At 31.7% G+C, this 51,852-nt stretch overlaps 1 protein-coding gene across 1 annotated transcript; it reads left to right on the forward strand.

Moving 5' to 3' along the window:
• The first annotated feature begins 3,315 nt into the window (after positions 1 to 3,315).
• On the forward strand, positions 3,316 to 49,474 carry LOC124360474 (protein FAM91A1). The gene is given in 19 exon segments (XM_046814137.1): positions 3,316 to 3,537; positions 10,800 to 10,884; positions 12,620 to 12,786; positions 12,789 to 12,831; positions 15,532 to 15,713; positions 17,390 to 17,490; positions 18,994 to 19,153; positions 20,463 to 20,602; positions 29,088 to 29,280; positions 33,119 to 33,205; positions 33,578 to 33,768; positions 34,568 to 34,731; positions 35,468 to 35,616; positions 35,810 to 35,897; positions 37,166 to 37,336; positions 39,257 to 39,386; positions 44,719 to 44,883; positions 47,826 to 47,895; positions 48,895 to 49,474. Coding segments are annotated over 19 exon segments (2,466 nt in total). The 5' UTR covers positions 3,316 to 3,465; the 3' UTR covers positions 49,003 to 49,474.
• Positions 49,475 to 51,852: the final 2,378 nt, after the last annotated feature.

Consider the following 51,852-nt stretch of genomic DNA (forward strand, 5'->3'; position numbering starts at 1 on the left):
ATCTATTCCTCTTGTATTTGGACGATCATGGTAACCATATTTATTCATCCATATTAAACGGCGAATAAAGCTGAAAAATACGTTTCTATTTTAGTGAAAAACATTTACATAACATTTACAAAAAACCATAATATGTGTAATTGGCCATAATTTATGGCGTATTACTAAGGTATGTCTGTGGACGCGATATTATATTATTCGCCTGCCTCAACAGTTTGAAGGAAATTCCTTTACAACCAGAGGAAAGTTTTGGTTTCAAGGAAAGAATTATTCTAGATATTTCCTCTCCATTAACCTGATTTGCGAGACTTCCATGTAAGCTCTCTGTCTAATTTCATGCCTAGATTATTTACTTCAGTTATTTTGAATAAATGAACGTTGTTCAATGTAACTGGAGGATAAGAATTATTATGTAATGAAAATTTATGAGAACTGGTTTATTTGAATTGATTTCGATTCTCCATATCTTAAACCAATTTGTAATTACATCTAAACGATTTTGTAAGTAATGAGATGCTCGAACACGACTTTATGGACTAACAAAACTGAAGTATCATCAACGAAAATTGCAATTTGAGTTTATTTCTTGGGATGTCAGCTGTATATATTAAGTATAAAAATCGACCAAGTACACTTCCTATAGGAAGTCTAGATTCTAATGAGTGTGTAGTTAGGAATTTTGAATGAATTCCTATCTGTGAAACGAATTTCTGAAATAACAAAACGTCTAAGTTGTGTTGGGTGATTAATACCTGGACCTCTTAGCTGTACTGTCAATCCGTTTATATTCCACAAAGTGACTTTTAAAAGAATATTTATTTTAGACGAGAATATCAGTAAAAATAAAATAACTTACTAATCTTTTCTGCTTGTTTAGATAAAGTATTCTTAAAGCGTTCAAAAGATTTTTGAATTATTTTGGACAAAACTTTAGATTTATTTATGTGTACGTTAGATTTTTGTTCTATTGGGGGAAAACTTCAATTTATGTGATTATTCTGTGCATCTTGAGCGCAGATTACTCCTTCTGTGACAAAACTATTTTGAAAGGACTGGTTTTGGTTACAATTAATTGGGTTGTTTCATACAGAATGGTCCTAGTTGATTTAAAACGTTTTTTATAAGGAGATAGAATTGTTTATTTTGCATTACTCTAAACGAGGATAATCTTTGTAGCTCATCGGATCACAAAACACAAGAAGGGGGTACTGTTGAAAAGTTTATTGCAAACCTTTGTTATGATCGTGGGAACATTTAAGACAACGAAATGTATTTTTACAGTAAGATTTAGTATGTCTATAACGTTAGTAAATAATGTTTAAATTCAACAATTTCTTTTTATTTGGTGGTTTAAATAAAACTTTAGTGTTTAGTAAATGTGAAATTCGAAATATTTCTTTATTGCTTTCGCAAGGCTCTAAATCAATAAAGACAGTCATTGGTTTTTTGTGACTTTATTTCTTACATTTACCAGATTTCTTACCTTGCAAGATTTGTACGCAATAGTAATAGAGTAATGCGTGTTCTTCAGCAAAACTATATATGCGTGGTCTTGCTTTAATTGGAAAGTATGGAAGCTGACATTCAAGATTGTGAGTTTTTTGATTTTTTTTCAGTAAGAGTCGAGGACAATAGAAAAAGTTTCATTGTATCTCGGATGTACTCAGTTCTACTTACCATTGAGTCCGGGGCTTTGGTCATAGGTGAAACATTTTTTATTCTTAGCAAAAATATGGCTTTTACGTGATGAATTCGTCACGCCTTAAAAAATCAGAACACAAATATGTACAACATAAATCAAACACGCCAATTAATTAACGATTTTACCAGAGAAAAATAAACGTGTATGACAACCACTACTCTCTCAACAATAATGCAATAATTTAAGTCGATATTGTATCACGATTTTTCGTTGGTACTTCTTATGATTTTAATGTTGGGACACAGACAGTGAGTTATTGTGTTTTTAACGCACACCTCCTTTGTCGTGAACGGTTTTTATACTCATTACTTTATTTATATTATTGTAATTTATAGAATGCTTAACTTTTTTATTTAACAATAACACCTGAAATGAAAAAATATACCAGTACTCTAAACGAAGGATTGTATATCTTTTACTTTAAGATAACTGCTAACAAATATCCTTAATCCCGTTATCTTTTCAACCTTAAAGGAAATAGGATTTTCCGGACATTTGCCATCGTTAAGTAAAACAAAAAAATCAGTAACACTACGTTTCGAGATCTGCAATCTGATATCTTTTTCAGGTTAATAACTAATCTAACACGTAATTACAAACTAGGTTCAAAGAAACAAAACATACCGGAGCGTTGTGACACGCCTATGTCATGAATCACAACCACCATGCTGTGTGTCAACTTCACTAACTCTAAAACATGCACTTAATAGAAAAACTAAATAGAACACTAATTATTAAAACTGAACTACAGAATACATGTTACAATACATCTTCAATACATTCGTCGACCAACTTTAGCATTCATCAGAGATTCTATACAGGGTCATCAACTGTTATGACTCGGGTTTAAGCACTATAACTCTGAACTGAAAAGTTAAAGTCCACAGAGGGAATATCTGCCTAGTACTACACTATTATCCTTAAAAGAAAACAACGCTGGAAAGAGTTCAATACCTTGCTCGGATTTTTGATTAGGATAATGTCTCTCCTTATGGTGCAAAGGTTAAGAGGGCACAATAAAGTTTCTAGGGATTGACGTCTTATTCATCCATCGTATTCAATAGATCTAGACCCCTGTGCCTTATACCTCTTCCTACACTTTTAAAAGTAGCTATGTGGATGCCATTTTCAATCACAGTGTGTTTTTCCATGCTCTTTAATGTTTACTAAAAATACTCCCAGAGAAACACTTAATTTAGTTAATGTTTTGAAAAGTGGTTGAACGTTGTAATCGTTGCATATAATCAAAGGAGAGTACTTTGAAAGTTTATAACATAATTTTATTAAAATAATGTTTGTTGTTTTTGGATTATTATTGTAGTCTCGTTATTTTTTATATTTTAGATTCGTATACAGAATAATTGTCAGTTGTTAGCCCCATGTAAGTGTCTTTGATTGTATCTTCTATTTTTGTATGTTGTTTTGATGTTGTATATTGGTAATAAAATAATAAGTCAGGGATGTGAACGAAGGGCGTCTGGTTTGGCTAATGTTTAGTGCTTGACTGTCTTTGGCAGTAGTATCTTTTACATAGAGTATAAACGAAAAAAATAAATCCCGTAGCTTTAATGGCTATATTTTTGCCAACAGCAGGCTAGCAGGATGTCAGCTGTTGTCAAATCTTGGTTGACGTTTGTGTACCCAACTTCACTGGAATTTGTGTTCTACGTATTAAATCTTGTGTATTAGGTTATGCTATAAATGTATACCTATACTTTTCAACTATTGTTGTTTAAATCTGCATGATTAACTAATTAATAAAAATGAGCAACGATGTTGAACTGTTTATTAGACAAAATACTGCATGGCAAAAACTCCCATCAAACATTAAACAGGTAGCCATCAGATCACTTTTATTTATTTCAATGATAAGTGTTTCACACATTATTAAAACGTTGGTTTGAATATAGAACATTTCTGCAGTAGAGTAAGCAGCAACCATAAGAATTGAATCAGCGAACTAATTTATCCATTAAAAGTATCCAAATTATTGAATATCAAAACATACCTATTTGTTTGTTGTATCTAATTAATAAATAACACATTAGATCGTTTCTAATTAATAATTTAATTATTACTTTTCTAGGTAGAAAATCATAGCTGAACTATTACTACTATACCTAAAACTACTATAATTTGATATACATACGTAATGCAATTCTGTTTGATATTTTGGTTTTGTATTGTTCGGTTGTTTAGATGGTCATTAATATAGATAATTCACACATCTCCTTATTATACTGCAGCCTATCAAACCATTTTCCTGTTTGATAGACATATTCTTGATCTCTTTGTCATTTTATACTTGGCTTCATTGAAAATTTGTATGATATCAACATATATACCCATGGGCATGGACAGATTTACCCTCCAAGTGGTAATTAAATCACTTTAAAGTGCTGGGCTGTTTTGAAGCAAAATACATGGTTTCTTAAAAGCCACTTTTTAGATACAAATATAAATTCAAAGATCATGTGTTACAGGCTATATCATTCTTTTCAGAAAAACATGCTTTAGGAAATAAAGATGGGTAGGGTACGATAAGCGGACCCGGTTTTTTATATCGAAGAATATAGTCATCGATACCTAATATTCGCATATCAAATCTTAGACTATCAATCGATATAAAAGTACCTATAGTCCTCAATAACAATCATGTGTTTTAAATTAAAATATGAATTTAATATTCACAGTGATCAAACAAATAATTATAACCAAAATTAGGAAAACTGAAAACGACCGTATTTACTCGTCTCACAGTTACAGTTGTTTCTTTCCCACAAATTTTACATAATGGGTTTTTCTGTATGAGTCCAACATGGTGAAGCCACGAAAAACCAACATCGTATAGTTTTCTAAAATTGACTTCCATTTTTAATAATCAGAATTACTTACGTAAAATTGAAATATTATCCTACATGTATTATTTTAGAGTGTTTACAGCTGTTGATATAGATTATTTAAGTTAAGTTAATAGTTCAAAATAATTAATCAGTAGGGCCTATTGATTGATTACAAAATAATTAATCAGTATTGATTGATTATATCGATGGTTATGATTAAGTAATATCGTTTGCCAATTTCGATATAAAAACCGGGTCCGCTTATCGTACCCTACCCATAAAGATAATTCAAAACAATTACCACTTTTCTCTAAAAAAAGTCTTGATGAATAGTAAAATCATCATATTTTAGAGGGTATATACATAAATAGTTAAGTTCTTAATGTTTTAATGTTCTGTTTGTGTGCTGTGTCTGGATATTTGTAAATATTATCTGCGGGTGGGACTGATAGCGTATCTGTTATCTGAACGCTCCGGGGCAGAAGTCAGTGCTTCACTAGATATTGTGTACTGTAGTTTGGATCGAGTGAGTGCGTGACGATCATGGATCAAACATCCACTAGTTCAACCAATCGTAATGAATTGGTGTGTCGGAGTGTTTTGTTGGGCATGTTAAGAGGTTACGTTTCGACCGAAACGAGATTATTTAGTTACTGTACATTCTGTGGAACACACTAACGGTAAGTGTTCTCTATTAATGTCCATTTATATTCGTATTCATATTAGGGGTATTCATGATTTATTAAGTTTATTACACGGTAAATAATTGCCTTTCCATTACAATTCAATTTATATTTCTGATCAGCTCCTCTAGAATTTGATATTTTACTGATAGGTACTATCTCGAGGGATGTTTTTCTTTTGTTGACATCAGCGCGGGCTTCGGCAGCACCTATGTTATATGTTAGACAATCGGGACTATTTTTTTCGGTGAAATTACGTTAACCTGTGTTAGTATGCAAAAAATTACAGCGATCGGAGCGGTAGTCGCTGATCTTAATATTTACCGCACAGTGAATAAAAACACAAATCAAAACAATATGTTGTGGCCGGACGATAACTAACCTAGACGAAAACTATAAGAAAGTACTGCGCTGCGAGCGCGGCAACAGCTGCCAGAATCAGCTGACTGTTATTTTTCATTCTACTCAAAGGCTTACAAAGTAGAGCCAGTGCATAGAGAAATCTCTCCTACGTTGTACTATGAAAATCACAGAATAATTAAATCAACCGTTTTACTGCAATTTAATAAAAACGAACATATCGCACAGTGCGATAGTAGCACTTTAAAGTGGTTCGAACATATCGCAGAGTGCGATAGTAGCACTTGGAGGGTTAAGGTTCTGATTGCAATGGTCACCACTACAATTGAATCATTGATATGTCCGGGAGAGTTTAATAAGTGACCTACACTCGTTAGTCGGTACGATAATAATCGTATAGAACCTATAGTATACAACAAGAATTATGTTACGTTTACAATAAAAATAATACATTACAATTCTTAATAAAATAAATATGACAATGACATTGATAAATAACAAAACCAACTTTTGTCTAAACATATGTTTCAGATAAACGTTTGCCGCTTTTTAAAGTCTCCCCAATATGTCTGATATCTAAACTATACCTTAAACCAATTTATGTTGTATAGTGATGTAAAATTACTGGGAATTTAAATTGAGGAAATATTCCTAAAATTCATAAATTTCCGGAAATTTATAATTAATTAGCAAGATAGTTCAAAAAGCTGTAAATTATAGGTAAAAGCAGTAATTATATGGTTTAATTAAACTCAAAAACTGAAATGTATTTAAAAATATAAGTAGAATTAAATACAATTGCTGAGAATTTATAATTTTAAAAGCGCAGTCCCTCAAATTCGTAAGTCATTTATGGTAATTGTGTGATAAAATAATACACAAACACTTGTATATGTTTCAAAATATTATTATTGATTGAATAAAAACACCAGAAAAATAACTGGAATATGTAAAAACATTTTAAAAATCAACAATTTCACACTCTTACATTGTTCTATCTTCATTGAAACTGGTTATTTAACTTGCAAACCAAAATCAACTGAAATAACTCCCTTTTTTTGTCTTGTAAGACAGATTTCCCCATTAAAGCACATTGTAATAAATTACAATACCCTCAATAGCTTCCTAACCATTATATATGATCAACTTAATCAGCTTTTTTTATATTACTACTTTCTTATTTGAGCATTCTTACTTTCTATTTTAAATTATAAATAATATATTGGGCTAGAGCTTTAGGTTTTTGAATCTGGACTTAACCTCCTTGTTAGAAATAAACACATTTGTTTCTGTTTACACAATGTTTTAAAGATCAAAGAATTAAGAAAATATTATATTAAGTTTTAAGTTGTATTATTATAATATTAATGTACTAAATAGAAAGGCAATATTGTCAATTATTGGCCTAACAATCATAAATTGTTCAGTTGAAAAAACATAAAAACAGTAAACTTATATAAATAGGTGGTTTTAAAATTTTTCAGACTTAGGATGTTTGAACACGAGTTCAAAGGAGAAATTATTTGTTAAAAAATGCTTGAGTTTTTAATAATGGTTTAGGAATAAAAATCTACATTTAGTTCTATAAATTTCCAGGATATTGTTTATACAGGAAATTCATGTATAGCATGATAATTCTTGGATAACATGTATGAATTTACTTATTTAAACTATTTTAAAGGTTTTTTTAACTGTTAGTAAGCGTTGAAACATTCCACATTTATATTTAATTTAGTCACTTCACAGTGTTTGTTGTTTTTAAAACAAAAAAGCTGATAAAGTAAATAAAAGTCAATAAAAACAAGTTGCAGAAAGCCCAAAAACTTTAAACAAAATCTTGTAAAAAGAACTAGTAGTTCAATGGGCTGACAGTACACCTCCGGTCATTCTGCCTTTGTCCGTCCAGCTTCTGGCGACAAACAAAAAAACATCCCTTGAGACGATAGAGTAACGATTAGTAAAATATAAAATTTGAAAAGACAGATCATAAAGGCTTGAGAGCTAAATATAGTACAAACTCATCTAACCATATTATTCAACATAACGAGGATAATGGGTGCAATAATTGTACACATAGAATTAAAATTCTCTTTACTTAGTGAATTAAATTGCTGTCTGAACTCGTTTTTTTACTATAAAAATATTACAAAGTGGATGTTTTTATTATATTTGAGTCAAAAAACCATAAATGGTAATTTAAAACTATCTAATGGAGTAAACATTGAAATCATTTGCCCTTATATTTTATTTTTACGAGAAATAATAGATGTAATATATAAAAATAGATGTATTACATGATATATCAAGTTCAATTTTGTTATTATAGAAATATGTGTTAATTATAGAAGTTCAATTGCCAGAAAGATGAAATAAACAAATAATAAGAATTAAAAATATCGAATGAAGATAACATAGTAATCTGCCCTATCTACTAATAGATATTATGCAATATAGGTATGAATATACGTATGAACTGTAGGCATAAATAGTTTAAATTAAGCTTTATGAACACTTACATGATATGAGCTTTAATTTAGATGCTATTTCAAGGGACGTGGTGCCAAAGCACCACTGAATCTCACATTGATGGCCAGGAACATGTTTTTTTTTTTACTTTCCTCGGATAATTTTAGACGATTTGGCACGGAAAAGTACCAATCAGACGTGTTCCTGGTCATCAGTGTGGATTTTGGAGATGGCTCCACTCCTGCACTTATGGTGGAAAAAGAAAAACTTATCAAGATTATTCCTAACTTCAAGCTCAGATCACGCAAGTGCTCATAAAGGTTAAATTTAACTTTTTATATATATTTTAATACTTAATTATCAACCTATATCAATTAATGACAAATGGTAGGATTACTATTTTAGCTTTATTCAAAATTTTTGAGTTATTTGAAGTTTATTTCGTTTCTCTGTCACCTGTAATCATTTCAAATGTTATTATAAAAATTCACTTCTTTAATACATTTCAATAATACAAAAATGGAAGTTTTTTTTTAAGGAGAAGCCGATTTTCTTATAAGCCTTATTCTGCCCGTCCTCATGGGCCACTGGCCTGTGCGAGGATCTTATCAAACAGAATAATGGGGGGAGTCGATACAGTTCAAGGTCGATGGTTCTGATAAAAGGTGCAACAGTAACAGACAGGATTTGAACCTGCGTTATCTCTAACTCAGACTAAAAACCAAAGTCATAGATCACTCGGCCATCAGCAGTTAATAGAGTAATTGTAGAGAATTACCTAGCATAACATATCTTCTGTCCATTCTGACTTAATAATAGTTTAATGTAATTTAAAGTGCACTAATGACACTAATTTGTGTATTGAATATACAAACAACATCACTCACTACAAGCCGCACAAAAGAGAAAGAACAGCATCTGACTCTTGAAATTAACTACTCACAAAAACGTAACCATTCAGTAAATGCAAAAAATAAATCATCACCGAGATGACCAAAGTAGTTTTGCAATAATGACAGGGCTGAAATAACTGTGGAAAATAATATTAATAAACTACACTATAGAGATAGAAACTGCTGCCAAAATGATGAAAAACAGGCAAAGTACCAAAAAACTATCAGAAGATGTATCATTCTAATTTTGAATGATCCCTCATACATAGTTGGTAGATCTATTCTTGCTCAAATTATCTGTCCTTTCTCATGTAAATGTTGATAACCTATTGTCCTCTCCTCTTATTCCTGTCTCTTAGTTTGTTATAGGGTCACCTATATTGATCAACTAATACACAGGCAACCTAAATTCAAACACATGCAATGTACGGCATGTCAGTGTGTCAAATTCTTTCTGTAAATGAAAGTACAATTTAATAAAATTGTTAAAAGTGGTTTTGGATTGTTTTCAGTAATGTAGTAATGTTAATATTATCCCCATTTAAATATATTATATATATATATATATATATATATATATATATATATATATATATATATATATATATATATATATATATATCTTAGTAGCCTTCATTTTCCTATATAAGTTGATCCAGGCCCACAGATGGATTGCACATTTCTACCTGAAAGATGGTTATGAAACCTTAGAGGCCCAGAAGTTTGGTCCTTTGGACTCCAGTCCTATGCATTAATTTCTCCTTGTCCTGTTTATCAGATCTGTGCTTCCCTCTCAAAAGGGACTTTGTTGTGATCACTTGGAATGGGTGATAAAAGCAGAATTATTTCAGTATTATATCTGAGCAAAATATAAGCATTTTATATGGATTTTCCAAATTATTGATTATATTCATATACCCAGCCAAATATCCGCTTCTGTATATTTTTCCCTTGAAACAGTCTGCTTTTTGAACATTGCTGTTTTTACCTCCACCTTTGGCCACTAAACAAGACAACCACAGGCTTTCGGGAGCTATTGCCCACTGTGTTGTTTCACGCAGGAACTTCCACTGTCATCGGCTTGTAATCTTTATTCTGATGAACACAACCCCAAAGAGGTATTAGAACTTTGGTCACCCTTTCTTTAATTTCTCTGCAGAGGTGAAGTTGATAGAGATCACAGTGTGAACAAATTTACCCCCTATCGATCTGCCAGGTTTTTCCATTCTTTTACCAACAAATTTGTGTTCTTCTGACTGAGCAGGCCTAGGATATCCTCTGTGGAACGGTTCCTGCTGTTTGGGAAGTAGGCCATGACAACCTGGGCACAAGAGATTTCTCTATCTTCCTCTGCAGCAAGTTCGGTTCCTTACCAAGGTTTGAAGTTCGAGTCAACAGACTTAGTCCATTGGGCTGTAACCACTATTGCCCTTACTGAAAACAGTAAGGTAGGCCGTAAAGTAAAAAAAAAAATACCCAAAAAAGGGAGAAAATATTTCTAGTGTGGAATTTTATAACGCATCATACCATAAACATGCAGTAATGCTATTTTTTTTTTTTTTTTAAGTGTTACTAACATTAAAGTGAATCTAACAAAAATAGTAAAGAATAAAAAATAAAGAAACAAATATTGTAAAGGATAAAAATTTAATTTTCAAAATGTAATATTTTTGGAAATAGAGAGTAAACATCAAACTATTTCACTATGCATGTTTTTCTTGATGTCAAGTCAATTCCTGAGGAATAAAGAAATGGAAAATGTAATAAATGCAAACAATGATTGTTATTATTGCTATGCACTTTCATGTAAATTTAAATAAGTATAAATATAATGGGTTGAATATTGTTTCAGAGTTTAGGAAATTCTCAAAAGGAGTATGAAAAATACATTGTTAACTTCAGTGTGAAAAATCAGCTGCGGTACAGAGGAAATTTAGGTAAGCCTAGCTAAATATAGAGGCATTATTAAGATATTCTTAATCAATAACATTTTGTAAAGCTAAACTGCATATTACATTACTAGATTAGAATATTTGTATATAGGTTAAGATTATATATAAAATATTAAATGTCTAAAAACAATGAAAATGTTAACCAATTTATTATTAAAAATGAGGTAGGTTCTATCTTACTAGCTATTGCCACTGTGAACACGTTTTTTCACTTGTAGAAAAAGGTAGGTAGCCAGTAGCAAAAATGTTTAACCCTTACAAGATGGTGGCTGATAAATGGTGGAAAATTGGGTTTTTAGTTATGTACACATGGATTTGTACAAAACTTGGTTTGTGGGGGTTCCTCAGGATAAGAAGCGCATACCTGATTTCAAGTATCCCATAATTTTCAAGAAGGAGTCATCAAGCAAGGAGTTATTCTTCGTAGGTTTTTTTTTGTTTACAAAAGATGTTCTTTTCTTTGATTTTCTTCAAACGTGCCTCATTAGTGGATGGAAGAGCATGGGTGGGTCTCATTTTCCATCAATTTACTGCCGCCAACTTGGAAATGTGTTGGAGTTTTTGAAATCTGATTTCAAATTCGTGGTTCTCGACCTGAAAAATCCCCAGATACGGATTTTCACTCAAATCCGTCAAAAAAAACTTTTAAAAATATCTTATGTTATAAATTCATATAGTTGTCAAGTAACAATCATTTTTATCCGTTCTATTTAACATGTTACTTCTTCCAGTTTAGAATTCGGTTTGATCCTTCAACGCAGGACTTTTCTGAGATCATCTTTCATCCGCAGGAGTATTCATTCAGCGTATTGTCACATTATAATGAGTTAGGTGGGGTTATTCTTTTCTTGCCATTTTTTCAAGATAACTTTTTAAAATATATTTGAAAATAACTGTAGGCTATAAAATATTAAGAATATTTATTATTTTTTTTTTTAAATTTTTTTTAACTGTTTCCATTATATAAAATTTCATTTATACATTTTAATAATTAGACTAGGACTTCTAAGCTTACCTTACAACACTTGAGGTATGCCCACCAACACACCACAATTATTGTATGTTAAAAAAATATTTAGACTCATAATATAATTTGTACTGAGAACAAAAGTTATATTTTAACACTCTGCAATGAAAACAATATAAACCTTAGCCATTATAAACATGTACAATAAAATCTAACAAAATCCATCACATTCTATAATGTTAAAGCAATTAGCTTATATAAATCATCTATTAAAAAACTAACTTAAAAAGAAACAAACAAACAATATAGTAGTGACAAAAAGATATCCTATAATATTTGATCTCTATCAAGTGAGACAAATAACTGCATAAAGTATTTCTGACTGCCACCAATAGATTGCCAAGAAATACTGCCTACACAGAACTGTGGTGTTCACATGAAACCACCACAGCCACAGCACAGTGAGTTTTTAGACCTAAATTTATACACTACATAGAAGGCTTAATGTAATTTAATTCACAGTGCTTTAGATTTTTTGCTTCAAATTTGAGTCTAAATAATTTTACCCTTGCAAAGGTTGTTTGCAATCTACTCTTTATTAACTTGTGAAGTCTATATGTTTAATTTAAAAAGTATTTTAAATTAACGATTATATTACAGTGTAGTCATAACAGTTGCTTCAATTGATGTAAAACATGCATTTTATGAAAACCCTGTTTGTCTATTTCTATTTGTGGTTGTGCATGTTCACAGTGCGTCAGATCCGTAAGGACGAACGCCGCTATTATGAAGAGGTGCTGGCATACTCACGGTCCAGTCTACTGCTGTATCCTTATCATCTGAGTGACATCATGGTGGAGGGGCTACGGGTCACACCCTTCCAGTACTACACTAGTGTGTTGGAGTCCATTATGGACCAAGAGAGAGAAGTTATGATTCACTACCCAACTTTACAGCGGCTGACTGTGAGTCACTGATTGTCTACATGTACTAACAGTACTTGGATTATAAAAGAACTAGTTCAGTAAGTTAATTCCTTGTATTTTGCTGTCAATGTTCTTTTCTTCATCTTCACATAACTTGACATCAAGTGAAGCAAGCTTGCCTTTGATAGGTAATCTAGTAGTACAGTCTTTATAATATGATTATGTGACACTCTGGTATGTTCAGTTTAGCAATTGCATGCGTCTGATGATCAGAAATAAGAAATCCTTTATTGATAATCTTTAATAGTACAATTATTGAAAATGTACATAGTTATAAATTATAAAAGTTCTTGTTGGTCTTGATTTTGTCTGTCTACACAAATTCCTCTGATGTTTCTTTCCAGGAAGCAGTTTTTATTGCTTTCTTAATTTTCATGTAACTATCTTGATTTCTTCTGGCAGAGCATTAAAGAGTTCCCTGCCGGCATACATTGGTTTTTTCTCAAATACAGCTGTTCTGTGAGGAAGGAATGTGAAGTCTTCCATGCTTATGGAGATTACAATTTCGAGGAAGTTCTCTTGATAATCAGTACAATATTGTTTCCAGAATATATAAAAAAGTCACTGTCAGTATTTTAAATTCTTTAAAAGTGGTTCTGCAATTTTCTCTAGGTCCTAGCTTGCCCATTAATTCTATTGCGTTTTTTATGAATTTTGAGGACTTTTAATAGGTTAAATTGAGTTGTGCCTCCTCATGTTGCTATCCCATTCCTGAGATGGGTTTCATTTTCATACCTCTGTGTTTCTGTGTGATTGTGAAGCTATTAACATTCTTAATCATTGAAAGTGTTGCAAGTAATTTGTTTATATAAGTAACATAGGGCATGTAGAAATATACTAGTTTAGATTCAGCGTTCATGTGTAGTGCGAAATCAGGGAAGACACAAAACATATCATTAAAAAAAATTAAAAGTAGAAGTGTATCTCACTTATAATTCAGTTTTATGAAATTACGATTACAAGTTAAAGAATCTCAAGACGTCAACTCATTTATTAAAAATTCATATTATACTTCTTGTTCTAGTGTGTTTATAGAATACGTAAAACAGAAAACTTCATTCATGAACAGGTATAAACGTATTGTATAATTAATAAAGTAAATTACAAGTAAACAAACATTTGAACTTCATGCCAGTTATGAATTAATTATGAATTGTCTTTCAGCAAGAATAAACATTAACATTTAGGTGCACAGTGTTGGTAACACAAGGTTGGTTACATGATTCAAAGATACCACCAAACACATGATGGACCTACCAAACATGTGCTTCATGATACAAACACTGCATTCAGTAGTCAGCTGTAGTATAGTTTAGAATCAGTTTGATACTGATGAAATTGTTTTTCTTGCTGAAAAGATGAAAATATTGATTAAATAGGTTTTGAAAATAATTCATCTTTATTTCTTATATTTATAATAATAACACAGTGTATAACCTTGTGCATCTTAATATTATATAAAAAAATTAATTCAACCCATATTAAATTTTAAAACGAATAAAAAGATTATTTTTAGATAACAGTTTTATACAAATGTATAATAATGTATATTTATTGTTTGGGACATAATTTTGATTAACAACCATTTTTGAATAAATTCTACTAAACTGTGCTATAATGTATGTTATATGTATGATGATTAATATATTATCCTTATATTTTTAACTTGATGACTGAACAATTTTATAAAAATCTGATAAGATGTATTTGTTTTTCCCAATAATAGTTCAATATTTCTTATTAAAAATATGCTGCATTTTTACATCAAATAAATAAAAGTTAAAATACAAAGAATACATTAATTTAAGTAACTTTGTTCAGCAATAATCAACTTGATTTTACAGAGTAAATACTACTATTGTGGGAGAGTAATCAATAGTCCATGACTAAGAGACCAGTTATACTAGACACCTGACACTTAGTGTTGGTCAGAATACGAGGCATATCCATGAAAAATGCTCTTGTAGAAGCCACAACAAATGATAACTCTCAACTATGTCATGTTTGGCGCTCTCGGCTTGTGGAAGTAGTCGTGCTCGCTTATTTGGTGATTGATTTCGATGAAAAAAGTACCGTTGGAATTGTTATAAAAATTGCAAAATAGTTGATACCTATCAAAAGACAAAATGTTCGCTGCTCACAGCTTGTGCAAGTGTACTTTTAATGTGGTCGTGCTCGCTTATGCCATGACAGATTCCGTTAAAACTAATACTGTTGGAATTGCAATCAAATTCTTCAAATAGTTGGAGTCTAGTATATTTTTTATAACTATACTGGTTTTTTTGTTATTTGACTTTAGAAATTTTAAACAGACACCATTTTGTTAATAGTAAGAACATACAATTTTTTTTAAACTTTCTTCTTACCTATTAAAACCTATGTACTTAAATTTGTTTCTTTAGCTTTACTAGTTTTAGAGATTATAATTTGTTAGTAAAAAATACAAAATGGTGGCTAGTGGCTAAACGGAGTGGAAATAGGAAAAAAGATCCTTCGTTTTTAGCTTAGAATCACACATAAAATATGAAAATGCATAGCTAGCCAAATTTGGTATTTTCATGTTACAGGTGAATAAAATTGACTCACAAGGGAGTCTGGGAATATGCTTATGTTACACTATAAAATTTTAAATGGGTGTCAATTTATAAATATTATACTATTCTCTTTGATACATTTTAGGTTTAAGACTTCTGGGTATTGGTCGTAATGAGTATATAGATTTGATGAACCAATGCAGAAGTGGCCGAAAGTTGTTCAGAAGAAAAAATGTTAAGGATTTACTTCCATCAAAACCTGTTGACATCAACATTGAACCCTGGTGGACAGTAGCTGCTGGATGTATAGTGGAAGAGGATATTAAGGTGAGATTGTACTTAATAATTAAATGATTCAAGGCCATCCTATAACATTTCATTGTTAGGTGCATCCCAATTAAAGCACTTGCATATTGTTGTATAAGGTAGGAGTAAGCCACACCACGTATCACATAACAGGCTTTGCCGAGGTTCACTACAAAATTTCAAGGCTATAGCTCATTTCACTATTGAGATAAAAAGTGAGATAATCATATGGAAATAACATTTTTACATCCCCAAGCAAACATAAGATAAAGTGTATGATCCTACAGAGTTATAGACTTCAACAATGCTCATCCACATTCTATGGTTGGACATGCACCATTAGTAAATTTTAACATTTAACAGAGTACAATAGGTCATAAGATTAGAGTAAATACTAAATACAAAAATAAAATGTAATTATTGGACTGTTTGATTAACAATTCAACTAATTAACTAGTTAATAATTAAACCCAATAAGCAAATAGCATCTACAATGTATTCAAACAATTGTTTTACGTTCCTTTAATAAGATAAATTGTACTGAAATTAAGTGGAAGAGAAGACTTAATAGTCCTGACTTCACTTTCAATAAAGCCATCTTTAATTTTTCTTCATATTTTAATTTAAAATAGGTTAAAGAAAACACTTGTGGCAAATAATTATGGCCTCAGCTTCCTCAAGTCCAATTGTTAAAGAAAATGGTTTACTTCATGCTTAAATATTGCAATAGAACTAAATTGAAATAATGTAAAGGATTCAAATATGTTTCTTAATAGTACATAGTGAGGTACAAATTTGTTTTTTTTTTTTATTTGATGATTGATTATACGTATTCCCATTCAAAAACTTAATTATACATGGTGAAAAAACATATGACTTTGCAATGTCATTGAATAACATCACACTGAAAGACAGCACTAATTTTTTTAAAATTTATTGACAATGGATTGGTGATTTGTAATGATAACAGTGTTCTGTTATTTGTCTTTGTTCTATGTTACAAAAATACATTACTACATTTCGAGGATTTGAATATATCCTCTTCTTTAGGTAATATAAACTGTAAGGCATTCCAGGATGGCCATCTGACTGGAAATCTCTCCATAGAATTGGGAAAATCTCATAACTTTAATTTTTCTGTCTTAAGGTATTATGAAGTCAAGAAATAATTTGACAGCTTCTTGAATCAGGAGTTAATTTATAGCAAAGAATGCATTTTACATGACATGATCCTTGAAACTGTGAACGAAGATTGATGACATTAGGGTGATGTTACCTAATTGTTAACATACTCCGTCCGTGGACAGCGCATGGTTTCTGCAGTTTTTGTGATCAACGGTGTGTTCGTGAGTCCACCTGACACTGGTTTAGCCAAGATTTCCTCCATTCATGTAGTGGAGTTTATTGTCGTTATACCTCCATATACGTAACGAACGATCTGTCAGATGATTAAAGTCAGCCGACCGATCGTCTTAGTTTGGTTTGTGAACGATTGTTTCTCACACACGTTCCAATAGTTTTTCAGATTACATAGGTTAAAATAAAGAAACTGAGGTTATGGTGTGATTTTACGGTCACATCCAAGCCTATAATAACGTTACCAAACCTATCACAAAACTAATCATTTAGAGCATAATAGCAGTTATAATTTGGCCTTAAATGACAGATTAAATGATTGGTTGATGATTTTATTGCAGCTGGTGTCTGAACAAGAAAAAGAACTTATTGATCGAATCATAGATCATGGAAAACAAAGAGCTGGTGGCCTTGATAAACAATTGATCCATTCACTTTACAAGTAAGTTGGTCTTTTTCATAAGTTGGCAGAAGTAGAGGTTTATACAACAAATTAATAATGGATATACATGCATTTTTATCCTTATAAGAACACTACTTTAATGTAAATTTGTCTATTGAATATTTGTATTGTTTCATAATGTGACAATTTTTAAATCATGACAAACTGTAATTCTGTACAGTTCTTCTAATTGTCTCTATCCGCATAGTGATGCAGTTCCAACATGACCTGTCTGTAGTCTTTAGTGACACGGTGATGTAAAGAGTGTATCAAAAGTATTTTAATTTTCACCTTGGTTGTAGACCAAAAAGTATAAATTTAAATTTTTATAGGTGCTGTTGCTCCATTTATTTATTTTTTTAATGAGGCTCTCACACCTTACTGATCCCCCTAATGGCCTGTGTCACCTGACTAGTAGAAATCTCAATAAATCATTCGTCGAAAAAACCTGTGGCCCAAGCTTATAGTACTTGAGAAGAATGAAGTCTCACAAACAAGCGGAATTGCATTGGCAGTATATCTATTTGTAGGGTTATATACTAAATAAATGGATCTTTCAAACAAAATACATGCTCCAAAACTTTTGTCCTTCCTTTATAGGTCATTACCATTCAGAACTCTATATAAAAAGTGAATTTTCCACAAACTATGAAAGAAGATTAAGTTAATTTCTTTTGTATATCTAATCTAACTAGTCGAGGAACTTTGTGATCATACATGATGGGTGCTTTGCCAAATAAAAATAAAAATTTTATTTTTTAAGAAAACAATAGAAACTCACAGCTGTTTTGCTTCATTGCCATGCTATATAGTGTTATAAAAGCTGAAAACTGAAATAGCCGTTATAATTTTAAAATTGTAAGCGCTATTTTAGAATTGTACGAATACCAATGAATATGTGGATGATGTTGTGCATCCATGTTGGTTTATGTTATTAATGTACATATTTGAATGTATATTTATATTTTTGTACAGTGCAATCTGAATTCCTATAACACAGCAGTGTTTATGTGCTAACATTATAAAGATTGTTTTTGATATTTTCTAGAATTTGTTGTAAGTCTGGATCTCTATTTCCTAATTAATGTGAAAGTATAAAAAAATTCGTATTCATTGTGATATGTCACATGATTTTGATGTATATCAGCAGTAAGATATTATTTTTTGTAGATATCATACCTGAAGTTTCCAATCTTGAAAAATTAAACATTCCAATTATTTCTAATCTGTATTGTGTGTAGGTTTTCTGTTGTTTTGTTTAATATGTACAGTTTTAAGTAAATAGATTGAAATTTAATCCTTTATATAATAAAATTCAATATGAATTCAGTAGCAGATGTTATTATTAACTGTATTGCTCCTTGATAATAATGATGATACTCAAATTATCTTTCAGTAAGAACAGAAAATGTAAAATATTTAAAAAGCAAAAATGTTTAGGCAAGAGTTACCTGAACTTTTATTTATTAGTTTTGTTTTGAAATGTTTTTAAATGATTTGCAGGAAAGGTCTTATTTATCTGGAAGTGCCCATTGAAGATTCAAACTATATTGTAGTTCCACCTTTGGAAGGTTTTGTCATGAATCGTGTATTGGGAGATTACTTTGAGACATTGCTGTACAAGATATTTGTTTCCATTGATGAACACACAAGTGTTGGTGAGGTAAGTTGTTTGTTAACATTTTAATTGAATCTATTTTTTAAATTTAAAAGTTAATTTTTAAAATTAGTAATACGATACTACATGCTCTAAATTGTTCTGTAGTATATATTTACATTTTAAGTCAAAGTTAAGAGTAGTTTTCGAATAAAAGAATAATATTTAATAATAAATGTTGTATGTATTGTGAATGTTTACAAATTATTGTAATTTGTGAAACTAAAATATAAGTGTGATATGATGGTGGAAATAAAATAACACATAGGTAATATAAGTTCATTTACCCTGGACATAATGTTTTATGTAGTATGTGTATTCTAATAAAGCAGATAATAGCAATCAGTCAGATAATATTCTTTTTGCTGAAAACATAGTGTTGGTGCAGGTAAATATATCACTGATTTTATTTCACAAATAGTAAAAGTAGAGTGTATTAACTATAGTAGTGTTCATAAAATAATGTTATAGTCAGATAAATACGATAAAGTAATTATTTCTGAAGTCAAATCATAATTTATTCACAATTAGAACGTAAATAAACACATAAACATTGAATAGCGTCATCACAGTTTTTACTATATTATAATTATTTACAATGAACTATATTAACAATGACAACTATCTTATGAAATTTCATAAGAAATCCTCAAAGGAATACAAAACGTTTTCAATTAGGTATCGTTTCAATTCTTTCTTAAACGTAAAATAATATACGTTCCTACAATATGTTGCGACAATTTGTTATAAAACTGTATACCTGCAACCAGTGGTTTTTTCTTGTAAATTGTAAATTGATATTTGGAGCTTGCCAATAAGTTATTAATGAATGCGCTTTGCTTTGTTGTATTAAAATATTAATAAATTGTTATGTGTTTTGATAAGATGTGTCAAATTATAATATTCAGATGTAAGATCTCCTTTAATTTCTCAGTGCTGGAGCGTTTTCTGTATAATATTAATCAGTACAAATGTTTATGTATCTATTATAAACTAGAAGAATCAACTTCAAAACCTTAATGATAGCTTGATAGAATAACTTATAAGTGAGCTAAAGTAACAAACATTATCTTTATTCCAATATTAGCTTTTATCCAAATCCTAAAAATAGTTATAAACTTCTGTATATAATAACATAGTAAAGGAGTTAAATAAATTAGATATCAATCATTTGTAAAAATGTTTATGAATAAAACAGTGTATTATCACCTGTCAGCAGCATTAAACTATAAGGAGTTAAAATATTCCATTTAAAATACAAGAGTTTAGTTTACATTTGATGCAGAGGTAGAGACCTGCTTTTCTATGTTTGCAGTTGGCCAGTGTTCTACAAATAGATGCTCAGTCTGTGAAGAATGCTGTCTCTCTCTACTGTCGACTTGGGTTTGCTCGTAAGAAGTGTACAGATGCTGAAGACTGCCATCCCTCTTGGAAACCTTCACGCAATAAACTACTGTGAGTAGTGTTCAGTTTGGAATCTTCCAAAATTATTCTAGGAGGTTTTTAATTTGGTACATTAACATGGAATAAATTTATATAGGCTTTATTAAGTAAATTTGGTACTAATAAATTGGCACTACAATTACATTTTTTATTGAAATAAAGTTAAATATCAAGTACAGAATTCATTTCCAAGCAATTAAATGTTTTGAGAATTTTTAAATACTAATCAAGTAAATTAATAGGAAACAATTCCCTATAATTGCATTTTGGAAATAATTATTAAAGTTGAGTCAAGATTGTTAAAGATGTTGACTCATTTAAAGTTATGCCAATAAATGTATGCGTGTAAATATATAACAGATATACATATTTAAACTTTTCAGACCCAGAGATGGGTCTAAAGTTAAACTCCACCTCAAAGATTGGACATTTATTAAAAGTATTAGAATTACTAACTCACGATTCAGTAACAAAGTTTTATTTTGAAATATATATATAATTTAGGCAATTCTTTAAAGTATATTATGTAGAAGTTTTGATTTGTAAAATTGCATCATCAACAAAGATATAATAATCTTTCATCTTATTGAATTCCTTTCCTGTAGCACAAAAAGGGTCATGAATTTTTATCATTATTGTAAATATTTTTGTTTATTGCATTTTTGGTTTCACATATGATCTGAAACATTTGTAATCTTTGAACTGGCAATAATGTTTTTTAGACGATTAATACATCTCTTTTTCAAATACATTTATCCACATCTAAAAATGCTTCAATTTTCATAACATATTTTTGTTAAAGACGTAAGACGTTGAACTTTAAATATTATGTATTTGTATGTGTGTGATGTCTGCCACTTTAATTTAATGGCTGGTGGTTGGGCCGGTAGCTGTACCGAGCCTTCTTGCTAGTCTCCCAGTCCCATCTTTAGAGTTTACAGACATACACAAACCAATACTATTATCCTGAACTATTGCTATATTAATTAGAGTACTGCTATTAATGAACAATGAACTTTTTACATAGTTTTCCTTAACATTATCCATAGATTGCACCAATTTCGAGATAAGAACTCATTTACTTGTAATAGTTAAATGAAGCCCATGGCGAGTAAAAGATGTGCACTTTAAACTAGATATGTCTATAAAAGAGTATCCCTTCTCAGTCGCCACTTGCATAAAATTTGGTTCATTCTAAAATCAGAATCATTTACATAATAAATCTGTATTGTTTTCCTACAACTAGTATATCACATTCAGACTTTCATGTAAGACATCTTATTTTATCAAGGCCATTGTAAAATGAATTATATATTTCTCCACTGTTATCACTGTCATTTATTCCTGCCATGATGACCAGTATATCAGAATCCTCGACCATACTACAAGCATTGGTTGCCACATACTCCAGTCCAGCATTAGTATTCTACACATAGTACTCCCGACAGACATTTAACTTCAACAAATGGCCATTACTGTCTGTTGCTAAATTTACTTTCTTTAGATCTAATTTGTTCGTTTCCCACTTTCAGTTTTATTTTCAGTATATTTCAGGTTTTTCTTGTTTCTGTTACAATCAAAACATCGATACAATTCAAAATATCACTCATGCCATCATGCCACCCTTGTTTTTGAGTGTTAATACAATGAGCAGCATTTGCTATGACATGATATCCACAGTCACACGCTGTTTGTTGCATAGCTGGTCTCTCTTCACACTCTTCCATTCAGGTTTTAAGCCTTTAAGCCTCAGTGTTGCTTATTGCATGGAGAGAATACTTGTAATTGGTGAAATCAATCAATTCCAATTGTTCTTTGATCACTTCAGGATTAGCATGTGAAATCAGGTATGTTATTGATGGAGGTACCATGCACACATTTCTATGCATGAAAACCGTCAATCCATCTAGTTGTATTGCTCTGTGTGCTGCAAATGGATATGAATCTTCCTTCCAAAGGTGAAAAAACGATTATCATATTGAATTACACATGGAGAAACAATTTTATGTTTAGTTATTGATTTATTATTTACGCTTTGAAAACCACAGTTCTGTACTCCATTTGTAATATCTTCTTGTAATAGTTATCTTGAGTTCCTTAATTACCATTTCTTTTTCTATTAGTATTCTTTTACTGCTCTCAGCTTCTTTGGAATTGTATCTTGTTTTAAGAATTCATGACACTAATTTTTGTCTTCAGTCTCAGTTTTTATCTCAGCTAAGTTTGTAGCCTTTGCTGTACTAATACAGTCATTATTATCAAAGAGTCAAAGAGTTTAAACAATCTTTATTCGTGATAATCATGTTACATAGAATAGTGTCAAAAAATTAGTTTTAGAATAAACAGTAAATTACATACAAAGAAATAACAATTTTTATACATTATTCAAAAAGATGTATAATATCAAAAAAACTCCAAATAACTATAAATTGGGTTGTTGGTAAGAAATTTTTTGAGCTTTTGTCTGAAGTGCTTTACAGACAACAGTCTTGTGTCAACAGGTAAAAGATTGAAAAGCTTCACTGATACCACCTCAAAACTTTTTTGAGTTCTTGCGTATTTATGAAATTTAATGAAGAGATCCTGTCTATGTCTGGTATTATGCTCATGTATATCTTCAAAGGCTGAAAAAGTTTCCAATATTGCATCTGACATAACTCAAACAGTCAAGTACAAACACTGCTGGCAAAGTCAAAATTCCAAGATCTTTGAAGATTGGTCTACAATGTGCTCTAGATGGGGCTCCTGTCATTACCCGTAATGCTCTCTTTTGAAGAACCAATAGACGAATAGCAGTAGAATGGTTTCCCCAGAGAAATGGTTCCATATGCCAAGTGGCTATGAATATGGGCATAGTATAACGGTAAGCAAGGCCTGAATTGAGATGGTGGCGATAAAGGACTCTGAGAGTAAATATTCCGCTACAGATTTTCTTGACGAGCGAGGCTAATGTGTGGTCTCCCATCCCAAATTAGATTCAAGGTTCACACCAAGGAACTTGACAGCTTTAGAATGCATATTTCTAGTGCGATTTGATGTAAATTTGATGTCCACCGTTTTAGCGTCATTGAGGCAGAGACTATTTGCTTCAGACCAATCTCGTATGATGTTCGATAATCCATCCATTCTCAAATTCAATGCCATGCTACCCTCTCACATACAGCAAGTGCTAAGTCATCAGCAAAACTGGTAAGCTTCCACTGATTCACTCTGAATAGCATTGGGGAGGTCATTTGCATAAATTATGAATAATAGTGGTCCCAACACTGAGCACTGTGGGACTCCATGCTCCATCAACTGAAAAGTAGATACACTGCCCTCCAAACAAACAGCCTGGTAACGTTTATCAAGGTAAGATTTCATGAGTGCAACACTTGAATCTTGAAATCCGTAGTGCTTTAATTTCTGTAGAAGAATTTTGTGAGAAACAGTGTCGAAGGCTTTGGTAAAATCATACATCCTTCCACCCACACAAAACTTGTTTTCTAAAGCCTTCAGAGCATTTAAGAGTGTATGATAAAACCGCGTCCACTGTACTGCGCTTTGCTCTAAAACCATACTGACCACTTGCTGAATAGAGAGTGGGATTCAAAATAATGTACAATTTGTCGATTCAATAAAACCTCAAAATATTTTTTGATAGGACAGTAATAATGCTTATAGGCCTAAAATTACTGTACTCTGACTTGCTGCCTTTTTTATGTACAGGCACAACCTTAGAGAATTTTAAACAGTCAGGAAATGTACCCACTTCAATGCACCTATTAAAGAGACAAGTCAATGGTTTCGGCAATGTAGTCCAGTCCATATACACCAGAGAACTACTATTTTTAAGACTCAATATTGCACCATATACATCTTCCACTGTCACTTGAGTAAAGCTGAAATGGCTTGGTGTATTGGTACTGAGAAAGGACGAAAAACATTTTCCGTTATATGGAATAGCATTGATGACGTCATTCACACTGTCGACAAAAAAGTTGTTAAAACCTTCAGATGTTAGGCCAGGATCACTAAGAGTAAATCTGGCTTTTAGTACTAATATGAGTCAAGTCCTTCACAAGAGACCAAGTTGTTTTTGATTTATTCGATGAGCTTTCTATGAGATTTGAGTAGTAAGCACATTTTGTAGCCTGTAACTTTTGTTTATACCTAAGCTTGAGATCATTATAAACAGTTTTAACATTAATACACTGTGAGTCTTTGGCACATAATAATAGTCCAGACAGGCTTCTTTCAATTTATAAAGTTCTTCTGTATACCATTTTTTTTGCACTGGAATGTTTTTTAAAACTTTACTATTTTCTTAGTTAAGGGGTATGACACATTTACTACATTTAAAAAAACAGGACAAGAAACAGTATGCATATCAGCAGGTTCTGTACAAGAGTACATTAAAAAGCCAACTTACTGTGGCTCAGCAGGAAGATAAAATTTTTTTAAACCAAGGTCTGACATTTGCCTACAAAATACAGTTTCTTGGTTCTTTCCTCGCTTGATAAAACTCTACCTGATCAACGGCTAATTTCAAAGTGATTGCATCATGATCTGAAGTGGAAAGAGTCGGTATGACACTAGCCGAACAGTGATCAGAATGGACATTTGTCAAAAAATTGTCAATGCATGAGCCTACATTAAAGTGACCAAGTCTATCTGCTGAAAACGGATGGTCTAGTACTTCAGTTATTGTGTGTCTCATACCACACATACCTAGTAAGCTAAAGAATTCTTGAGAGTATCATAGCTATGAGGTTGTAAAATATTAATATTATAGTCCCCTGCAATCACAATATTGCAATTGGAATAACATCATAAAATATATAATTCACCATATCATGCAACTTAGCAATAAAAATTGTCAATAGAGTCTTTTCTTTTATCAGGAAACTCTATATACATTAATAAGAACAATCTTATAACAATGCAATTAAATAGCCCACACACTTCAAAGTCAGATATGCATGCAAAGCTATCAATATTAGTCAGCACCTTACTCTCAATTCCAGCTTTTAGGAAGAGAGCCACACCTCCACGCTTATACTGAGGTCGGCAGAAGGAAGCCCTGAGGTCATAGCCATCAATTGCAGTTGGTAGAGATTTCCTCAGAGGTTAACCAATGTTCACAGAAACACAGAGCATCAGGTCCTATGTCCTCAGTCAAAGATTCAATTATGTTCAGTTATGGATAACAATCCTTGCACATTCCAACCGAAGAACACAAATTCTTCTACTCTAGGTTTAGGATCCATACGTATTTGACTAGGCTTATTTGTAGCAGGAAGGTTAGATTTATCTTCACTTGGACCTGACCTTAATTTTGCTGACAAAAAATGCCTGTTGTTCAAATTTCGCCTCTTTTAAACGAACTCTTTTACTAGCACCCCTTCCAACCAGAATCCCGGGTCCAACACCTTATCCTTTTGCTCATCAGTTACACCTATTTTAAAAGATTTATAGGTTGTGAAACGAGACACAACATCTTCACAAGAACTGTCAGTTCCACTAGTGAGATATTCTTTGAGATCTTCCTTTAACAACGCTCGGATCAAGCCTAGAGATGAAAATCCAATTTAATTTCTTCACACATGTGAGCTTGTTACTGTTTGGCGCAAGAGCCTTTGTGCCAACGATAGGCCTAGGTTTTGGTTTGTCATTATTTACTGAAGGTTTTAGCTGAAGAATCTTAGAGTACAAAGCAGGATTTTGTTGTTGAAAGTCACTTTTACTTGCATCTTGAGAGGATATGGTTTGTGTTTGTGTAGGTTTTGGAATGTGTTTTTGCTGCTGCCTAGTGCAGTAGTAGTAGTAATAGTACGTCCATGTCCTTGATTTGAAGACATTGCTTTAACATCTTCATTTCCTCTCAAAGGAGTAGGCCTAGTATCTGGTGCAACAGAATCATTATTTGAGTTAGAACTTCTAGGCCTACTATTTGGAGCACGCCACTGCACTGTTAGTATGTCTGTTGCCAATATTCCTACTCGAGTTTACTTCAGATATTTCCAAACTAGGGCTAACTGGGACAGTGTTCATAAGCACTTTCATATTTAGAAGATATGTCCTGCTAGTTTATCTTTTAAATATATGCTATTAGCATTAAGTATCTCCTCTTCCATTTGTGAGATTTTTCCCAAAGGGTATTAATTTTCTATTCTTTTTCATCAACCTTTCTCTCAAGAAGTTTGTTGTCATAGTTCAGTGCTAATAATTCTTTATTAACATTTTCCTATTTTTAATCTGATTTCAATTCAGCAGCTTGTAAATAGATTTCTGCTTTTTCTTTTTCAGACTTGAGTTGGTTTGTGAGTTCACATAATTGAGTATGACTACAAATTTCTTCAAACGTCTTTAGGTCAAGATGGGACAGAAAAATAGTTCAATAATTATTGTCAGAATAATGGTTAGCTTCTAAAATTGCTTCAGTTAGTGCAGATGGTGGTTTCCTTTTATTCAATTAATTTTCCTCGTAACATTTGTAACAAAACAAATCTTTTTCCTTACACACTGATGTCTGGTTAAAAAAAAAAAACAACAGGACATATTTTGTATTTTGTTTGTGTCAATTATTTCAATGTGTGATGGATATGGTTAATACCTCTTGCCTTGGCAAAAACTTTTTCATGAAGAGAAGATATACAATGTTTTAAAATATTCAAAATAAATAAAATAAAACAGAACACTGTACTTTATAATATACTGCAACAATTAAATATTTATTAATTTTCTTCTCTGTAGTTTAATTTGTTACTAATGAACCCGTGCTGATCTGCAGTGTTACTTAATATTGTAATTAGTGTGGGGGGAAGGTGATAGTAATTGTTCACCTCGTCAAAGGAGAAAATAGTATATGAGGAGTAACATACGTAGTCAAATCAGTTCTCATATTTTTAATGTTACATGAAAAAACACATCATAAAAAAATTATAATTAGTTGACATGTCAGTCCAACCTATTTCACAAGAGAACACTATCTAATTTTACAATACTTCTTTCCAAACCACAAGGGATGTGAGCCGACCTTGAGGTTTAATTTCTACCTTAACATTTTTGAACGAATTCTTGCACAATGGGCACACATAACTGACCATGACTGAACACTGGTTCAGGTAAGTATACTCCCACTACTTGGTCGATTGTTTGTTCCTGCACCTTGTTAATTGATATGCAAAATGCCACTGTGATAGGGATTGTCCTCGCTTTGATTAAAATGGAACAGTAGTGTCAGATGGTGATAAGTCAAATCCAAACAGTTCTCAAACATTTTTTTGACAATTAGTCTTGTGCCATTTAGTATTCCTTTCATTGAATTAAAGTTTCTCAACAGCATTACAACTGCACCTTTCTTCAAAGTCACTCATGGGATGGTAAGCCAGTCATTTCAAGACTGTTTAAGAATTCAGTAGGAAATTGTAGCAGTTCACTCTCATCTCCAGTTATTAAAGTATTTACACTCATGTAACTTCTGTACATTCTCATTTCATTAGCTAAGGCAAAATCAAGAATATATAACTGACCATATGAAGTACTTTGGAAATCTTCAGGGTATAGTAGAGAAATTCGGTGATAAATCAAGCCATGGATTCTAAAGGAATAAAGACCATAGTTATTTGGTAAATCAACGTTTGCACCAAATGAAACAAATGACATTACATTATTATATTGGCAAATATTGTATCTGAAATTGTTAGATCTTTCATTATTACCAGAGAACAACTCTTTCATTTCTTCAAGTGTAGTAGAAATAGGAAGTTTGATTTTTCCATCATAGCAACAGAGAGTGAACTTTCCAGCTGTGTTCTTCTCAGGTTTGAAATACAATGCTGAGCAATACTGAAAAACTCCCTCAACAAGACCACCTACAGAGTAAGGACTGACATCTGGAGTAGCATCAGAATCCGCAAACCTTGAAGTAAATTTAAACTTCTTACTACTCTTAAATACTCTGCTCTCTCGTTCTTTTAGGGCTTTGGCCTTTGCCTCACGGCAGCCAGTCATAGTTGCCTTGTCTTTAGTCCTCTTAATCGCACAATCAACAACTACAGAATTTATATCAAGTGTTTCCCTCATAGGTATTCTAGAACTATCCTTCAGGACACTACAAGGCCCATTATCTCAGTTTCCAGAGCAATAGCAAGTCCTATACCTGTGTGATACTCTGTCTAATATTGATGTAATGGCTAATGTCTGATGAAATGTTACCTTGAGTAAGAGTCCCGAGGGAGCAGATCCCTGCCTGCTGGACATGAGTGATGCACTGGCTAATATTGAAGTAATGGCTAATGTCTAATGAAATGTTAGAAGGAGTATGAGTCCTAATGGGGACACCAGTCCCTACTGGACCTGAGTGATGCACTTGCTAATATTGAAGTAATGGCTAATGTCTAATGAAATGTTAGAAGGAGTATGAGTCCTAATGGGGACACCAGTCCCTACTGGACCTGAGTGATGCACTGGCTAATATTGATGTAATGGCTAATGTGTGATGAAATGTTAGCAGGAGTATGAGTCCTGAAGGGGCAGATCCTTGCCTGTTGGACCTGAGTGATGCACTGGCTGAAATTGGAGCTGAAGAGGAAAAGCCAGCAGCATTGATTGATCTGGATGAACAAGATACCCCTAAGACCAAGAGGATATGTTTTCTCTTTGATTCTACACTGACTGCCTTCCTAATGATGGGAAATCTTTCACCGGTAAGGAATTCTGTAATTTGTTTTTTATTGACAGTTATTTATGCAGATTATTTAAAGTAGTATAATCTGAAAGACAGTTATTAAAAATAATCATAGGATTTTCTCAAGAATATTTCCTATTAAGAAAAAATTACAAAAAAAATAACCATGAGCATATTCCTTTGTGCGACCCTAGAAACCCTGGTGTCCTGGAATAGGCAAGTCTTCTGGCGTGTTAATTACATTTAAAAAAAATTATCATAGGGATTACATGTTGTTGTAAAAATCTACAATTCAATACTATTTTTGGATGTAAAAATCCTTGGAACAAGGATGAATACATAGATCGACACCCTAGGTTGAGTCCTAGTATGATAAGTACTTCCGTGTTTTTGTTTACCATCACATTATTTGTAGCAACCAAGTGGCAGTAATAGATTTTCTGTAGAACATGGAACTGCTATGGTAATAAGGCAGTACATTTTTACAGCAAACAGACGGATATCTAAGGTGACTACTGTTATAATGCAGTAGATTTAACAAGAAACAGAAGCGTGTAAATACATGGGAATTCAGAATGTTTCCAGTAGATAGAACTACTTGACTTTTATACGGACTAACTGATGTGTATCAGTATAGTTAGTACTTGCTGTGGAATAGGCCACCATGTTGGCTGCGCTATTGAATGTGTATCAGGTTCATGTAGTACCAATTATTGTCATCGCTTGTGTTGGTGTGCCAAGTCACGTGGATCTGTGTAGTGTGATTTATTGTAGCTGCTTACCTGTTAATGTATCTCTGTAGTGGGTAACAACGTTGGTATACCAATTGTAGGACCTCAGGTTATCCTAATAGGAGTTGTTCAATTTGTAGTGGATAATTGTTGGTGCTATATTCATAAATTAATTAAATTTTTTACTTTCATTCAAACTCAGACTTATTTAAAGTAGAATTTAAGTCCCTACACGAGTTCAAATATAAATTTGTTATGAGTTCACAAATAAATTGAACTATGATTTCTGATGTTTAAAAAAGAAAGTTTCTTGTTTTTAAGCGGTAATATGAATAATAAAAAGGTATTATATCAGCTCACATCCGATTTAGTCACCACGTGTTACAGCACTGTCCACGACTTCTTCCTCAGACAATCTTGGCTGTTATTGCATCAGATGCATACCCTCTCTTTCTCACACCATCCCGTCGACCAATTCAAGGCTGGCTCTGCGAGCATCGCCTTTTATGGACAGTTGTCACTACGTGTTCTGGTTCCATCAATATGAATTATCGACAATACAAATTCCCACTAATATAATTCAGATTAATTTTCCCACTTTTTGAATTATTTAAATTGTTAATGTGTGATCTGTTACTGAAAAACGTGATTATTGGCAATATTTTACAGAAATATACAATCAATAATTATGGTATTCTTACAATTTTGTTACACTTTATAACCCTTTCCATGCCAATGTGAGAAATGGACGTTGGGTACTCAATCGAAAAGGCTGCCAGCCGTGCCACACAGATGTCACAAATTTTTCGTACTAATTTGTTATAGTATGTCAGATTGCGATGATATTCGATTCAATGATAGTCTGTTAGTTGCTTTAAACGCTCACAACGTTTTAATACTCTTTGGACTGTTTACTTTGGTGGTTCTTGTGTTTTATTTCAGCTATGCAGCAGTTCGATTACTTGTCACAGTTGAGATTGCACTGCTGAACGAATATACTGATTGTTTACATGTTGTGTTTTACACAGTTCTTTCTTTTTTATAACAGTTTTATTGTTTTCAACTTAGTAAAATGAGTAAAAGAAAGCAGGATTGGTCACCGGTGATTGGAATTATGCTGTTTAGTAGATTAGTTGAAGCTGGATGAATGTTTTGGAAGAGAATCAGAGGATTCCAGTGCCTATTTAAATTCTGGTAGTGAAGAACTCATTTGTGATCCAGTAGATAACACGGACAAAGTCCCGGATTTTGTAATTTCCGATAACAATGCGGGTTATTCTTCTGACGCCCTAGACTTGTCCTCCATGTCTGCAGGTAGGCCTAGTGTTACAAAAATAGGTCCATAATAATTTGGTCAGACCTAGGCCTAATAACACTACTCACCAATGATGTGTCAACCAAGGAATTCCTGATGTAGGCCTAAATGATTGGAAAATAACAAATGATATTGAGAACCCTTGTTTGTTTCTGAAATTCCTGGCCCAAAACAATGTCCACTAAGTGGTGTGAAGCAGGTCCAGTATTTCTATTTTTTTTTACATTGGGTTTGCTGCAAACCTTTGCTGCTGAAACTAATCGATATGCAACAGCATACATGCAGAGCCATCCAAATTTGTCTCCTGAAGCTAGAGTACATGAATGGCGACCTGCCATTCAGAAATAAGGGCTTTCCTAGCAGTCATCCTAAATATGGATCTCAACTAAAAACCGACAAATAGTTATGGTCAACCACAAAGTCACAGGTTATCTCTTGGTTTTCGAGATATGTTAGTATTTATCTGTTTGAAGCAATCCTCCAGTTTTTCCACATAGTCAACAATCGTACTCTAGCTTAATATGGTCAGACTGGTTATGATCCTGCACGAAAGTTTCAACCCCTATTAGAACATGTAAATAGACTATTCAAGACCTACTACACTCCACATACGTCGATTTCTATTGATGAAAGCCTTGTTCGGAGTGTTTGTCCGAATGATCCTCCTGAATTCCTAAAAAAACTAAAAAACATTGGTATTTATTGTATTTTATTTATTGTGTTATAAATTTATGACATAATTTGCTAATTAAAAAAAGTCAGTGAAAACACATTGGTTAGTAGAGTGAAACGCCGCCTACCGCATCAGAATACGACGATCCAGTCAGAAATGGCAGCGCATAATGTACTTCACAATGTGTACCTAAAACAAGCCGCCATTTCTGATTGGATAAACCTTTTGAGATGCGGTTTGCGGAATTCAACTCTACTAAGTGAGCTCTTTCAAATGAGGTATCACTCGACCCATGCTTCAATTTAAGATTTCCATGTTTTCCTCTGTAGGCCGTCCCCCCATGGTTGGCATGTCATGGTAATAGCAAGGAAAAATAGTTTACATAGCCATATGACACTGTGCAAAGTTTATAGATGTTATCTCTTATGGTTTTTAAAATATTAAGCCGTACCCATACTTTTCAAACACCCTGTATATAAGGAAAATTGTACTGGGAAACAAATGTCAAGACCAGTTCACTGTTAGCATAATTGAGGGTCATTCTCAAGAGTGGTTTTAAAAAGAATAATCGTATATCATAACAATAAAACCAATTTCATTTTAAAGAGCAGTTATTAAGGAAATATGTAGTAAAAAGATCATCAAGATATGTTGAAAAAGAAAAATCATATGATAATTTGTATGAAATCTTGCTGAGGCGTTGAAAAATGCCTTGTTGTTTTTGGCTGGTACTTTTAGAAAATGGGCTGGCATTCAAATGGTTAAACAGCATCATATGATAATTCACAGTATTGTAATAGTTATAAATCGTATCCTTAACTTGTTCACTGCAGCTCTGTAATACTGAGAACACTTACTAGCTAGCATGCATTAAGGTGCCTGCCACAGTTAATGTGTTTAAATCTTTTTTATGAGTATTACAAGCCATGATATTTGGTTGCTAATATGACTTATGGTGTAATAAAATATTAACTCTTCATTTACAACTGAATTTTTGTAGAAATTCCACAAAAAGTTTTGTTGAATCAAATTCACAAATTACTTTATCGATTTGATATGAAAGCATAAAAAACAAATCTGTTTATATTAGAGTTAATTGATTATTGTAATAAATATAAGTGGATTAAATCTTTTTCAGGGACTGAAGAGCCATGCTGTCACAATGTTTGAGGTTGGGAAGCTTTTGGATGAATCAATTGATGGTTTTCTCAATGAATTAGAAAAGGTAGATACTCATAACTATTGTTGAAGATCGTCTCCTTCTTCTTAAAAATGTTCCTGAAAAGATTTTCGGGAAAATTTAATCTTAACACCAATCCTTATTCAGAAAATCTGCTTAAGTAACTATAAACTGATTGATCAAATTCTCCATTGCATTGGCTCTTTTTTCTATCTGCAATAGGCATTGAAGAAGCTAACACAAGATTTATACATTCCTTGAAGTTTTAAATTTATTATGTCTTTAGACAATAATATTTCTTACTAATGATGACAAATAATATCACAAGTAGAACCATTGCTTTTCTACACTTAACTAAGCTTAGCTGCTATGTATATAATTGCCGTGACATATAAAGTGCTATGTAACTGGTGACAGGTGAGTACAGCAAGAGATGACAGTGAGGGAGAGGCTCGCCGATACTTTGAGCATGCCTTGATTCTCCGTGCCACAATCCTGGCTCTGCGACACAGTACCAGCCTACACGCTGGACTTGACCTGGTGCGTTGTGAAAGTCTCTATCCTCTGGAGCCGGACACTCTCTCACGCCTGCTTGCAAAGAACTACTCGTATGTACACCCTCTAGCATATATAAGTATATTTGATACCTGAATGATTGAGTACAGGCTACAGGATATAAACTTACTGAATAAATTATAATTATCCCAGTTTTTTGAACTTGTTCAAACAGATTTAGTTTTAACAATTCCATTCAAACGAAATTGTTACATGTTGTTCATTGTGTTTAAAGTTGATTAAGGGAATGCAATCGGTTTTTGGCTAAATGATTTTTTTTTATTTCAGTCACAGCTTTTTTAGATAAGTTTTCTGAAGGTAGGAAAAATAGAAAATTTGTTGACCATTCCACAGTGGTGTTATAGATGTTTAACAAGACTGTCCCCAGGAGCTAGCGGTAACCACAGTTATCACATTCCAAAAATGGTAGAGAGTGATAATTTTTGTTACTTCTATATAAGTAATTTTCATATATTTCTATCATATTTCATCCAAAAGTAAGTACAAATTTATTTAAAAAATTTCAGCATATAGAGATATTTGGCAGCGAATGTGTTAATTGACAAAATAATGAGAAAATCTAGGGATCCTTATGCTTTGCATATGTATATGATGGTTCGTAGATGCCTGCTTTTTGCAATTCATGAGGGAATTGGTTACAGAAAACGTCTTATACACTCACCTATGATGAATAAAAAAATAGATTATAAAACATTGGTCAGTGAATGAGCATTCAAAATGTATAATAAGTAAAACATTGTGTATCACGAAAAATAAATAGTCAGATAATCTGCAACCATGAGATTCATAATACTTGAAAAAGGATTAATATAATTGGTATACCTGTGGCAGGTTACTAGTGTCCATGGCACCTCTGAGTAAAGAGATTCATCCAATCACAAGCAAGTATCCTCCTCACCTGGGACCTGCCACTCCAGAGGTCAACAGCATATGGTTCAAGATGTTCCTGTATCACATCACAAAAGATGGCCCACCTTCTATCCTTCTGACTAGAGGTAATCTATACTAGCAGAAATCTAAAAAAAGAGAGAAGTAGGTTTTGATTGAGCACAAGCTAGATCTCAAATCTTGTATAATCATGTTTCAGTTTTAAAATTTACTCCACTTGAAATGTAAAAATATTTTACACATTCATTGCAAATTTAAAAATAGTTTCTAATAAAGATTTGAAAGCACTTGTTCTTTTGTATACAAGGACTATCCAGAAAGATTATATTTCGCTCTGTAGCTGCTAGGAATTTTTTTAATTGAACTAATTAAAATTTTTTTACCATTTCTCTTAAAATTGTTTGACTTAATCCTGTCACGTGCACGTTTCAAGTATTAAGGGGTTTTTTTATTGAGTTTAAAAACATTGGTCCGAAAGTGGGCTTCTAAAGCAATTGAATAATGATGGTAACAAATATCTGCATCTTGCTGTATAACATCCTTCACACCAACCGCTCAAGCCAGTTTCTAGATTATAACTTTGCCTTGATGGGTTATAACAGGTTATAACAAGCTGTACATGGTACATTTCTGATTTCATTGTTATTACGTTTGGGAATAATTTAATTTAGAGACTGATTGAGTAATAAAATACCTTTCGTGTACCAATCACCTTCCCTCTTGCCATATTTCTTCAAAGAACCTTTATGGGTGTAATCCTCCATTTTTATCTTCTTTGGATGTGCTTTTCACAAGTGAACCTCCAGGCCAATTTTAGAATCATTAGAACGAAGTATGTTGCAGGTACCAGGCTGCGGAAACTCCCGTCCTTGCTGCGTAAATGTGATAAGGTTCTTGTAACTTCATGGGGCCATGATCCTGCAGTTGTTCCTCTGACAAATCTTTTATTTGCTTTGAATGACGCCCTTACATATTCTCCAGTTTTAGCTCAGGTAACAATGATGAAAAATGCATTAACTGTTATATTTGTGTACCACAACATGTTCAATAAAGTTTTGGGATAATTTCTTTTAGTTGAATATTTTTATGTCCAATCATTATTACAAAGTTAAACAAAAATGTTTAGTCTATCTCATTGAAATGTTGAGTAAAATAAACATATAAATACTTATTGTAATGTCACAGGCTTATGGTGTAGATAAAGGAGCTGAGACTCGACTGGTTCCATTTCCTTTCAAACCGAAGCATGCAGATGATATCTCAAACAATAAAGGTAAATGGTGTAGTTTTTTGGATATAGTTTTGGTAGTAATTTTACTATATCTGACTATAGTTTTAGTCAGTTAGGTGATCTATACTGAATGATTACTGAGAGTCTGGTATAGTTACTGGTAACTAACACTATTGTCCACTACCATGGATTGCATTGAGACTCCAGCCCAAACCTACTGGAATTAGCAAATTTAGGGCAATTACTACATAGTGTCACTTGAGACCAGACACTTGCATAGGTTACTCAGCTTTTCACTCGTCAGCTATAAATTTAAAATTTTTAATGTGTTATTTTCCTGAAAATGACAAAGTCCACAGATTTCTTCACAATTGTTCACTTCTTCAATTAATTTATGGGACTTAAGTGTTGAATTATTGTTTATATTATATTGTTCAAATATGTAGAGCTTATTTATTTTTAAGCAGCATACATTTCAAAACCTAATAAAATGTCAAGTGCAACATTATATTGTTTCTATTTTAATTAACTAAATTAAAAGGTGAGAAAAAATGTTCACTTTTTGGGCATTAATCTATTACTAAAAACAACTAGTAAAATTATTAACTTAATACATACTAATTTGGACAAAATCTCTTTTTTTTAATACAGAGTAAAATAGGTAGATTTTAAATTAAAAAGTGATTGACAAAACTTAATAAGGGATTTTTAATATATTATAAATATATTGTTTTATCATTCCATTGTCCATGTGTCAAAAATAGTGATTAATTGACAATTTGTTATATTTGGTGTCTTATTTTTAGTTTAAACCTGGTATCATGTTTGTTTGGTTAAACTGTTAGGGTTTCATACCCAAGCAGTAATGTTTAAGTGCATGTTAGTAAGTGTAGTTGTATAATTCTGGTAATTAATCTGTATGGTTAGCAAACATAAGTACAATAAGCTCTTTTTGAGGCAATTATTGCAGGAGAGCGATAATGACAACACTTCTATAAATTAGTGCCTCTGATACAGATGAGTATAACTACTACTAAATTAACAGTTGTGATATTCATGAATCTTCATGTATTATTCTGTGATAATGACAACACATCTACAAGTGTGCCTCTGGTGCAGATGAGTATAACTACCACTGAATTGATAGTTGTGATATTCCTGAATCTTCATGTATTATTTTGTTTTTAAAGTTCACAATACATTTCCTGAAAATAGCCGATTTAAAAATACTGTTGTCTCACACTGTTTGTATTTGAATTAGCTTGAAGTGGGTTTTCAAATTGAAATTCCTGATGTGTTGTGTCGAGCAGGATTAGACTGGAGCCAACACAGCGGATTGGCAGCACTGCAGGAAGAGTTAGACCTGGAACACACATGTGGCTATGTAACGGTGGCACTACTGAGGCCTCCCACTACAACACTCAAAATGGAGCTACACCATACTCCACCTACCCCCACCTCCAATGTCGACAAGTGTCCAGGTAGTACTTCCTAATCACACATTACGTATGAAAGCTGTATAAATAACATTTCAGTGTAGTAGAACACACTTTCTCATGGAAAAGACATTTCTTAGATACTTCCACAATAAATTTATTAAAAAAAAAATGTGGAACGCTTCACGATTTTGCGTGTCATCCTTATTGGATGACACGCAAAATCGTGAAGCGTTCCACATTTTTTTTTAAAAAAGTTATTGTGGAAGTATCTAAGAAATGTCTTTTCCATTAAAACCCATCTACTTCCACCAAGGATACAAAGCAGAAAATGAAAAACACTTTCTCATGTTTCTTACCCATACAGACTGCGTATCGTGTTTCTTTAGCAAAAGGCATTGGCTCCCACAAAATTACTTTGAAGAAAGATGGGAGTTTTTCTAACATAAAACATTTTGTAGGCACATTGCCCTCAATTTCCTGGGTTAGGATGGGGACTCTTTTCTGTTGTACTGTTTAAGCATTGTCATTGAGGTGATCTTACTCTTGTATTGGATGCTTATCACATTCGGCCAGCCATTGTGACCTGTCTACACACAATCAGCAGATTCTGCGTCATTTGGGAAATAATTTACACCCAATAAGTTTTCGTCTATTTTGTTCCAAATTAGTAAATCAGCATAACAGTCCTATTTGCATCACTTGTTTATTACGAACACTAACGAGAGTTATTTATTTTCTTCCGAAAACTGGTTTCTTCCATGTCATCATGTTGTTGAGAATGAAAAATCATAACTTTTACAGTTCATCGACTTGTTGTTATAACTTATCTAAAACATTTATTTTTATGTTATCTTTATTCAACATGCTGGGTATTTTATTTATAACACAAAATATGTTTTTAACATTTTCTTCATTATCTATGTTAGAATCCGTGTTACTACCGGATCCGTGTTATTGGATTTACAAGAATCATACCCACTTCATCTTTACCTGATAATGATGAGTTCACTTCATTCTTCTTAGGGGAGTCATATTTCCCTATTTATTTTATAATAGAATGCTTTACACTTTGAGCACATTGCTGGAGAAACTTGCTTCATCAATATTCACACACCCTAACAACAGCAAGCCATTTCAATTTCCAAACACAGCACTATTGATGAAAATGTTAATTTTCAATGCAGACCTAATTTTAATATAGACATAATTATGCAGGGTGAATTATTTAAGGTGTATCAAATCAGTGTGAGAGAATGAAGCAATCTAGAAGAGTTAAGTAATGGTTTCATCTTTAAATCACCCCTTAAGAACAATTTTAAATATTTTAATGAATTTTTAATTACAGGTGTGCCAAAATCTATAGGCCTGGGTTTTAATTCTAGAGTATTTCAACCATAAACATATGTAATGTTATATATAATCGTAAAGGTCTTTGTAGGCCAAACACGTTAGTAAAAACAAAATGAAATTATCTTTCTAAATTTTAAAATTTAACTATGAAATGTTGGTTTTTATATATTACACCACATTGGTTCTGGCTGTAACGATAATGAATGTTTCTTTTCATATTTACTGTCATAATAAACTATGTAACATGGTAATTGCCCCTAAAAATTTTGTTGGTCCAAGCCAACAGTAAAATTAATTATATATTAATTGCTTAACAATTGTTCAAAATCAACATAAGGGTTATTAATTTTAATAAATTCCTTATTTGTATACATATTATTTATTTGTTTCATACAAAATCAATTGTTTTTACTATAAATAAACATAGAATACTATGGTTTGTGTTTATATATATATATATATATATAAATTACTGATTGGAATTTCCTTAAAATTTTAATATAAATAAATATTATTTCTTTATGAACTTAGGAATTTACAAATAAAAGATTGTTATCAGCCACATATTTGTAAAATAATGAGAGTAATTTGTTCTGTTATGATGATATCCAGGGGTTGGAGATGGATTCAGTCCAGAGCGGCCTAGGAATGGATTCCACAGCAAAGAGTGTGCGGAAATATTGAAACAAGAATTGGACAACTTGTCAACGCCCAATGGTTCCATCTCTAGTTCACCAAATAAGTAGGTTCATTCAGCAAATTTAGTTAGTTTTTAGTTGACATCATTCATTTTCCCAGTGGGCTTTAAACTTTTGGGATATATTTGTTCCCCAACCGGGTTGACTCACCAGGTCTAATTAATTTCAAGTGAATTTGCTTTATGTACATGTCACTATAAACCAATAAATTGTAATTAACTCTTGATTTTTTAAGGAAGAAGCTTGTACCATTGATGTAAATATTAAGTTATGCAAATTAATATTCACAAATTTTTTTAAATAAAGTCAAATTACATGTTTGTTCAGGTTTTTATGTACTTAACCCTTTGCACTCCGTCTGAAATATCGGACATCGTTGTTTTGGCCAAAACCTCGGACGTCCGAAATGTCGGACGTTTGGTAAATCTTTTATACTGGCTTTATAAATTATCCAAATGCGGTAAATTTGCGATATACGCAAGCTGGATAGTTGTTGGGTGTAAAAACGTAGTAAACCTTTATACTCCATGGCGGTGATTTTGCAGTTTTACATTGTGTTGTAGAGGTTTGTCAACTTCACCTTTGTTCGTCAGCTGATTTGATCCCAACTTCAACAGCTGATCTCTTCATTGTTTTGTTTAGTCTGATAAGTTATTACAGTCAATAAGGTTATGTTGACGATCTGAGTGACATTTTTGTCAGTAACATATCAGATTCGGAATCATCTGATGATGACAAAAGTGAAAGTGAGGGAGGTATTACGGTACTTTGGGATTATACCGACCACACCCAGATATGAATCGTTATTTGACATTTTGCTTCTAATGATTACTAGATTAGCATAGAACAATATTTCGTCAATATAAAACAGGAATTGTCTTATCACAAACCCCTCCCCATCCTCAGACAGAGGTCAAAGTCGAGCGGTCTAGTAGATAACGTGATTGCAGAGTCTCGCCGCCCTTTCAGCTTTTGCGTCGCTTTGTTGTACTTCCATATTTTACCCCTACATTTATCCAAACACAAAAATTCAACAAAAACAAGCATTACCAAACAAAAACTAAACTCTTTGTTGAAAAAAAACACACAAAACTTGTTTTTATTCTTGATCACCCAAAATGCGAGTGCCTCCGGCCTCTCGGTGCTGCCGAAGCCCGTGCTGATGTCAACGAAAGAAAAACATCCCTCGAGATAGTACCTATCAGTAAAATATCAAATTCTAGAGGGGCTGATCAGAAATATAAATTGAATTGTAATGGAAAGGCAATTATGTACCGTGCAAAAACTTAAATAATCATGTGATGCCGCGCGGCCTGCCGTAATCGGGATTCTCGAGAAAGATAAGATAACAGCGACAACAATACCGATCACAATACCTGGAAATGTTTGTTGATTGATGGAATGTTAGTTCTGTTACTCAACTACATCGTTTTATAACGTTCTAAGTTCATTGAAAAAGGTTTAAGCGTTGGGGGCATATAACGGAATCTGACCACATTGATAATCGTTGTAAGTTTGTAATTAAAGAGTTGCTTTTACGTTCTATCATGTTTGTTTCTATAAATTTATATTTTTGTGTTCTTCATACTGGTGTGGTTGGTATAATCCCAAAGTACCAGTATTACGGGCATAAAAAGGTATAAAAAAGTAAATATTCAATCATTTTTCAAATAACTCACTATTTGGGGAAATTGTTGGAAATTACAAAACTGCCTTCAACATTTTTGTTTATAGAGGTAAGTTTATGAAATTTTATGTGCATGTTTACAATTATGTAAGGAACCTAGAAACAATAATAGTATATATAATGTCAATGCAATTTTTTCAGTTATAACAGCTAAAAGGTAACTTTTGTAAAAAATTAAAAAAAAAAATTTTTTATAAGTGAAAAAAGGTATTAAGAATAAGGTAATTACAAATATATATTTTTTTACAATATAGAATTTTATGAGAAATAAAACAAAACCAAAATTATAACTCTATCTGCTAAAATAAAAAAGTTACAACTTTTTAACAAAACCTTTACAAAATTGATAAAAAGGGCTCCGAGGTTTTCGCCAGTACTTGTTCAATAGAGGCCCGAGTTTTTGGTAGTGACCAAAAATTTTTCTCTCGAGTGCAAAGGGTTAATATACAAAACTGTCAGGAAGTACCCGTCATAAGTATTAGCCATGTTGTAAATACCTACGTAATAATTAACTTAATTATTGCATGTGAGTGTGTGTTCATGGCTTAGGAAACGTGTCATTTGAAAATAAAAATGTATATAGTACTACATATGTGTCTTATTTGATTCAGTAAAATATCCAAAGTAGATAGCACTGCTTACATTGGTAAAGTGTAGAAGCAAATTAGTTGATGTGCTCTTTTGAACAAAGTAGGATACTTGAAATATAGTTAGTCCTACATAATTTACTCGGTTTTCATTTCACTTCAATGCTGAATATTGTTACAATAGTAAAAAAATACTAAAAATAAATAAGTCGTTACTATAACAATAGCTTATTGAACTTGACGTAAAATTAAAAGTGAACAAAAACTAAATTTACTGTCTGCATCTATTTACAAAATATACACATCACACCACAGCTATGCTTAGAGTTAGGCCTACTCTTGGTAGCTTTTTGTAGTGTGATACTTGTTAAAACACGTGTTAGGACGGAGTCTTAAGATTGCGTGGGCCTAGGCCTAGGCCTAACCCTACCTGGTACTGGGAGTTGTTATTCAGCTTTATCAGTATCACTAAGATTCAAGATTCAAAATTCAAGATGTCTTTATTAGTCATTAAGCAACATAACAAGTTACAATAGAGTTTGTCAAACTATTAGGTAGTAGTAAGTAAAAATTAATAATTTTAGTACTAAAATCTTCTTTTAAAATTAACTGGAATGTTGCAAAAAACACAAGAACTTACATAACTAATAACTATATAAAAACTATATAAATAGAGAGTGATCATAGAAAATCATTTAAGTAATGAAAGTATTGCATGGTAAATGAAAAATCAATAACACAAATTGAACAAGAAACACAAAGAACATATAATTAAAAATCCATGAACAAATGTAACAATAATATAAATATTTAAAATGTGGTGGTTAAAACTTAAAATCTTAAAACTATAAAACAAAAATTAAAATTTAATATACTAACATTATCATCATAATTACAATCACTTGCCACTTTCGTCCTCAGAAATAGCAAAATCAGAATCAATACCATCTTCATTACTATCAAAGTCAAACAGTGCATATTCAATGTCTGCATCGTGCAAAATATTTGCATCATTCGCGCCTCGGCTCGTTAATACCATTTCAGTTGAAAAAAAAAACTCACTTTACATGTTTATTTTTTACAACTAAATCATTATAATAAACATGCATTTATTCATAAATAAACAACTTCAAAATAAATGTTTAACCAAACAGCAACATACGCTACAGGTTGTTGTTCGGCTGAAAATAAACACTATGCAGGTTTGCAACTACGCATTGTAATAATGCTGAAAGTGAAACCATAGAGGAAGATAACTTGTGACTGGTTATTTAAAATCCTTTCACAAAATATACAGAGACGTTACATTGAAAAGATATGAGTCTGAATGACCTTTTTTTGTGAGATATTCACATTGCAACAGATGTCGGGCTGAGTCCGACTTTGGACCGGAACGGCTGAAATAGTGATGTCGTATTGAGTTTGCCTATGGTCCCCAAAATCTGAAAATATAAAGAGTTTTCTGTTAATGTTATAATAATTATAAACTAATTGATATTACTATGTATCTCTTCCCTACAGAAACTGAAAGAACTATTCAAAAAGATTTTAACTCACAATGTAATACATTTACTATGTTAACATTTTGAATGTCAGCCTTAGTCTTACAACTGAACAAAATAGTATTGATGATCACAAATATAAATGTAAACAAACCAGCTGAACTGAATGACTTGCTTTTTGCTTAGATACATTAATTTAAACAGTATATCCACATACCTCCAAAGTGATAAAAACAAAAAGATGCTTTTAGGAACCATTACCTGTACATAACTACAGTACCTGCACATTTAGACTAAATGATGGAATCACTGACATAAACACTGTAGCAATAAAAGATTTTTTTAACTTGAGTTTAACTTGCATAGAAGTTTGTAACTCGGCTTTAAATTGCATTACACTGAAAGTTAACATTTTATGAAATAATAACAGTTTATATCATACTGATTTAAACATAAACCATACTTTTGACTGTACTCTAAATCACTATCATTGGTGGATACAATTTCATCTTTTAAATACAATTAATTTAGAACTTGTTTAGTGATGTGTTTTAAACAATCTCATTATGTATGTGATTTATGGGTTAGCCAATGAAGATTTATGTGTCTAAATTACAGCTTCTTATTTATATGTTCTTGCAAAAAAGGACACAAGGCTCTGTTTTCTGAGATAAGATATTAAATCTGCTTTTGTGTGTCACATTTTTGTGGATTTGTTTCAGTTTTATATCTTATTTCTGTTATTATATCTTCACATTTATATATTTGTTTTATGTGTGGTTTTGGATATGACTTAATTCTAACCCTATTGAGCTATTTTGGGAATGAAGATGTACTAGTTGTTATTCTCTGTATCAAGGGATTGTTGTTTTCAAGATTGAAGAATAAAGCACTATACTGAACAGATCATTTCAACTTAAAATATCTGTACAGCAGAGCTCTTATCAGTTACAGCTTTAATGTGTGCTAGAGTGTGTAATAAGATCAGCACCTCAGACTTGAACCAATAAATATATCCAAACTTATTATTTATATGTAAATAATTTTGTCATATACAGGGTGGCCCATAAGTCAGTTGTCACTTGCAATTTTTTAAGACGATATTTGTATAGAACAACGTGGAAGCCATTTTGAGCACCTATTTGTAGGTTAGATACTCTTTAAATTAATAATTAAAAATAAATAATAATAATTACATTATAATACAATACTTTGTACAAATAAAGTATTAATTTGTACTTTTCTGGTAACTTTGTATTTTCATTTCTGACAACTGACTTATGGGCCACCCTGTATTTAAAATTTTAAAACAAATAGTGGCATGGAGAAAAGTTTTAACCTACAAAGATCCCGGAAAATGTTTATTTACATTGGTCAAACCGTCTAGACACTGACTTTTGGATGGCCCTGTATAGTCAGGCAATCAGTTGTGTCAGACTAATGCATATCTGTAAGTTTTAGTCATATTATAAACTAGTTAAAATTTTTCAATAAATTAAACTTGGATTTTTTATTTAACTTTCAAGATTACTAGATTTTGGCATTTGGTTTTAACTATAATGTTGCAAAAGTCACTCACAAATTTGTGTTAATGTTTCAGGAGTGAAGATATGGAACAAAGATCTCCTAAAACTACTAATCAGATTGATTGTGATGTGTCTGGCTGGACCATATTGGACTGCTGTTTTGGAGTGCCTTTGTTTGAAGCGGAAGTGAACCGTAGTATATGTGCTTCTATCGTTGATACTTTGTCTGGACAAGAAAGGTTTGTTACTAACTTGTTTCATGTAGGTGATTACACAAATAAGATACATATAGTGATCAACCTAATGATCAAATAGGTAACTTGCTATGAACATAAGTGTAATTAAATTGGTTACTATCAGGGTTTGTTACTTTGTGCAATCTAATAAATATGAAACACTACTTACACGCAGTAAGAATATAAATCATACCACAATAAATGTAAAAAATGAATAGTTGGATATTTTTAGGTCTCATAATAATTACTTCTTTAAAAACTCTTTTATCAAATGTTAAATTTTGTCAATATTTGCAAATCTCTTATTTTGGAGAGAAGTGCAGATCATTTGCACATCCATGCCCGGAAATTGTAGGAGGAATTTATCGAACACAAGTAATGAAAATCGGTTATAGTATAAGATTGATAACACTAGTCACACTTTATAAGAATTTGAAAATGTTCTATTCTAATTTTGAGTAAAAATTATAATGTTTTCAATCACTCTGACACTTGCACACTCAAAATATATTCAACAAACCTGTATTGCGATAAATAGCCAATAATGCTTACGAACCAAGGATGTGGCCAGCAAAGGGTCCAGACCCCTTCCCCAAATTTTCAACTGAAATATCGTGCTGAACAAAGAAACGGGTCAAGAACTTTTTAAGAAACAAAATGGGGCCTTACTCTCTGTCCACTATGGGAAAATATCAGTTGTCTGGACCCTCAAAAATTTTTTTTTGGGCTACGTTAATGTTTACCAACATCATTCAATTTAAGGTACATAAAATAATGTTTTAGTAAATAATATTAATCTTGTGCCCGTTTTGACATTTTTTGTAGTTACATTTGTCAACATTATTATCCTAAATCTATATATGCAATCAGAATAAGTTGCTGGTTTGTGATATATTTTGTTTGCTACATTAAATTTACAAATGAAATTAAAATAGTTGCTTGACCAACTTGTTTGTTTTAATTCGTTTTAGTGTTTTAAAAAAAATAAAGATAATTATTTGATAAAATAATCATTTTTTTATGTTTATACTGCTTTTAAATAGTGTTTTAATAGTAAATTCATAATATGAAAAAATTATTTATGAAATTGAAAAACTAGTAGGTCTGAAATCTAGGCTACTGTGCAGTGCCTTGATAATTTTAATTTACTTTAGCCTAGACTTTAGTTTTTTGAGGTTGAGTGGAAGATAGGTCTAAACAGCCTTTAATTCTGCCTCAAAAAAATAAAATCATATTTATTTCATTACAATAATAATAGACATTAGATTTTAGAGTAAATAATATAATCTAAAGTTTGGTTCAATGTGAACGCCATTTTGTGTAAAATGAATGCTTGGTTTAATATTTGAAAACAATTATATTTATTAACTGTCATATGGTTAAAAAGTATTTAATCAGTTTTAAACACAGTTCTGAGAAGGTCATTTGATGTGATAGAATGCTTTATTTCAGTTGGTCCACTTGCAATTGCTTTATTCAGTATTTTTACTTTGATTTTCAAAATGAGTTTTCACATCATTATAGAGCTTTTCCTGTTTAAAATAAATATGTTTTAGTGTTACGTTTAATTTTTGGTCAGTAATGTTGGTGTTAAGTGAAAAACACAGAAACTATATAACGTGTGTACATATTTTTCATGTCAAGTTCATTAATACTTTTAAAAATTATTACAAAGTTGAAGTTGAAAATATATGTTTCTATAGTTTTATGACATGCTGTGGCAGCCACCACAAGTATTTCAAGCCAGCAGTAAAAGTTATTACAGCAGTCTCGTATTGATGTTACCTTTATAAGCCTTTGAAAAACACCAGTTCTGTAAGCCATGAATAACAAATATCAGTTTTATAATTTAAATGACATTATTTACAAACTTAATTCCTGTAAATATAAAATGAAATTCAAATGTTTGTGTTATTTGAACTAATTATTTCTGACATAGTTTATACTTTTGTTTATTCCATCTGGTTGTTTTAATAGTATATTTATAGGAATATCACAAAATTGTGCTGCTGATGTAATATTGCGTTCTAACACATTTTCTATTCTTTTATTTGTTATTATACTACACAAGAAGTTGTCTCACAACTAGTTATCACCATTCTCGTGTTCCTGCACTTCAGCGCCTCTTTGTGTACTCTCAGATCCATCATCATATGTTTACTAAAGTTTAACCGTGTTCTCTCAATGCAGATAGCAATCACATTGTTTCAATAGATTTCTTTGTGTGGTGGGTTGTATTAAAATGTTTTTAGTGTGCAGTGGATATATCAGTATTGGAATGGGCTCATGATGAATAAAAATTTGAGAGTTATAGTGTGACTCTATGGGACAAGGTTGTGGCAGAAGTCAGTAATAGGGTATTCGTGAAGTTATTTTTATAAAATACATTATAAAAACACTGTTGTAATATTTAATTAAGTTAATAGTTAAGTTATTTAAGTTTATTTGATGGTTTATATTTGTTTAGTTTTTCAGTTATTTATAAAATAAATATAGTAAAACGAGATAGCCTCAATTTGAACTTTATACTTTTAATGCCTATGCTGGTCAGGGGAGAGAATTATCAAAAGCAGTGCATGACTAAATAAATTGGAAAATTTTATTGGAATATCAATTAAAACACTGAATATTTACTGTTTTGATTACTAGTTGGTTATAAAGCAAAATTTGTTGTAGGTTTTTTAAATATTATTATAAAAGTTATAGGCAAAAATAGCTCTAAAAATTATAATAAATAAAAAAAGTTCTTTAAATGAGTATTTAATGACCTAAAAACGATAACTAGGAAATTTATATGTACAAAAACTAAACAATAAAATTAACAAAATATTATAATGTTAAGTATTTTTAATAAACTGCCAAGGGATTAAATTTAATAAAATTTTGACCTACTGTTTAAAACATGATTTAACTGATAATGTATTATGGCTACTTGTGTGTTACAGCTTAGAAATGTTATCTCAATCAAATGAGAAGCTGGGTGCCAGACTGAAGCAATTCATCTCTTACTTCCATGTATGTATCTATCTTTATAACTCAGTTTTTAAATTAGTTTTTGGCACTGCAAATATGAAAAAAGATAAAATTGTAATGATCACTTTCCATTGTTAGCTAAACAAACTTACAAGACAAACAATTTTGTTTATTAATGTAGAACTGAATTTACAATATACTGATCTATAGAAATATTATTCTTGTGATATTGCTTACTGTCTTACTGTGTTTTAAAGGATAATTTTATTATTATTGGTTACAGTGTAATGAGTAAAAATGTTTATTTTTGAACTGAAGTATTACAAAAATTATAATTGTGATAAGTATTACCAACATAGCAAATATATAATGCATGGTAAGACATGATTCAGCGTTATAATATTATATTCCTTCTTGATTTTATATCAAAGTGTCTAGAACTTTCTGAATATTCAAAAGCAACAACATTAAAATTAAATTTGTAAATATTTCAAATTAGACTGCTTGACACAGTTATAAGTAGAATTGTATTTGTGTCCTCATCATTGGTATTGTCTAGATGGAATTTACAATTTAATGAGCTTGAGGTATGATGTTATTTTTGTGATAGCAATGTTTTCCGGACAGAATTAACCCTAGATCCCTACATACACAAAAAGGTCATTAATTATGCCTAATTCACAAGCAATGCTAAACACATCCCCTCCCAATTGATTACACAATGTTGAATTATCAGTCAAAGATGTATTGTCGTTTTAAGTAAAAATGTTTTATTGTTCAACCAAAATTTCTGCAAAGTTAAACTAAGAGAGTGGGATAGCAAGTAACTTTCTCACACGTCAACAACACAATTATTGACATTGTATTCCACTTGATTTTACAGGACCTTACCAAGAGCCTGAATTTTTCAGTGGAGAAAGGAATTGTACTGTGGTCTAAATCTAATTTGGTCTTCTGTAATGGTAAACTGGGGGAGTGGGACAGCACAAGTTCTCACATACCAACAACACAGCTGATATTGTATCTCACTTTATTTTACAGGACCTTAACAAGAGCCTAAATATCTCAATGGAGAAAGAAGTGGTGCCATGGCCTAAATCTAATCTGGTCTTCTGTAATGGTAAACTGAGGGAGTGGGACGGCAAGTAACTTTCTCACACGCCAACAACAGACCTCATACATTCAATATATTGTGATACATTTACTGTACATAATAGTTTATTGTTTACTCTAGTTGTTTTACCTTTGGCTGTAAATGTTCATAATGTATATTTTTATAAATAATTTGGTATGGAGTTTTATGCTACAATGCGCTGTAATGTACAATTGTTTCTGGTTCATTTTAAAATCTAAAAGCAATTATTGTAGCTTTATAAAATTAAAAATCAGCTCTGTTAACTTAAAGTCCCATCTGTCATTCTTGTCATGTGGCTAAAATGACCAGAAATTTCAAGATTTATTTTTTTAAACCAACTGTTGTGTGTAAAATTTATGTGTTATATTTTTAAGTTTTTAAATTGCTGTGAATAAATAAGACAACACATTTCTTGTGAAATAATCCAAACAGAGACCTATTACATGTAAAATACAAACTAAAAATATAAAGTTATTTTATTACAGACCCATTGAGCCTGATTTAACATTTTGTATTCTAAAGGATCAGAATGATAACCTACGGCTGTTTTCTGCTCATTTCATTGTTAATATATTGACACCACACTAGTATGGTCAAATGCAGATTTTTCAAATTCAAATAAAAAAAATTATTCTTGAATCTGAGTAGATATTTTCAGCCCAAGTTTTATTTAGATAACTCCAGATTTTTATTAAAAGTAACTTTAAATAAAGTAAATAAAATTATTACCAAACCAATCCCTCACATTCTGAAACTTTTGGGGATTGGCCGAAAATACAAAATGTAATTCAAGAATACAAATTGTGTTAAAGATATTTGTCATGGTTCAGTAAAATGGCTGCATAAGAACTAAGCCATATCCTCTACTTTCAGCTTTTATTTGTTAGCTTATAGAATGACCTTCCAGAATGCATGCACTGTATCTGAAATTTTTTTGTATATATACTTGTATTATTTAAATAACGGCATTTTAAACTTAATATGTTTGCAAGAAATTCAGACCACCTCTATCCTTGATAAAACAATATTAAGTTATAAACCCACATGTCTAAACTTATATCTTAACCTGAAAAACAATATTAATTTGTTAATTTGGTTATCTATCTATGGGTTATGAAGCAGTCAGTAATTTGCTTATCAGTGATATATCGGGTATTGCTCCCAAATACATGGACTCCAATTCATGAACATAAACAGAGGATATATGAATTTGAAGTTAAATCCATTTTTAAAATCACAATATTTCTTTATTTTGATTTACTATAAACAGAGGATATATGAATTTGAAGTCAAATACATTTTAAAAATCACAATATTTCTTTATTTTGATTGACTATCTCCAATTTTTCCATCTACTGCAACTAGCCAGATGACATTAATGATCATGCAACAAAAACTCCCTTTGTCTCAAGCATTTCATTTCATGATTCTTCATTGGTATCTATTGATACAACCCACAGATAACACAATACACAAGATTATTTTCCGGTCTAACGTTTTAAAGTTATCAAAAATTTGTATTTAAACCAATTTTACTACATTGCATTTTTTTAATACAAAAACATTTTCAATTCATTTTTAGAAAATCTTCTTTAAAAATGGTTTATTACATTATTAAAAATTAAAGAATATTTTCTGTAAACTACATTTTTTTATGTGATTTACCTTTCTGTTTGTTTTATACCATTTCCCTAATTAGATCAGATGATAGATACATTGTAACAAGTGACATGTAATCTTAAATAATACTTATTGTAAACGCTATAGTGTAAATTGTTATGTAGAATACTGAATAACCTAATGCAATGTAAGTGTTATAAATCACAGATAAATGGATTATGTTTCAGATAGCACCTAACAGGTTAGATTCAACTGTTAACGCTAAATAAAAAGAAGAACTATATTGCAGTAGATTATCTGGGTCCTTTTTAGGTGTGGACCGTTATAGTTTAATGATTTGCCATGCCCATTCATACGAGGATGCCACTTTCTCATGGAAGTTAAAACTTTCTGATTTCAACATCTGGGGTCGAATTATTTAATCTACTTCTGCAGTTTAATCTTGTTTTTTGTACTTTACCAACACTTCTGTTAGTCTCTGTAATCATCGTCATCTCATCATTTAGAAAACATATTCAGAAATACTCCAAAGGTGTAGTGTCTTCATGTTTAATTGTTATTCATAAGAAGAGGTGGGAAGGAAATTTTTCCTATTTTAAAATTTAATTAATTGACCAATCATGTCACCATCAGCACCCGACATCACTTCTATAGCAGAATCATACTTGTCATTGCTCCTTTCAACTTTTTTATGTCCGTCTGTAGTGTCACCAAGAACCATCATTTCCAATGTATTATCAGTTTGGTTCACATGGTATTGGACAGTCCAAAAGTCTTGAGTTTTCTGTTCACTCAATCTGTTATTATGACATGACATTCAATTATGATTCAAATTCATTCTCATGTTACACTAAAAGAAAGTTAGCAACAGAGATGTGTTGTTACAGGAATGAGACGTCTAATTCTTAAAATTGTACATTTATCTGATTCCCAGTCAGACAGCTGATAGCAGATAGTTGGTGGGAAAGGTTCAGTGGGAAGGCAATTCTGAGAATTCTAGTTTTGGTAGACGAAACGGTTGTGCGCTCTAGATTGTAGAAGATAGCTGTTAGTTGGTGAAGTTCTTGTCACTTAACGCCAACCTCAACAAACAAAATACTTTGGACAGAAAGCAAAGTATAATAAGAGCTAGTCATCAACTGATAACTACATTTTCAACACAAAACTGCAATCACAAAGAAAAAATTGTGCTGGTCAGATCTGAACTACATTGTAATTGCACCAGGGATGCTACAGGTCAGGGA

This window comes from Homalodisca vitripennis, chromosome 4 (genome assembly GCF_021130785.1).
Source record: "Homalodisca vitripennis isolate AUS2020 chromosome 4, UT_GWSS_2.1, whole genome shotgun sequence".
Classification (NCBI taxonomy): Eukaryota; Metazoa; Arthropoda; class Insecta; order Hemiptera; family Cicadellidae; genus Homalodisca; species Homalodisca vitripennis.